Source organism: Garra rufa, chromosome 19 (genome assembly GCF_049309525.1).
Source record: "Garra rufa chromosome 19, GarRuf1.0, whole genome shotgun sequence".
Classification (NCBI taxonomy): Eukaryota; Metazoa; Chordata; class Actinopteri; order Cypriniformes; family Cyprinidae; genus Garra; species Garra rufa.
The window spans coordinates 32,524,391-32,593,348 of record NC_133379.1 but is presented as its reverse complement, the minus strand read 5'-3'; the positions used below and the strand labels follow the sequence as shown (position 1 = coordinate 32,593,348).

The window sequence follows — 68,958 nt, the reverse complement described above, 5'->3', positions numbered from 1 at the left end:
AAGAAATTTTAAAAAAGAAATTTACATTTTTTTATTTAATTGATTCTAATTTATAAGCTAAACAGAAATAATAAAAAATAATAAAAACTAACACAGTTAAAAAATAGAAATAAAAAATCAGAAAGGCACATAAAATTACTGAAATGTAAACTAAAATGAAAATAAAAAGTTGAAAATAAAAAAATAAAAGCTAAATAATAATGTTAGTATATGATATAATTGTACGTAACTACATTATAATATATTAAACATTTTAATATTACAAAAAATATTAGAGGCAATTAAATAAATAAAAATACAAATTTGAAAATGAAAAAAAAAATTAACCAAAGCTAAACAAAAAAAAAGGGGGGGGGGGGGGGGTCAGAAAGGCACATAAAATTTGTGAAATGTAAACTAAAATTCAAATAAAAAATTGAAAATGAAAAAAGCTATATATATATAATATATATATATATATATATATATATATATATATATATATATATATATATTATATTAAACATTTTAATATTAAAAAAACTAAACAAAAAAAAATAATAAATGAAATGAAATGAAAACAATTAAAAATGAACCAAAGCTAAACTAAAATAATAATAAAAATTTATAAAATAAAAATAATCAAAATAAAAAATCAGAAAGCACAAAAAAAAAACCTACAATGAAAAAGCTAATTAATAATATAAATATACTACAATAGTACATAACTACTAAAACAACCTTTGGAGTATAGAAATGTGAAAGTAGTAACATCTCAAATGAACATTTAAGTTAAAATATTATTTAACATCACTGAATCAACCTAAATATATTAATGTATACAAACAAAACACATTTGTATGGGATAAATCAGGTAACAATTGCAAGAGGCGGCTTTTTAGATAATTTTCCCTGGTATTTTAAGGCAATTACCCTGAAGTGTAATGGCCGTTAAATAATTAATGCTGTGTTTTAGGGGGTTGTATTTAGGGCCCACGGGTTGTGGCAGCAAAAACAATGGTTGTCAGGAAGAGCTTAAATGATCTCATTGTGGTGTGAACGAGTCTTTGTAGTTTTTATGGGGGTTACAGGAAAAACAGGAAAAACTCATGAGACTTTACCATCATTTGAATCAGCTTTCCTGATTTTGTTTTGCTGTAGAATATTGATGGGGCCTCCGTCATTATAGCATTCAGCCAATATAAAAAATATTTTCCAAAATAACAACTATCTTTGTGCTTATAAATGGAGGGTTTGATTGATTTCAGGTAAAACACAACAAAGCTACGAACAGTTTTAATTACTCAAAATGTGTTTGCACCATCACTGGAGAGCTTACGTTAAAAAAATTCCCACTTTTATGCTGTCATGCTCATGGCAAGAGTGTCACTTTCCTCTCTCCTTGTTTTGAAAGGTCATGGATGACGTTGAGATGTGACAGGCTTACGGATGTCAGTGTTCTCGGCTCCAGGAGCAATTAGCCTTTAGGTTAACAGACCTGTGTGATGCTTTGAGCTATAGAGATATCTCAGATGTTCAGCTGACCTTCTGTCAGCACAGCAGATAAGAAGAAACCTCACAAAGATTGGGGAAAAACTAGTCCAAACCACTATTTCATTCTGAGAATTGCAGCGATGCTATAGGAAAAACATTTTTGGTTCTCCAACGAACCTTTCAGTAAACAGTTTTTAAGAATATGTGATTGTGGAAACTTTTTTCCACTATTTGTGGAATCAGGTTCTTCATGGAACTGTACATGCTAATATTTTATCCTTTATTTTTAAAGGGATAGTTTACCCAAAAATGAAAATTCTGTCATTAATTACTCACCCTCATGTCGTTCCAAACCCGCAAGACCTTTGTTCCTCTTCCAAACACAAATTAACATATGTGACCCTGGACCACAAAACCAGTCATAAGGTTAAAGTTTACAAAACTGAGATATATACATCATATGAAAGCTCAATAAATAAGCTTTCTATTGATGTATAGTTTGTTAGGATAGGACAATATTTGGCCGAGATACATCTATTTGAAAATCTGGAATATAAGGGTGCAAAAAAATCTAAATACTGAGAAAATCACCTTTAAAGTTGTCCAAATTAAGTTTCTTAACAATGCATATTACTAATCAAAAATTACATTTTGATAGGTTTACAGTAGGAATTTTACAAAAAAAATCTTCATGGAACATGATCTTTACTTAATTTCCTAATGATTTTTGACATAAAAGAAAAATCAATAATTTGGCCCATACAATGTATTTTTGGCTATTGCTACAAATATACCCCAGCGACTTAAGACTGGTTTTGTGGTCCAGGGTCACATATTTTTAATGATTTCGAGAGCTGCCTGACACTGCATAGACAGCAATGCAACTGACATGCTCAAGGCCCAAAAAGGTAGTAAGAACATCATTAAAATAGTTCAGTTGTAATGTTATGAAGCTATGAGAATACTTTTTGTGAGCAAAGAAAACAAAAATAATGACTTTATTCAACAATTTCTTCTCTTCCGTGTCTGTCTCCACCGCTATTCACGGAAATTGTTAGCAATGTTTCAGTATTGTGGCAGCAATTTGAAATAAATAAATATACATTTTTACTTACTTTTTAATTTAATTAGAACAACTGCTAAATGTTTTTTGGCCTACAAAATAACTTTTTTATGATCTGAAACATAAAATATCATTTTTGTTCTAAATACACTACCAGTCAAAAGTTTTTGAACAGTAAGATTTTTTCTCACCAAGAATTTGTGCTCACCATGCCTGCATTTATTTGATCCGAAGTACGGCAGAAACAGTAACATTTTGAAATATTTTTTACTATTTAAAATAACTGTTTTCTATTGGAATACATTTTAAAATGTAATTTATTCCTTTGATTTCAAAGCTGAATTTTTAGTGTCATTACTCCAGTCACATGATCCTCCAGAAATCATTCAAATATTCTGATTTGCTGCTCAAAAAACATTTATTATTGAGTCTGAGGCTGAGTAGAATTTTTCAGGTTTCTTTTGTCAATAGAAAGTTCAGAATTTGTAAAAAAAAAAAAAAAAAAAAAAAAAAAAAATTTAACATTATAAATGTCGTTATCATCACTTTTGATCAATTTTAAAGCATCCTTGCTAAATAAAACTATTAATTTCTATAGTTAATTTCTACAAAAGCCTTTTATTTCAGATAAATGCTGATCTTTGGATCTTTCTATTCATCAAAGAATCCTGGAAAATTAATAATAATAATAATAATAATAATAATAATAATAATAAAAATAATAATATAAAATGTTTCTTAACAGCAAATCAGAATATTATAATGATTTCTGAAGAATGACCTGAGACTGAAGACTGGAGTGATGATGCTGAAAATTCAGCTTTGATCACAGGAATAAATTACATTTTAAAATATATTAAAAAATAAAACAGTTATTTTAAATAGTAAAAATATTTCACAATTGTATTGTTTTGCTGTACTTTGAATCAAATAAATGTAGATTCGGTGAGCAGAAGAGACACCAAGTCTGAGAAAAAAACATTAAAATCTTACTGTTTAAAAACCTTTGACTTATTGTGTATAAATAATATTTTCAAAAAATTAAATATATTTATAAAATATATAATAAAATGTTTGCTTTGCGTTTTTCTGTCAGTTCCTTATACTCTTTCTATTGATGCACATGAACATTGCATGTTCCTTTTAATTGGCTCCTTTGGTCATTATTTTCCATAGAAACAAGCAGTTCTTACTCAACCTTAGGGAGGCCTGTGCCTTTGAGAGCTGTCGGCTGTCTCTCTCTCTGCCTGTATAGAAAATTCCAGGCTACTAAACAGAAACCTAATTACCGGCACAGGTCACGCCAGGCTATTACAGATATATCAACAATGGAGGGTATAGTGAAACACTGTTTTTCAGAATGTTGACTCACTGTGCTTTATGGAAAAAACATCAGTACGCTTATGTACAGACAAAGTTCTTATTCAAGCTGTTGGCCCCATGTAAAATGTGCAGTTTTTCTCCTACCATGTTTTATGCAAGACTTACTGTATATCCAGTGTTGTCATCTTGTGCGATGAATCCTGCTGCTGGTCATTGTTGCATGGTCATATGATCAGATTCATTTCCTCCAATATTTGTGTCACTGATATGACACTGAGCACTGACAGCAAGATAGAGGAAGGGAGATAGCGAAGGAGAGAAAGGTTACCATGACAACTACACATCCTTGACAAATGACACAGTTTGAGGACAAGAGTAGGCGATAAGAAAAGAATGTGTGTGCACGCATGTGAGGAAGAAAGAAAGAGAGAGAAGATTAGTATACCTGGTCTGAGTCAGAACAGCACTGACTCAGACGAGTCGACTGCTAGCAGGAACTGATATTTTGTGAGCCATTTAGTAGTTGCATCATGTTTGAAAATAATTATTAAAAAGGAAACATTTTTATATGTGACCCTGGACCACAAAACCAGTAGCAAAGGTATATTTGTAGCAATAGCCAAAAATACATTGCATGGGTCAAAAATCATTAAGATATTAGGTAAAGATCATGGTCCATGAAGATATTTTGATAATTTCCTACTGTAAATATATAAAAACTTAATTTTTGATTAGTAATATGCATTGCTAAGAACTTCATTTGAAAAGCTTTAAAGGCGATTTTCTCAATATTTTTTATTTTTTGCACCCTTAGATTCCAATTTTTCAAATAGTTGTAGCTATCTCAACCAAATATTGTCCTATCCAAACAAACCATACATCAATGGAAAGCTTATTTATTCAGCTTTCAGCTTGTCTGAATCTAAAAAAAAATTGACCCTTGTGACTGGTTTTGTGGTCTAGGATCACATATATTTATTTTAAGAATATGTGTGTGAGTCTGCCTGTGCAAAAGTCGCCGCCATGAAACTTGGGTGTCGTGTGGTTGCTGCGTGATTTCTTCAAAAAAGCTTTCAAGGATATTCGAATATTTTAATCCCTAGATAAAGCTACGTGGCGATCGTTCAATGCAAATCTATTGGACCTTTTTGCCCATTTTTTCGTCACCCAGATAGCAAACAGACGTCGATTCGTCGTTGAGTCCAATTTGCTTTGAAAATTAATAACACAGGCCTAACTCTCATCACCAAACAAAGATTTTAGAACTACTACAAACGGTGCGAAACGATGTTTCAAACCTGAAAAAAAGAACCGACTCAAAAGAGTCATTTCCGCATCGTCCGTTAAGCTGAAAGGGCGCGACTCGGGAATGAATTGCTCTTTTGAATCGGTTCTTTCCTGTCAGAATAGCGTTTCGTACTGTTTGTACTACGGACAAAAGGCCATTCGTTCCATATAGTGCGTGCTTGTTCGAGTTCTAACCAAATAATATGAGATTCGGGAATGAATGGCTCTTTAGAGTCGGATCTTTTCGTTCCTGTTCAATTGAATGGTTCAAAGCTAGTGAGTAGCCTAATATTCAGTATCACAGATACACTATTAAAGTTGTTGATATTGATAATATATTGAATTAGATTTTACTTTTCTGTTTTTACTTTTATTTCAAAGTTTTGGTGATTTTGTTTAGTTATTTGTCAAGTGAATTTGTTTAAATGTCTATAGAGAGTTTGCATTTACCTCACAGTATGGTCAGTTATCCGGATGCGTGGCCATTTTGGAGATACTCGGATGTAAACAACAGCATGGCTTTTACGATTAATGTACTACTGAATATGTTGTTCTGCTAATTTAAGCTGTTTAAACCACAGAAAAAAACATGTGGAAGCTGTTAAATCATGTATAAGCACTATTTGACAAACTAAAGTTAATAACGTAGGTGGTAAAGATATGCATGAGCAGTATTAATTAAGATATTAGCCTAATATTTCACCTACCTGACCGGAAATGATAAATAATGATATATAACAAACACTTTGTGTCAAGATTCTTGCCCTGGAATTCCTGGTTCAGTTTGGCCAACCACAAATGCCTTTTGTTCCTCAGAGAGTTTTTTTGCACTCTTCTCCTTGATTTGTTGTAACTTCTGGTACTCCAAATGTTTTTCTCGGTCTGACCGATTAGAACAATAATTGACAATAATTGATCATTCAGCAAAATAAGTTTTTTTTTTTTTTTCTCGGTTCAGTGGCATTGTTTACATTAAGTAAGTATTAAAGTACTTCATGTTCAACTAAATAAATTATTAAAGCTTTTTTAATATTGAATTTTATTTTAGCTGTTGTCTATTTTATGTCAAGTTACAATTATAGATATTTTTTTACAATTTTAGTTTTAGTTCTTGCTCTGTCAGCAATTGAGAATCAGAACAGTTTTAAAAAGCTTTAAAAACAAAATTTTACCAAACTTTTCAAACCTTTAAGTAGTTTCATATCTTATTGAATGACGCTGATTTTCCTCACTGTGATGATTAAGACTAATTGTCGTAAAACCTTATTGAAGATGATTACTAATACGTCAAGCGGCTTGCAAAATCCACTGCTCTTTCATTCTAGATGTCAATTAATTTTACACTCAATACATCCACGGCAGTGTAAACACTTACATGCACTGTTTACACAGCCAGCATGGCTTCCGTGACGTCTGCGGGCCTGATTCAGAGTGTCCATTGCTCCATCAGACCTTTTATTTCCTGTTGTCTCACCCCATCCCCCCATCCGCAGGTCTGGGTTTTACCCCACTCTGCTTATTGTTCATACACCATTACATGTTACTACATCTCTTAATGTCAACTCCCAGCTGTTACGGCGACAGCGTAGATGAGATGGCAGTAATCAGATGTGAGAGATTATCCCAATTGGCTGATCTGGTTTTTCCACATTTGACGTGTTTGTGTGCATGTTTGTGCATGTTTGATCAGTGAAGCCTTTTTAATTACAGAGTACATTACCAGGAAAAAGAAGCATTTTGCGTGACTAAGTACTTCCACCGCTAAGAAAATCCTTCAAGCCTTTGGTTTGCGCAGTGGCGACCCGCCAATTTAAAAAAAATATATATATATTTTAAAAAATACAAACATGCATCTCACTTATGAACCTTGCTAAATTTCCTCATCTGTTTCCAGGTGCAAAGTCTAACATGTTCTGCTTAATGCAAACAGGTGTTGCTAGGTGGACGTGGATGACTGCAGCTGCTTCAGCAAATGGACTGTTTGCGCAACAGGCCAACTGATAGGTCTACTCTGAGAAAAGACCTGCCAATTTATTTTCACGCAATGTCTGGCTATCTGTTAGCATTCTCTTTCACCTCAATAGCAGTGTGGATAGTCCTTGGCTCTAATAGTTTAAAAGAAAAGAAAATATTTATAGAGATTTAAAATATTAAATATAAAAATATTTGTTGATTTGGAATGTAGTGATAGTTGGTCATGAGTCCCTTGTTTGTCCTGAACAGTTAAACTGCCCGCGGAAAAATCTGAAAAATCCTGCAGGTTGAAGGATCTGAGGATCCTCAAATGCAAACTGTGTGTGTGTGTTGCTTCAAGAGAGCTACCATACATTTGTGTTGTGTTTTACTTTCTTTTTTATATTCTTCATTTATTCTTCATTCATTTATAATCATTTATCATTTAATTATTCCATTTAACTATAATCATTTATAATAATCATTATAGTCATTTATATATTAATTTCATTGATTTATTATTGATTAGTCATTTATATTATGTTATATTATTATTGTTTTTTAATTCATATTTTTCCATTGTTGTTTAGTCTTATGCCTGTATGGTTTCATGGCCTGTTTGTCCTCATGAATAAGAGATATGAGGGAATGTTTATGAACCTCAAGGTTTATGGGATGCTGATTTGAAGCAGTTTGGTATAACAATACTTGTTGGATCTGTGTTCTTCAGACGAAGTCTGAGCATTGAGACATACGCAACTAAGACTATTCAATAAACTCCTTTTTACCATCATAACTTCATCTCCTGCTTCTGCTCTTTAATTTTAATACTTTTTCATCAGTCAACATTTTGTGTAATCGTCAGGATGGCATGACATTTTGGCATACTTCTTGGCTGACAGAAGACTGTTAATAGTGTTTTGGGTATTTTGGGTACCAGACAAGACCTCCTGTTAACAGGGTTTGGGTATTAGACTACTCTGCTGACGCGTGGTTCTGTTACTAGACAAACTGATATTTTCTGATGGGATCTGGCGTCCGGGGCTGGATCTTAATTGTCTAGGCATGGGGACAGCGATCTAACAGGTTCCACAAAAATTATTTGGTTTTTCAGCATTTTTGTGTATTTGAACCCTTTCCAACAATGACTGTATGATTTGGAGATCTATCTTTTTACACTGAGGACAACTGAGGTACTCATATGCAGCTATTACCGAAGGTTCAAAGGCTCACTGATGCTTCAGACGGAAGCTCTTAATGCACTGTTTTTCCTTCTGGAGCATCAGTGTGTGTTTGAACCTTTTGTAATAGTTGCATATGAGTCCCTCAGTTGTCCTCAGTGTGAAAAGATGGACTTCAAAATCACACAGTCATTGTTTGAAAGGGTTCGAATACACAAAAATGCTGCAAAACCAAAGAATTTGTGAGACTTGAACAGTGGCCAGTTTAATGTCCATATTAAAGTTAGTTTGTCCTGTTTGCTTATTTTCAAATTAACAACTAAATTCAACTAGCACAAAGATGCACCTGGACAACACAGCCTATTCAGAGAAAACAAGAGCAAAAATGTAGCACTCGAGTAACATGCACAGCTTCCAAAACCCTTTAAAACAAATGGACCTGAGGCTCATGCACAATCTCATACAAAACAAAAGACGCTGACATCAAAAGAGACCGGTGTCTGTCTCGTAATTCTCAAAGAGCACGATTCCAGCCTCTCTCTTTGATAAAAGCACTTGTTTTGCCACGACACTGCGCTTTGTGTTTATCTAGAGTGGATGCGCTTCGATAGACCGCTCTGTCTGGACCATTGTGACACTGACTGAATAAATCGGTGTGAATATTCATGAGGGCTTATGACCTGCTCTTCACAATCTTCTTGATATTCATAAACACTGCCGTAGCTGGTGGGAATGAATCTGTGGACCACATTGAAATCTTTATATAGAATTCATACATCATGGTAACATTCCTGTTAATATTACTCATATTGTCCATTCTATAATGTTTCTTATGTTTTAGATCAATTGTTTTAAAATATTTAGAATTTATTTTCACTTTTTTGTTTACAAAAGGATGTTTTCCCACCTCATATGTGAAACCAGTCTTAAGTAGCCATGTATGTTTGTAGCAATAGCCAAAAATACATTGTATGGGTCAAAATTATCGATTTTTCTTTTATGCCAAAAATAAGTTGGAAATTAAGTAAAGATCATATTCCATGAAGATATTTTGTAAATTTCCTGCCACAAATATATCAAAACTTAATTTTTGATTAGTAATATGCATTGCTAAGAAAGTCTTTGGACAACTTTAAAGATGATTTTCTCAATATTGTAATTTTTTTTATTTTTTTGCACCCTCAGATTCCAGATTTTCAAATAGTTGTATCTCGGCCAAATATTGTCCTATCCTAATAAACTATGCATCAATGGAAAGCTTATTTATTTAAGTTCTATGGTTCATAATTTCACCTATGTAAATTATGAATATTATGTGTATAAAAAATACATTAAAATGTAATGTAATGCACTTGTGGGTAAGTATGTTGATGATGCTGTTGAGTTTATTACCCATTATATTCCAAAAATGCATTTTAAGATTGTTTGAAATCATTAGTCTGCCAAATAAAGATCAGTGGCCAATCAACATGCAGGAAGCCATTTTGTTGTCATGTCACAAGAAAACCTTAAAGGGATGGTTCGGAGTAGATTTGACTTCATTGCTATGCACTCCGAAGCCCATGTAAATACCCCATCCTAAGTTTTTTTTTACCTTAGTCGAACATTGAGGGAGATATCAGAGTTTTTCGAATGGCTTGCTACAGCCGTACATTGTACATGTAATGTATCTCGTAAATTGCACCACTAAACGTGCACGTAATCTTACCAAACTTCTACAGTAGTGTAAATAGGGTATGTACTCACAAAACGCTGCATTGGAAAATTTGTAAGTCCACCATGAGTGTTTTAAAAACAACTTTTAAAAATCGCTACTAGTCTCAAAAACTACTTCCCTGGTTTGGGAAAAGCACGTAAAAGTCCACCTACAAGTTGACATGCACACAGATGTAGTAGGAGGACTTTTACGCGCTTTTCCCAAACCAGGGAAGTGACGTCGACTTGCAGTTTTTGATACTAGTAGTGATCAGGTAAAAGTTGTTTTTAAAACACTCATGGTGGACTTACAAATTTTCCAATGCAGCGTTTTGTGAGTACATGCCCTATTTACACTACTGTAGAAGTTTGGTACGATTACGTGCACGTTTAGTGGTGCAATTTACGAGATACATTACATGTTCCATGTACGGCTGTAGCAAGCGATTCGAAAAACTCTGATATCTCCCTCAATGTTCGACTAAGGTAAAAAAAACTTAGGATGGGGTATTGACATGGGCTTCGGAGTGCATAGCAATGAAGTCAAATCCACTCCGAACCATCCCTTTAAACATACTGGCCCCTTATCCACCTTATTTCTGTAAAAACAGCAGGACCATTTGTAAATTGTATGGGTGTTACTTCCAGTCTCATCCACATCCAGTTATTTTTAGCTCTACAAAACAGCTTGATATTGCAAATTGGTGTGTCTTACCATGTTATATTAATGTTCTATTGTTTTATGTATCTTAATTACGAAGACACTGGTTTGTAATGCAAACAGTTTTACCATTTACTGCTCGTTGTTATTCTTCTCGTTATTTCTCTGTAGCGGATAATGAACCAGAATCCTCACCAATGTGCTTCATTCAATGTTGAAGAAAAAGGTCAGTAAGTGTTTTTAATAAATATTACATATTTGAACTTTTTTAAAGCATTGTTCAGGTCAAGTTTCCTTTGATAATCATTAATTATTATTGTTTTTGTTTTTATGTATGATTAAGATATCAACTCGTCAACATGTAAGGTGTCAGAAGTATGTTGTATAAATTTTAGGCTACTGATTACATTCATACGAACTTTAAACCATATTTTATTTTGCTTTTTATGTTTTTATATGTATTTGTGCGTGTGTGTATACGCACACCTCCTACAAAAACACGTCACAAATACCCGTGTCTAGAGAAAAATAGCTACATGCATACAAAAATATATTTACAAAACGCGTTGAACATAGATTTCTGTATTGGAATGAGTATAAGTGTTGTTTAATATGGATATAGTTTTTGCATATGCAGCTCGTGTTGTGGAGCTGTCCACTGCTGCGGTGCTGAAACCTCCTCATGACGCACACAGTTACGCCAACTATTTAACTATTTCTGAACACCCTTTCCCTTATTTATTTAGTCTGACTTAGGATACATCTGCTAGTCTAAAGCTAGTGAGACATGGATTTGAACAGAAACGCGATTATAAAATCTAACCCAGTTCTAAAAGGGTTTCGCGTACATTTGTACGGAATTACCCTTGTATCCATTCTTTTCAACAAAAGCTTCCATTCCTGCTCAGTTTCAAAGTGTCGGCTATTTATAGTGAAACACTCCCCTCCTCTTCCATGCGCAATTCACCCCGCCCGACTCCCCCGAGACCCGCGCATCCTACCCCAGGTAGAAACTGACGTCAGAACGGTTCGTAATTTGACGTGTAAACATCCCTTCCCCTTCCATGACTCTCTCATTGGTGGCTCTCCATGCGCGTTCAATTACTCGCTCACACTGCATCAGAATTAACAGGAGAATATCGCGTTCACCAAGGAAGCCGAGCTGAGATTTCCTGTGTTTACATATTCTGTATTTATTTATTTATTAACTTATTTCTATTTAACTGTTTTGTATCCATCGTGTTCATCCCGATCGTTTTTAACTGGTTGTAATTGATTTGAAATGGAAGAAAGATGTCGTCCAATGTTGCTGTGCAGTGTTCTTGCTCTGTTCTGTGCGCTGGTGTCCTCAGCTGTGGACAGACAGTATCTCAACGAATGGGCGGTGGAGATTCCAGGAGGACGCGACAATGCTCGATCCATCGCCGACGAGTTCGGCTACGAATTAGTCCGACAGGTAAAAGTCACGCCAAACACTCGGTTTTTTCTCTATACAGTGAGATAAAACAGTTGTCTCATACATCTGGCTCTGCTTTGCGTCCGTGTTGAATGCAATTGTACATTCGTGTGGTTGTGTAATGCGTTTATTCATAGCAGCACTGTTGCTTTGCCAAATCTTTCGATTTGAAAAAACGTGTTTAATCAGTTGCCGAGAACATTTGCTTAGCAATTAAACAGTGGAATGTTCACTGAGTGATGGCTGAATTTGTTTTGCAACTAGGATACTTATTTTTTTTTTCTGTAAACTCCTTAAAACATTTCAGTAAATAACCAAATGCACTTGTAAATAATACAATCTTTAATGCAATTTCTACATACTAATAATCAGATGTCTCAGCCTTTATGTGAGTAAACATTCACCTGTTGTGTCATGTAGTTCTCTTTTTATCTAAACGAAAATAAAATAAAGCAAACCCAACTCTAAGTACACTGACAGACCTGTTAATTCTATAAAAACCTTTTTTTGTGAAGTAGCTCCAGGGCGACTAGACCAGACAGATGGGAACTGCATTATTATGACCAGGCTTAATTTAGGTCCAAATATGAACCGTTCTCTTCAGTCATTTCTCTGTTTCATTTGTCTGCAGATTGGGGCGCTGGAAAACCATTATTTATTCAAACGGCACAGTCACCCTAGCAGGACCAAAAGAAGTGCTGAGCATATCACCAAACGTCTGTCGGAAGATGACAGGGTATGACACTTTTCATAATCTGTGTAAAAAAAAAGAAAAAAAAGATATCAATTCAGTCAAGTACTGTAGGCTTATGTCATGTGCTTTCCCGTTTGAATTTTTAATTACTAATAAATTATTGTTTAACATCTAATGTGATATAGTTTTGGACTTGGCCACTAAATGGTTTTGTATGGACACCTGTGGCTTTTCTTCTGTAGGTTTCTTGGGCTGAACAGCAGTATGAGAAACGGAGGGCCAAACGTGCCCCGCTGGGGGCCGAATGTAAGGACTGCTCGGTGGACAAACTCTTTGACGACCCCATGTGGAACCAACAGTGGTATCTGGTGAGTCTTGACGTCTTAACTTTCTTTGTCAAAGGTGGGATTTCAAGCATTGATTCCAGAAGCCTTTTTTCCCCATTCATTCTCCTCATACACTACTAGTCAAAAGGTTTTGAACGGTAAGATTTGTAATGTTTAAAGAAGTGTCTGCTGCTCACCAAGTCTTCAATTATTTGATCCAAAGTACAGTAATATTGTGAAATATTTTTACTATTTAAATTAACTGTTTTCTATTTGAATATATTTTGAAATATAATTTATTCCTGTGATCAAAGGTAAATTTTCAGCATTATTACTTCAGTCTTCAGTGTCAGGTGATCATTCAGTAATCATTCTAATATGCTGATTTGGTGTTCAATTATGAAAGTTGTACTTTTATTTAGCAAGGATGCTTTAAATTAATCAAAAGTGATGATAAATATATTTATAATGTTACAAAAAAATCATATTTCAGATAAACGCTGTTCTTCAGAACTTTCTATTTATCAAAGAAACCTGACAAAAATCCACTCAGATTGTTTTCAACATAATAATAATAAATGTTTCTTGAGTGGCAAATCGGCATTTTAGAATGATTTCTGAAGGAACATGTGACACTAAATACTGGACTAGTGATGCTAAAAATTCAGCTTTGAAATCACAGGAATACATTTAAATTTGAAATATGTTGAAATAGAAAGCAGTTATTTTAAATAGTAAAAATATTTCAAAATTTTACTGTTTTGGCTGTACTTTGGATCAAATAAATGACTTCTTTAAAAAACAATAAACACTGTTAAACACTAGTAGTGCAGATATTTTTGAAAAGAGTTTTAAACCTTGAACCAACTAAATAAGTAAAAATGTATTTGAAAGTTAAAAGACAAATGCAAGACTATGTATTTCACTAAAAAATGGGCTGGGATTTTCAGAATGTGCTAGTAAATTTCACAAATAATTACAAAGAAATGGCAAGTAACACACTGAATTAACCTGAAAGACTGAAAGAGTATTTCTTGTTAAAACATACTCCAATAATCTTTGCTATTTTCAATTTCAAAAAAATATTTTTCACATCTTTTATGACTGGACGAACAACTCGTCCAATTAGACATTGTGAATGTCATAATCAAATTCGAAACAATTAAAAATAATTGACTCTAATCATTGAAAAAATGAAAAAAACATAAATATAAGTTTTTTTTTCTTCTAAATGGCCCAAAATGTATAAATATAAATGGTTTAAGAATGTAGAGACACTCACTCGATTACATTGTTTTCAGTGTTTCATGGGAATGAATGGTCAGTGCTAAGATGTCCGATATCCTCCAGCTGGTTGGAATCATAGTCTGAAGCAAAAAAAAAAAAAAAAAAAAACTCTGTGACAATCACAATTCAGCTTATTCATGAAATCTGTCAATGCAAATCTGCACACTGGCTCTGACTTTTGGCGACTTGTCCAGACTGTAAATCTGTGCAAAACTCATGTAGTGTGTTCCAGCCAAGTTGAAATCACACTAATTTGTTCACTTGTATATAATATCATTGCTTAAAGGTCCGCTGAAGTGCTTTGAAACACATGTGCTGATTTAATGTTCAGAAACCACACTTATTTCGCCTCAATGCAAAGCATATTTACACTGTTTGAATCATTCCCTATCCCCTATATAGTGCACAACGTGCCATTCACCATACAGAATATGCTAACTCTGTGAACAAGTGACCGATTTCAGCCGCAGCTTCAGCGTCTATTTATAGTGTAGAGGGCGGGGCGCTTCGGATTCTAGAGAGCATTTGATTGGACAGAAAGTTTGATGAGAAGCAAATCGTTGATCCATATTAGCGGAAGTTAGAGACTGCAAGTTTTAAATACTTATAGCTTGTAAATGCTCAAGGCTAATATATTCATACTAAAAGCCAAAAAACTTCAATTTTGATTTCATGGGGACTTTAATAAGCTCAGTGATCTCAGTATTTTATGATAATGAAACCAGTGGACCAATAGTATGTGCTCAAATGCAGAACCCATTAATATCAACAAAGGCTTTGTTAGATTTTTCTATAAGTGTTGTAAAAGCCATTGTAACAGTCCTCTCTGAGCTGATGCATTACATTTCCTGTCTGTAGGCCTTCATTACTGGGTCAGTAGTCCCTCTGGACTTTTCACACTGTGTGCAGTTGAAACCTATTGTTTTTAAGCTTTCAGAGCCCATAGTATGGCTAACCCAAAACAAGATTGTAAAGAAGAACCCTTTTAATCCCAAATAACAGAAGAGCCAATCATACATTAGCACCAATTTACTGAAACACAGTAGATTGATGGGTTTATTTTATGGAAGCCAAGCTCTTAATGCCAGAGAATGGCTTCCCTAGAGTCACAGATGGGAAGGATTCAGCTGCTTCTAAAATGGATCACAGCTCATGGTTTATATAGTAAGTCGCTCTAATCAAATTGAAAACCTCCATTTGCATTTCCGACTGAGGGATTACGTTTTTGGACAAACATTTTATTCTAAAACGCAATTTAGCAGTGGCATGAACCGGCGGTGACCTTTTGTTCTTTTTGCTTCAACAAGTGCGCTGTTTCTAAACCTCTCTATTCGTGTTTGGAGCGTGTTTGTGCAAGTGCCGCCACCTCTTAACTTAATTGCGCACGAAGTTCCTGCCCCATGTTATTTTAAACTCCGTCTGTGTCACTGAATTTAGCTTATTAGATGATGTCAGCGTCTTAATTTATTCATATTAAACTTATTAGACTAACAAGATAAAAGTGAATATTAGCAAAAACTAAATGCATTGCATTTTAGTGAAAAAGGAAAGAGGATTTTCACGACAGACCTACCTATGAGCTCAGAAGTTGATAATTGCTGGAATAATTAGCTGTAGAAGCTACAACTGATTTTTAACTTTTGATTAATTGCTGAATTTTGTACTACCTATAATCTGGAGTGTTCGACCAATCAGATGTTACCATGAAAATGACTCCCATAAAGCATTGACATAGTCATTGATATATATATATATATATATATATATATATATATATATATATATATATATATATATATATATATATGTATATATATAATTTGTATGTACATTTAGAAAAGTATATATATGCCATATATAAATACAGAATTTTTTTAATTAAAAAAATTATTACATTTTGTATTTGACTGTAGTTTAATATATATATATATAGAGTGTAATATAATAAAATAATAATTATATAAATTAAAATAAATTATAATTTATTATAAATTATAATTATTATAAATTATAAAATTTAAAAAAGGATATATAAAATGTTATATAACATTCTTTCATAAATACACAACTTTTTTAATTAAAAAATTATTAAATAAGTTCTCATACATTTTTCATTGAATAATTACATATATATAGTTTTATAAAATATATTTTTATTTGACTGTAATTTATATATATATATATATATATATATATATATATATATATATATATGTATGTATATGTACATTAAAAAAGTAAATATCAAATGTCATAAAATATATAAAAAATTATAAATTCTCATACTTTTTTATTTAATAATTATAATATTACATAAATAGTTTAATATAATAAAATAAAATATATTTTATATATATATATATACCGTATATAATGTTATATAATATATAACATTCTTTCATAAATACACAACTTTTTTAATTAAAATATTATTAAATAAGTTCTCATAATTATATAATATTACACACACACACACACACACACATATATATATATATATATATATATATATATATATATATAATATATTTTTGTATTTGACTGTAATTAATATATATGTATATGTATATGTACATTAAAAGTAAATATCAAATATGTCATGAAATATATAACATTCTTTCATAAATTTTTTAAATTTAATTTATTATTAAATTTTGTTTTAAATTTAATAATTATAATTACAATTAATTACTCTATATATTACATATATAGAGTTTCATATAATACAATAAAATATATTTTTCTTTCATAAATACATATCTTTTTAAAATAAATTATTAAATAAGTTCTCATACCTTTTTCATTTAATAATTATATAATATTACATATGTAGAGTTTTATATTTTTATATTTGACTAATATATTTATATGCATTCTATTATGCCATTTGCATTGCTTCAATAGAAGCATAGTTTATATCACAGTAGTCTGTTATTTACATTTTTTGCTTCAAATCAGAGTTTATAATATTTGGACCCATCTCGGCGGTAGTTGGTTTGGCTTATAACTCTATATTACAACATTTTTTTTTAAATGAACAGGAAAAATTGTTTCATCAAGGCTGCTGAAAAGTGGGCGTTCGCCGTTGCGCTCTATTGGTCAATATGAGTGATGAGGCAGATGGGTAAAAAGGGAAAGAAAGAATGACGTTCAATCTTATGAGATGAAAGCGTAGATTAAAAAAAAGAAGGATATGGATTTATGGAGAAGAAAGATGGCTCGGTGAATAGATTACATTTCACCAGAGAGGACTGCTGATAATTCAATTAAGGCGATGACTCATATGCTTCTTTTCTTTCTGTATGGAGAAGGCTGTGTGGTTTTATTCATATTTTATCTGTATGGTACCGGATACATTGAACATTTTTAGATGTATCACTGTGTTTGAGGCAATGATCATGTTAGAGAGTTTTTGCACTTGCCAATATCTAAGTCACCCAGTAAAACTCTTGACTCACTTAGAGGTGCTAGAAGGTGTGGACATCAGCTGTGGGATTTACAGCCCTCTTGAGGTTCTGCTGGTCGTGATTGTGCTGTGTGGCAGAGCCGTCATATGTGGTGGGTCGTCTCGTTTCCTCCCCCTCCCCCTCTGGTCCTTCGAGAGTCAGACCTCAGCTATGAGTCATGCTTCATGGTAATGTTACTGCAGCGCCTGTGCTTAATTCGTGAGCAGATCACAGATCTCTTTCTTCTTCTTTTTCCCCTTTTTTCCTATCACTTTTATGCCTCAAGCAGCTTTGTTACATTGCTAAATACACCATATACTATTATATACGCTCTGGTGGTGTTTACTTGTAAACAGCTTCTTGAATAACGTGAACAGATCTTTTTAGTGAACAAATTGTTTTTAGTTTTTTAGGTGCGCTGATTTGTAAATCATTTGTGAAGCACTTTTAATAGCTTTTTTCAGCCTTCAAAGACTAATTGGTGTGGAAAAATAGAATAGGCTTTATGGGACGAGTAAATACGCCCCTTCTCTGATTGAGTAGGTGTTTTAAGTCTGCACAGACTGAACTAGACATCTGCGTTGTGAACGAACCGAAATAATGGGACTTTGCGTGGCATGATTGAAGCTCAAAGTTACAGTAACATTTAAGCTATTATTGTTTTGTCTTTTCTTTTTGGAGTTTATCAAGCCAGAAGTTATGAAAGCCAATCGACCTTATTTGCATTACAAAATGTGCGAATTAATCATGATTTTGTGGAATGTATGAGCAGTGAAGTTATAATTATAAAAAGTAAAAAAGAGACGTTTTATGTCATAATTTCAGCTTTTTTCTCATCATTTAGTCTTTAGTCTATATCATGATTTGTTATATGATAATTTAAATGTAGTATGTCATAATTTCGACTTTTAATTGTTTTTATGCCATAATTTCTACTTTTTAATCTCATAATTGTATTTTATCTCATACTGACTCCTGAAATTCTGACAATTTTATAACAACAAATAATCATAATCTCATTATTATGATTTTATGACTTTCTGTCATAATTTGAAACTTTTTTCTTAGCATTTAGACTTACGCCATAATTTTGACATATCTCATAATTTGTTGCATGATAATTCTGACTTTTTGTCTTATAATTTGAATGTATTATCTCATAATTACAACTCATAATTGTTTGCTTGTCATATTTTCGGCTTTTTATCTCATAATTTAATTTTATGTCATACTTCTGATTTTTGAAATTCTGAAAAATTCATAATGATCAATCATTTTAATAAGTATGACTTTTTTCATAATTTTTACTTTTTTCTCACTATGTAGACGTATGTCATAATCTTGACATATCTTATGATTCACTTGAATTATGATAATTGTGACTTTTTATCTCTTAATCTCAAAAGCATGTCTTTTATGTCGTCATGACTTTTTATGTCATAATTTCAACTTTTTTTTCACCTTTTAGACTTATTTGTCATAATTTTGACATATCTCAAAATTTGAATTTATTGTCTTATAATTACAACTCATAATTGTTTGTATCATAATTTCCGCTTTTATCTCATAATTTAATTTTATCTTATACTTCTGACTTTTGGAATTCTGAAAAATTCACAGTTATGAAAAATGATAATCATAAGCATGACTTTTGTCATAATTTAAAAAAATTTCTCACTATTTAGACTTATGTCATAATTTTGACATCTTATATTTATAAATCATATAAATCATAATTTTGACTTTATCTCATAATTTTATCTCATACTTCTGACTTTTGCACTTCTGAAAATTGCATAATAATGAATAATCATAATCTCATAAGTATCAACCCTTAAGTCATAATTAAAAAAAATTCTCACCTTTTAGAGTTATATATCTTAAAATCTCAGTCTCTTCGACTCACAATTTTTTGTCTTAATTTAGACTTTTTATCTCAATTTAATTTGATCTCATATGTCTGACTCCTGAAATTCTGAAAATTTCATAATAACGCATAATCATAATCTTATAAGTATGACTTTTATGTCATCATGACTTTTAATTTTTTTCCTCATAATTGGAATTAAGTATCCCATAATTCCAATTTTTAATAGTTGTTGTCATAATTTCAACGTTTTATCTAATAATTTCATTTTATCTCATACATCTGACTCCTGAAATTCTGAAAATTTCATAACGCATAATCATAATCTTATAAATATGACTTTTATGTTATCATGACTTTTAATGGCATAACTTCAACTTCTTTCTCACCATTTAGACTTATATGTCATCATTTCTATGTGATATCTCATGATTTGTTGTGTGATAATTCTGACTTTTTCCTCATCATTTGAATTAAATATCTCATAATTCCAATTTATAATTGTTTTCGTCATAATTTCAACTTTTTATCCAATAATTTCATTTTATTTTATACTTCTGACTCCTGAAATTCTGAAAATGTCAGAATTATGAATAATCATAATCTCATAAGTGTGACTTTTTTAATAATAATTTTTATTTTATCTCACTATTTAGACGTATGTCATAATTTTGACATTATATCTCATGATTTGTTTTCTGATTGTTCTGACTTTTATCATAATTTGAATTGATCTCAAAATTTCGACCCAACTGATTCTGTCATATTTTTGACTTTTTATCTCATAATTTCCTTTTATCTCATACTTCAGACTCTTGAAATTCTGAAAATGTCATAATAATTAATAATCATAATCTCATAAGTACATTTTATGTCATAATTTCTACTTTCTTTCTCATTTAGATTTATATGTCATAATTGTGACATATCTCATGGTTTGTTGTATAAGTCTGACTTATCTCATAATTCAAACTTAATATCTGATCATATTGACTCAACTGTGTCATAATTTCAACTTTTTCCCTCAACATTTAGACTCATATAGCATAATTTAGACATGATATCTCATGGTTTGTTGTACGAATCTGACTTACTCATAATTTGAATTTAGTATCTCATAATTATGACTCAATTATGTAATCATTTCAACTTTTTATCTCATAATTTTATTTTATCTCATACTTCTGACACCTGCAAATCTGAAAATGCCATAATAATGAATAATCATAAACAGAATTATGACTTTTATGTCATTATGACTTTTTGTGATTTATCACCATTTAGACTTATATGTCATCATTTTAACATTATATCTCATTATTCGGTGTATGATAATTCTAAATGTATCTTATCATTTGATCTTAGTATCTCATTATCTTCTGAAAATAAGACTTTTATATTGTCATGACATCAGGAATGCATTGGTAATACAGTAGTCAACATTCGAAGTGGATCAAAAAAGTTCACCAAAAGTTGTCCTAAGATAAGAACGGGTATTCTTTTTGGTTTTAGAATAAATTTGATGAAAGGTTTTGATCCACTTCGAATGTTGACTACTGTATATGCATATCTCATACTTTTGACTTTTTATCTCGTAATTGTGACTTCTGAATTTCTGAACACAACTTTTTATGTCAAAAGCACGGTGGCCGAGAGAGCTCAACGCGCTGCAACTTAAGCCACCGAGAAACTTCACAAGTGCATGAAAGAACAGTGTTTTTGCCTTAACCCATCCAAGTGCACACACACAGCAGTGAGAAGTGAACAAACACACACACACACACACACACACACACACACACACACACACACACACACACACACACACACACACGCACACACGCACACACGCACACACACACACTGTGAACACACGCCGGAGCAGTGGGCAGCCATTGCTCCAGCGCCTGGGGAGCAACTGGGGGTTCAGTGCCTTGCTCAAGGGTATTGAAGGTGAAAAGAGCACTGTTCATTCACAATCCCCACCTTCAAAACCATGACTGAAGTGCCCTTGAGCAAGGCACTGAACCACCAGTTGCTCCCCGGGCGCTGGAGCAATGGCTGCCCACTGCTCCAGTGTGTGTTCACAGTGTGTGTGTTTGTTCACTTCTCACTGCTGTGTGTGTGCACTTGGATGGGTTAAGGCAAAAACACTGTTCTTTCATGCACTTGTGAAGTTTGAGATTTTGGGCTTTTTGGTGTTTCATAAAGTGCTTTTTCAGACTTGTGGAAAGAAAACAGCCAAAATATACTGTTAAGTGTTTCTTTTATAGCACTTTATTTATTTGTGTCAATAGATTTCAATTACAATCCATATTTTTAAAGGTTGTTTTCTCAAAATGAGTTTTTTCCTCTTACATTGAGCCATAAATCTTCACTTCAGTAGTGCTTACACACACCATACTTTACATTTTTATTCCTGTCTATATCCTGAAGGTTTTTACAGAAGGATTTGTTCATATAAAATTTGCTTGATTTTATACAACATTTTATTTCCCCAAATATGCTAAAAAAAATGCATTGTTTTCAGTCTATTCTAAGTTTTTTGTAAATAAAAGTGACAATATGAAATAATAACCAACATCCCCTCTGTAAAAGCATTTGACTCTAATATGTCAAAAAATTTAACAAGAATTTCGAAACTGACTTCATCCAGTGTTTAGATTTTTGTACTAGAAATTTATACAAATGAGTGCATATTTCATTAAAGAATGCCTCATTTGCATATTTAAACCTAACATTTTAGAAAACTTGTAATACAAAAAATGTTTGCAATTATCAATGTAATCAATCATCTGGGTAAGTAAGGTGATAACTATTAGTTAATTTTTTACCCAATTAAACAGCAGTGTCTCACCTTAAATTGTTAAATAGATGGAAAACCCTCGGCTATTATGTCTTACACAGCACAGGTTAGCTGCTATTTATATACTAGCCACTCGTCTGTGTATTTCCCATCACTGCACAGCAGCTCTCTGATATTTAATTATCTGTCAATAAGAAGAAATCCCCTCACGGTCTAGTATGGACCGAAAATAGTCTCCACAAACCGAAAGGTCAGCATGGACGATTACATCGCAGGCTTTCATTTTCAAGCAAACAGCTTTTGTTGGAAGGGTCAGTGGTTGTGTCATACAGAAAGGGCTTTTGTCTTTATGAAGAGGTTGAGAGTACCTGAGAGTGTTGAGCGGTACTCATGAATATGACCATGAATGTCTCACATAATTCACTTTAACTGTCTTTCCTCATCCTCCTCTTCCAGCAAGACACCCGGACGTCATCCTCCCTGCCCAAACTGGACCTGCACGTGATCCCGGTCTGGAAGAAGGGCATTACGGGCAAAGGAGTCGTCATCACCGTACTAGACGACGGCCTCGAGTGGAACCACACCGATATTTACCCTAACTATGTAAGTGTGTCATCATTGGCAACGCCTACTCGACCACCATCCGTAAAACTCTGCACTGTTGTTTCCATGCCAACGCCGGCCCCCTCAACCGTGCAGAGGATTATCCGTAGTGACACCTACCACGACTACAGCAAAGCCATTTGATGAGGACCTCCAGTGTAGAAGGTCACAAACAAACAATCCCACTCGCCCAAGCTATTTCAAAATTCACTGTGAATGTGTGTCATTTACATAAGACTGCAGTGAGCCCAGCAAGAGAGATGATTCATAAATCACAGGATAACATCAAACAGCTGTCTCCTATTAGTGTTGAATGCATTCTAGCAACAGCCGTCATTCTGATGTTGGCTTGTTTACAAACAGCAGTCAAAAAAGCAAGCTTTAAATCGAGTGGAGACCCGTATGTGTCTGATGCTGGTGATGTTGCTGCAATGGCTGCTCAATACAGACTTAGAAATAGAGACTTTTAGGAAAAAAAGTAGGTATGCAGGATTTTACCGGAACGTTATTGGATTTGGCCGATAAAGGTTTGATTAGAAAAAAATATGCCGATATATATACACCCAGGGTGTGTTAGCGATAAGATCATGTCAACAGTGTGGTCATTCTTGAAGCCTAAATGCTGATTAGTTAAACTCTTTTGGATAGCGGAATTTAATTAAATTATTTAATTATGGGGCGCAGTTGGCCTACTTATAATGAAATGAAAGTAAAATACACAAATAACAGTAAGATACTTGCGTTTCTGAATAAATAAAGCAGTAATTGGTATCTTAAAATCATGAAACTTTAATTACTAAAATCACAAACATGACACTTAAATTAAATAATGGATTGTACACATATTTATTTATTAATATGTACAGTCAAACAGAAGATTTATTATAGTTATTCTATATACTCTAATTAAAAAAGGGAAAAAAATATCTGTATCGGCTATCGGCAAAATTATTAAAAAAATATCGGTAAAAATCTAATATCCCTAGAAGAAAAAAAACAATAAAAAAAACAAATAAAATACAGTTAAAATAAAATAGCATAAAATTAAATAAAATTATATTTAAGATAAAAAATAAAATAAAAATAGCAGTAACAAGCAACACAGTAAACATAAAAGATTAAAAAAAACATTGTTTGGAGTCTAATAAATACTACTTCATATACTGCTAATACTACTCTGCATCATTATTTGTATTTTTTTTTTAAATTGTTTGTAAAAGAGAATGCATTGTGAAACTGTAAATCACTGTTATTTAAGTATCCTAGTATTTAGTATTTTTGAGATAACTGAGTTTTAATATTTTGCATTAGTTTTTAGTTTTGTATTTTGTTTTACATTTTATTTCAAGTAATTGAAAAAGTAAAAAGGTTTTTATGGTTTTAGCGTTAGTTAACTAATAATTCTGCCTTAAACTTTGTCACATGACTTCATTACATTGCTACATAAACACCATTTTGGAATTTCCAAAATTACGGAGTTACCGATACTGTATTCGGTTTGAGAGCATAAACCGCTTAAGTTTTTAGGCCAGGTCACACAAAATGTGTTTTTGCAATTAAAAGCATGGGATGCAGGGCAGTGATATAGAAGAATAATGCTAGAGTAAGTTCTAAAATCACTTATTTGATCATATTTACAGTGTAGCGTCATGTGCAAGACACTGCAAAAGACACAAGATGTGATCGTGTGTAAAAAAGTAGGAGCACAAATGTGGAATTACAAGTTTTTTTCTTAAGACATTTTAGTTGGTTTTTAAATTAAGAGTGTTTTCAAAGGAAGAATAATTTTTTGAGTCCATGGGTGTGAACAGCATAACAAAATGGTCAATTACAGTAATTCCAACTCAAAATGTTTAAAGCTCCAATAAAGTGCTTTGAAACACACTGCTTTATTCTATTTGTTGACATAATTTGAACTGAAACAGGAGAGGGCGAGACATACCAAGCAGTCCCACCCTCTTTTAAATCAATAGCGTTTTGTTTATATTAGCTTAAACCAGAGCCGTTGAACTCAGTAAAGCATTTGTCAGTGTATGACAGCCACAATCTTATCCATATCACTATAATATAGCATTCTGTGCAATTCAAATGGATTTGATGCTTACTTACACTGAATGAATTGTTCCCTATCCCCTATGTAGTGCACTGCTTTTTATTAGAAAAGAAATGACAAATTCTGTAAACAAGTGACCGATTTCAGCTGCAGCTTCAGCGTCTATTTATAGTGTTGGGGCGGGGCGCTTCAGATTCTAGAAAGCGTTTGATTGGACAGAAAGTTTGACTAGAAGCTATTGTTACTAGACTATTGGCGGAAGTTAGAAACTAAGTTTTGAATGCTTATATCTTGTAAATGTGAATTTTGTCATTGTTTTGGAGCACACTAGCGTCTAGATAACCTTAAGTTTAACATATTCATACTAAAAGGCAAAAAACATATATATATATCATTCTATTTCTATTCTCCCTTCCAAAAAAAACACATCTGATTGCAACATACTGATAATGCTGTTATTCTGTGCATGCCACAAATAGTTTTTCCTCCATCATTCAAACCCTAATTCTTCCTTTCTCCCCACTGTAGGATCCTGCTGCTAGCTATGATTTTAACGACAACGATCCTGATCCCTTTCCCAGATACGACTCCACCAACGAAAACAAGTGAGTGAATGAATCTCTACATTATCAATGGACAGAAAATCTCAAGACTGCTGATCCACACTTGAAAAAACACAAGGACAGATTTTCCAAAGCTTTTAGCCCTTCAATTATGTTAAGCACCAAATAGAGCGATAAGGAAACTGATTACTGACTGGAGAATGTTACAAGCCTCGGACCGGCATAGTTCTTTTCTGCCCTCTTTAAAGAGATTAGCAGATTTATTTAACATCATGCTAAATCGGTTCAGAGAGAATTAGACCAGACCGCCGTCGCTTTCCATCTTTAAGCTGCTATGAAAGGAGAGCTGACAGTGTCAGTAGGTCTGATCTGAGAAGGTCTGTTCTCCATCAGGGAATGAGTGTAATCCATTCCAGTCAAACACACATCACTTGTGCTATCTTGCATAAGAGGATCAGAACTAGTGGTGGGCCGTTATCGGCGTTAACGTGCTGCGTTAACGTGAGACTCTTATCGGGCGAAAAAAAAAAATATCGCCGTTAATCTATTCTCAAAGTTGGGTTGGGAGCTGGGTCTAAACTACGCAAGATATGATGACTTTCACCTTGATATTTTAGCGCGGATGACGTATACCTAGTCGAATTGCACTGTAGGGGGCGAGAACGAGTCTTCAACTTCTGTGAAATTACCACATCAAATGAGACGTGCTGACATTGATGCAGTTATGAAGCCGCTTTTTACTGGGGCACGTGAGTTATAATTTACTTTGATAATCCCGAAATAAAGACATTAAACTATATGCAACAACTGAATTGACGCTTCTAAAAGCAACGCAGTTTAATGGAAGACTATGTACGCAGAAATACATGTCTGTGCGCGTCTGTGTATTTAACGACAACACGCACGTCGTGCAGCCTTTTGCGCTCAAGTAGCCTACTTGGTTACACAAGTTTGTATAGGTAATTATGTTGTAAATGCAATTGTCAAGCAGTTTGTGATGCATTTTGGAAACAGGAGATGAGCGCCTGATCTAATGCGCCACCTGGCCCGTTCTCGAAGACTTACTTTTAGTCATTATTTGGGTAGCACACATATTCTGAATGCCTTCAGCAGAATTCAAATTAGCCATTTTAATCTAGATTAATCTAGATTAAAAAAATTAATCTATGCCCACCCCTAATCAGAACACATCCACATCTATGTGGTCCAAAATAACAAATAGAAGTCAAGAAAGAAAACAAATCTAAATAACCATATATATATATAAAATCAGATATATTTGCAATTTAATTCCTTAAATCACAAAACTGGACTTTTGTTGTTTTTCAGCATCTCATGTCATTAGTGGCTCAGGGAATGTGTCAAATATAAGTCGTTTAAGTATGCAGGTCAGGGAGCATACATAATTGCATTAATTTATTGTTGCCTTATTTAATAATTAAATCAGCACACTAAATTGACAGTCCTGGTGAAATAGAAGCTTTGCAACAGAAAATAAGTGGTCATGAAAATAGACACACTCATTATTCTTTCTCCATGTGGTTGTGTCTCTCTCTCAGGCAATGCCAGTGAATGACTCATACTGTGCCAGCTATAGTGCGTCTGTACACACACACACACACACACACACACAAACAAACACTCATTATTATGCACACACACTCTCTTTAATAGACACACGCAAGCTCACTTATCCTCTCGCCCGCCCATGTCAGCGTATTCTTTTGTCTGGTGTCCTCAAGGTGGTTTGCTAGGATTGTTTGTACAGTGTAGAATGCATCAACAGATGATGGGTATTACAAGGGGTGAAACAAATAGTCATTAACAGTTTTCGAGATCAAGCACAACTATAATCATTTTTAACAAATGAATCCCTGCTAAATGTAATGTTATCTAACAGTTAATCTAATCTTTGACATCAGTAACTGAGCAGTTTTCCTCAAAGACCTACATCATTACTATTGCTTTCATTCAGGATTAGGGATATGAACAAACACCAACCCAAAATCTCTGACATGATTTCTGACATCATATGACTTCTTGAGTCAAGATGTTCCTTTTTATAAGAGATTAGATCTATGATTTTTACTCAGCCGACAATTAAATTGATAAAAATTGCATTAAAGGTGCAATGTGTAATATTTAAGAGGATCTCTAGACAAAAATGCAATATAGTATACATAACTATGTTTTCAGGGATGTATAAAGACCTTACTTAATGAACCATTATGTTTTTATTTCCTTAGAATTATCAGTTTATATCTACATACACCGCGGGTCCCCTCACATAGATCGCCATATTGTTTCTACAGTAGCCCTAAACGGACAAACTGCTCTACAGATCGCGTTTCATCACTGTTGTTCTAGCGGAAGAACACTGACACAATGATGAACAAGTAACTGTAATATTCACAATAACATTGTTTTATTTAATTATTAAGTAAATATAATTACTTAATTTACGTTTTAAAAGAAACCTCATTACTCTTTGCTGTCTAAAACGACGACATCTTAATCCCGTGTGGGCCACCGTAGCTTCTGTAAAGGGAGGGAGGGGTGAGCGGTGGACGGGAGCCGTTGGTTGCAATTCACAATCTCACCGCTAGCACCTTTAACTATATCTGTTATAGCATTTGAACTGAACCTGTAAGCATCCACCAAGAACACCTTTGCAACCACCTGAAGACACCAGCAACCATAAAGCAACAGCCCAGTCCATCTAGAACTGCTGTTCATCTAGCAACACCCTAGCAACTACATGGCAACTATCCAAAACACCCTAAAAACCACATACTAGCAACAATCCAGTGATCACCCAGAACACACTTTTAACCATCTAGAAGATAATAACAACCACCAGAACAAACTACCAACAATCTAGCAACCACCCAGAAACAATAAGCAACCACCTAGCAACCATCCAGAGCACCTAGCAACCACCAGGAGCATCCTAGCAGCTATCAAGAACACCCTATAAACTATCCAGTAATCTAGAACCCTGGTCCATCTAACAACAGCCTAGCACCCATCAAGAACACCCTAACAACCAGAAAACAATAGTAACCACCTAGCAACCAACATCCTAGCAACTATCAAGAGCACCCTAGAAACTATACATCAACCACTTAGAACACCCTAACAACATCCAGAACTAGCAATCTAGTAATCCTGAACCCGTCCATCTAATACCCTAGCAACCACCAAAAACACCTTAACTACCACCAATAAAATACTAGCAACTATCAAGAACACCCTAGAAACTATGACAACCCCATAGAAACACCCTAACAACCATCCAGAACACACTAGCAACTATCTAGCAATCCAGAACCCCTGTCCATCTAACAACACCCTAGCAACCACCAGAAAGAACTCGCAACCACCTAGTACACCCTACTAACCACCCAGAATGATCCTGTCCATCCAGAACCACTGTCCATCTAACAACACCCGAGCAACCACCCAGAAAACACTACCAATCATATAACAATGACCCAGTCCATCCAGAACCACTGTCCATCTAACAACACCCTAGAAACCATCAAGTACACCTTACCAACCACACAGAATGACCCAGTCCATCCAGAACCGTTGTCCATCTAACAGCACCCCAAGCAACCACCCAGAACACCCTAGCAACATGTAGTAACCACCAAGAACACCTTAACAACCACCCAGAAACCGATAGCAACCACTTAGGAATCGTCCAGAACACCTAGCAACCACCAAGAACATCATACATCCTAGCAACTAACACCCTTACAACACTGGAACTTGTAAGCATGTAGCAATACCCTGAAAACCACTAAGAACACCTTAGCAACCACATACCAGTGGCCTGGCAACTACTGTTGGTTATCTGTGTTGGTCTACAAATGTACATATAATGAATTTTGAACATGCCGGCTATATTTAATTTGAATTGAGCTGAATTGTAACCCTGTTCTCCGCTGTATGTCCTCAGGCATGGTACCAGATGTGCTGGAGAGATTGCCATGCAAGCAGACAACAACAAATGTGGCGTTGGAGTGGCCTACAATTCTAAAGTAGGAGGTATGTATTGTCAAGATGTGTTTGTTTACTTTGTTTCTTAAATGCACTGGTTTTACTAGTTTTTGTAGTGTGATTATATAAGAGCATTGACATACAATTGGTCATGCACGTACACAATCTGTGCATGTCCGCTTGTACATATAAGCTTTAGTGAGTCATAACATCATACAGCAGCACAGATTATGGGATGCATTTAATCGCCTGCGTTCAAACACTTGAAAATTGTTTTGCACTTATCAGCGGAGGTCATCTTTTGTGCTTTTTTTATCTGCAGGGATACGAATGCTAGATGGAATCGTGACAGATGCCATTGAAGCCAGTTCCATTGGCTTTAACCCTGATCATGTGGACATCTACAGTGCTAGCTGGGGACCTAATGATGATGGGAAGACCGTGGAGGGGCCCGGGCGTCTGGCCCAGAAAGCTTTTGAGTATGGTATCCTGAAGGTGAGAAGTTTGAGAATTAGTTCTACTAGATGGAAACCACTTAGCAGCCATCCAGAACACACTAGCAACCATCTAGAAACCACCTAGACCACCATAGCAACCACTTTACAACCACTCAGAACACCCTAGAACACACTATCAACCATCTAGCACAACCTAACAACCACTTAACAACCATCCCAAATTCCCTAATGACCACCACCCTAAACAACCTGGTAACAATTTAATATCCATCCAAAACACACTAGCAACCATCTAGAAACCACCCAGTACAACCTAAAAGCCACTTAACAAACACCCAGAACATCCTAACAACAGCCCAGGACACACTAGCAACATTTTAGCAACACCCATTACAGCCTAGCAACTATTTAACAACCATCCAGAATAGCATAGCAATGGCCACCACCCAAATCACCCTGGCAACCATTTAACAATCACCCAGAACACCCTAGCAATGACCCAGAACACACTAGCAACCATGTATAAACCACCCAGTACAACCTATCAACCATTTAACAAACACCCAGAGCACTCTAGCAATGACCACCACCTAAAACACCCTAGCAATAGCCCAGAACACACTAGCAACCATTTAGTAACCACCCAGTACAACCTAGCAACTACTTAACCATCCAGAGCACCCTAGCAATGACCACCACCCAAAGCACTCCGGCAACCATATTACAACCACCAAGAACACCTTAGCAATGACCCAGAACACACTAGCAACCATATAGCAACCACCCAGTACAACCTAACAACCATTAAACAACCATATATAACACTCTAGCAACAACCACCACCCAAAACTCCTTGGCAACCACCCAGAACACCCTAGCAACAACTCACAACACACTAGCATTCTAGAAACCACCCAAAACACTCTGGCAACCACTTAACAACCACCCAGAGCACCCTAGAAACAACCAAGAACACATTAGCAACCACCTCAAAACCACCCAGTACAACCTAGCAACCACTTAAACATTCAGAGCACCCTAGCAACGACCACCACCAAAACACTCTGGCAACCACTTAACAACCACCCAGAACACCCTATGCCTACACCAATGCCTAAAACAGACTAGCAACCACATTGTTTTAGGGTTGTCAAATCGATTAGTTGCATCCAAAATAAAATTTTCTGGTTACAGAAATAAAATGTACGTAATATTTTTATATACATATAATATACACAGTACACACATATATTATGTAAACTTTTATTTTGGATGCAATTAATCGAGATTAATCACGATTAATCAATTAGCTATAGTTTGTTTATTTAGTTTTTGTTAATTTACTACCTTAACTAAGAAGAAATGTCACCAGACAAATGTTTGTTGATAATTTGTTGATACATTTGAAAGTAATTTATTTCATTTATTTTTTGTTATTTTATTTAAAAAAAAAATCTTTTTTTATGGTTTTATTAGTTTAGGTCAGCAATATTAACCCTGCTAGCAACCACCTGGCAGTGGCAACCATTCAGAACAGAATTGTAGCCACCCAGCTAATACACATTGTGCCATGTAACTCTTAACACAAACCCATTGTAATCTCCAAATAATTGTTTTTACTCTAGGGTCGTGGTGGGAAGGGCTCTATTTTCGTCTGGGCGTCTGGTAACGGTGGACGTCAGGGTGACAACTGCGATTGTGATGGATACACAGACAGTCTGTACACCATCTCCATCAGCAGCGCATCCCAGCAGGGGTTGTCTCCCTGGTACGCTGAGAAATGCTCCTCTACGTTGGCCACAGCCTACAGCAGCGGAGACTACACCGACCAGAGAATAGTGAGCTTCCTTTGCTTCGTTATTCGTTTACTTGCCGCTATGATCTCAGTTCTTATATTGCCTTTGGTTTCCTTTGTGAATGAATACGTCCATACTTGGAGATCAACAAAATAGATCATCTTACTGTTTCGAGTCCTTCTGGTTGGTGTTTGCTTGTTCTCTATTGGGTTCTATTGTGTTGACATTTCATCTATTGTCATTTGTCTTGCAGACCAGTGCCGATTTGCACAATGAATGCACAGAAACACACACTGGCACGTCTGCATCTGCCCCATTGGCTGCTGGGATATTTGCACTGGCTTTGGAGCAAAAGTACGTTAAACATCTTGCAATTCGTATGTTATATTTGTGATTTCCATTTGAATAAAGATGTGGATGTATTCTCCTGCTCTCTACGCTAGTCCTGATCTGACCTGGCGAGATCTTCAGCACTTAGTGGTTTGGACATCTGAGTTTGATCCCCTAGCCAATAACCCAGGCTGGAAAAGGAATGGAGCTGGATTGATGGTCAACAGTCGGTTTGGGTTTGGTCTCCTAAACGCCAAAGCCCTAGTAGACCTGGCCGATCCCAAAGTCTGGAAGCATGTTCCAGAGAAGAAACAGTGCATCGTCAGAGATGAGACGTTCCAACCAAGGTAGAGTTTGCTTTTTCAGCAGAAACAAAGCATCTCACACATGGAAGACAAAGCCACCCTGATCTCCTGCCATCTGCTACTGCGCACAGCTATGGCGATTCATTAATAGCCACATTAATTCAACAGATCTAGTGTGCGTGTGTGCATTTACTCCCATCTGTTGGTTCTTTACGACTGCTTTTGTAATTCAAACGAAGGAATATTTTGGGAATTTAGAACTAGAATCTGTTCCGGTTTTTACTCAATAGCCAGAACTCTTGAATTGCTTTTCCTCTTGCATTTACGTCATGAAATTTTAGAGATTGTGCGGCTTTAGTGTTCAGACAAAGCTCAGATGGAAGAAGGGCACCTGAACAGATGTTTCATTTCCCTGGATCTAAAACTCCTTTTAATGCAAATGTTATGACACACATCGTAATGTTGTTTATAGCATGCCACGCAATCATGCACAGCAGAAGCTGACACTTCCTGTTTTTTGGTGTTTGCTGTACCTTGTCTAAAGCATTGTAGAATGAGTAAGTGGGACAGCTGTTGGCTTTGTCTGTCCATCCATCCATGAGCACTTGTTTTAGCATTTTGTGCGCATCCCAAGGCTCTTGTTTGATGCAGTCTGTGCCTTTCAATGTAATCTGCAGGGATTACAGTTCATATTGCTCATGAGTTTCTGTTTAGGGAACAGTGTTGCTAACACATATTGAGCTACATGAATCACTGTTTGCAACATACAGCATTTACAAACTTAAAATATAGCTGCAAGCAGCGAAAGACATTATTTAGCAAGCTTGTAACCACCTAAATCAATGGTTTAAAAAAAGCATTTTTGCAAAATCCAGGTCATTCGCTTTAGAAATATTACGTTTTTAAGAGTTATGACTGTTATAGCACCAGCTCTGGTCCTGTCTCCTAAAACTTTTCATGCTTGTTTATAATCACCTGTCACATGTGCTCAGCAGGTTTTGTGAAGTTTTGAGTTTTCCTTTAGGCTTTATAGGATTTTAGGTAAATTTGGACAGGCCCCTTTTCTAAACAACACCGTTATAGTTTCCCAAAGGGTATATTTCCACATTTTTATGATAAACATTGACCTGGAGAGTGCAAAAAATTATACTGCAGTGTTTTTTTTGTTTGTTTGTTTGTTTGTTTTTTGATTGAGCGAAAAACCTAGGACTAGTTCGCAAAAAAAAAAAATTTTATATTTTCTCAATCATTTAACAAACAATTTGACCAATTTTCATTCCTATCAGCCTCTTGGTCTAATAGGTGCTCAAACTTCATTTTTGAGATACCCAAATGTCCTTATAGATGCTTGAGGCACTTTGGACCAAGACCGTGCACAGTGATTTTCATGACAAATGGTTGCGTAGTTACAGCCATTTGTATGTTTTTTCCCTCTTATAGTGCCACCAAGTGGCCGAGCTCCTTTTTTGTCCTGTGACCTAAGATTGAGCTCTTATATAAGTGTTCTGAGTTTGGCGAGGATATTTCATTTGGTTCAGGAGGTAACGGCATTTTACTAAGTCGCTCTGCCCTTTTCAAACAATTCAGCCTTGAAAACTTTGAAAGTTCCATTTTTTTATATTATTGATATTCGCTCTCCAGAGAATATTGCTGCACTAGTTAGGTTTCAACGAGTGAAAAACCTAGGACTAGTTCGCTAAAATATGTTTTGCAAAAAATCCAAAATGCCCAAATATTTTCAAAACCGAGTCCAATAAGTTAAGACACTTGAGCCTGCGACTGATGGTTGAGCGATTTCAAACTTTTGATTGGCGATTAGGATGAGCCTTGGTCACGTTGTAGGTGGTATGAGTTATTACTAATATTACAATTTGCACTTTGGCATCATCTAAAGGTTTGGCCCTTTGGAAACACGATGTATTAAGAGGCAGGGGGTGAAAACTTTTTGAATTTGAATTTTGAAAATCAGGGTAAATTTTATTTATTTTGACTTCTAGGAAACATGTAAACTCTTCTGTAGCTTCTGAAGGGCAGTACTACATGAAAAAATATGATATTTATTGAAAACAAGAAAAATGTTCACATCCCTCCAAGTTTCAAGTCTCTATGCCTTACGGTTTGGTCTGCACAATCAGTTTTACACGGATATTGCTGATCCTTTGCCATTTTAACAATTACAGTAGGGTTTCAATGCTACACGTTTGAATCTCTAAAAATACTGTTTTGTTTACAGACCATTGAAAGCTGCAGGTGAGATATCCATTGAGATCCCCACTAAAGCCTGTGCAGGACAGGCAAATTCAATTGCATCTTTAGAGCATGTCCAGGTGGAGGTCAGCATTGAGTACACACGAAGAGGAGACCTCCATATCACACTGACGTCTCCATCAGGTGAGACAAAAACACAATTAAACACACAACCATGTGCATGTTTGACAATGACAACACTGACTATTGGGTTTGTCCCATTAGGTACCACTACAGTCCTCCTGGCGGAGAGAGAGAGGGACACATCATCCAATGGTTTCCGAAACTGGGCTTTCATGTCCGTGCACACCTGGGGAGAAAACCCCACTGGCACTTGGATCCTGAAGATTACAGATACGGTACATGCCAGCATCTCTGTGAACAAAGGTTAAATGTGCACAAAGCGCCCGCTTATCACAATCCATTTCCTTCTCTTTTTGCTTACAGTCTGGAAGGATGGAGAATGAAGGTCAGATTATCAGTTGGAAGTTGATTTTGCACGGGACATCTGAAAAGCCAGAGCACATGAAGAAGGCAAGGGTGTACACGCCTTACAATGCCGTACAAAACGATCGCAGAGGAGTGGAACCAATGGAAGACATGATCAAGGTCAGAACAGGGGCCAAACCTTTAGATGATGCCAAAGTGCAAATTGTAATATTAGTCCACAGTGTGTTGGACTGTATGATTTTGAGCTCCATCTTTTCAACTGAGGGACTCATATGCAACTATTACAGAAGGTTCAATTGCTATCTGATGCCTCCGAAGGAAACACGATGTATTAAGAGGCAGGGGGTGAAAACTTTTTGAATTAGAATTTTGAAAATCAGGGTATATTTAATTTATTTTGACTTCTAGGAAAAATGTAAACTCTTCTGTAGCTTCTGAAGGGCAGTACTACATGAAAAAATATGATATTTATTGAAAACAAGAAAAATGTTCACATCTTTATTCTGTTCAAACGTGTTCACGCCCCAGCTCTTAATGCATGTTTTTTCTTCTGAGGCATCAGTGAGTGTTTGAACGTTCTGAAATAGTTTCATATGAGTCCCTCACTTGTCCTCAGTGGGAAAAGATGGACCAGTCAGAATGTAGAATGGAATTCTTCCAGTATTATCTCAACATTCTGTCTCTCTCACCAGCAGGAAGCTCCGACTCCAGCTCACAGACCTGAAATTTCAAGTCCAGCGGCCCCAGACTCACTCCCTTCCACTGCTTCCATCAGTGTCCCAGAAGAAAATCCAGAATCTCCAAGCTCCTCCACTGCCAATCTGGCCTTGCTGCGTCTCCTCCAGTCAGCCTTCAACAGGCAAACCCCAGCGGTTCCTCAACACGTTCTAGCAGTTCCTCCAGCTCCTCCCAAGACCTTTCAGCCAGAGAGGATCCCCCCACAGAAGCTGTACCAGGCCCTCGACCAGCTAAACCGCTACAGGGGCTCAGAGAACGGCCTGTTCAGTGACTACAGCGACAACTTCTACAGAGCCCAACCATACAGGCACAGAGATGACCGGCTGCTGCAGGCACTGTTTGACATGCTTGGAGACGACCAGCAGTGAGACGAGAAGGGAAAGACAGGAAGAGTAGGTAAACGAAGCTGGATGCCCTGCTGAAAAGACAAGCTTAGGGTTGGTTGTTAAAGTGAGTAAGTGAGTCACAACATCTAAAACTAGCTGCTATGCTAGTCTTTTCAGCAGGGCAAAAGGACAAGAAAGGAAGTAAGTTGGTATGTAGAGGAACCTGAGGGGAGTAGAGTTGACAGGGATGAAATAAGATGTGTTTTGTTCTCTTCCAGACAAGCTTGTTTTTATCTGCACATGTAGTTATCAACTATAAGCATTCTACAGCCTGTGTCTGTCAGTGTGAGTGTTTGTATATCTGTGGTGAACAGCCAGCTGTATTTATCCCTCAGTTTTGAACCAGGTTGCTAAGATTTGAAACCAATGACAGGCCCAATTATGGCGTCTCGTGCCCTTTGCCCTCTTGATGATTTTTCTCATGTTGCCTTCACTGCCACCAACTTCTGCATGCTATAAAACGTTTACATTAGGATGTTATGAGAATATTCTACTATGAAGACGATGATTGTAAATTGTAGCGATAAAAGTGTCAATCTTCGCAGAATCAGTCCGACTGGAATTGATCTGGAGTTCATCTAAAAATAAAAAAAGTCATCATTTACCTCACGTCTTTACAAACCAACACAGAAGGAAGATATTTTGAAAAATGTGGGTAACCAAACATTTTTGGGTCCCATTGACTTCCATAGCATTTTTGTTGAGTCAATGAGATCCCAAAATCATGTGGTTACCATTATTTTTCAAAATATCTTCTTTTGTGTCATACAGGTTTGGAAATTGATGTTATTTTTTATTTTTGAGTGTTCTATCCATTTAAGTTGATGTAAAATCAAATCTGACCTGATTTATTTTCTCAATGCACGTTTTTGGTGTCACTGTGCACGATTCGTGAGTGCACGCTATTCCAAATTAATAAATGTTTGTCTTAATATTTTAACTAAATACGACTTGCTCTCGCCCTCCAAACGACTTGCCTTTTTGACTGATGACAAAATTTCTTTTCATTTTCAGTGGTTTGTAACACCCACTTTTCACAATTCAAATTAATACTTAAAATAGTACGTTATTCTAGAGCAGGGTTTCCCAAATGGGGTTTGTGGACCCCTAGGGGCTAATGATGGAACTACAGGGAGTCTGTGATACTATGAAATAAGTACCAATGCCAAATGATAGGTACTTTTCTCAGTAAAATATTTTACCTATAGAGAAAATTGTACTTCACTCACTGTTTTATTCTAAATTGGCCAAGTTGATATTAATTGCAATAGTTATTGATATATGTATTTGAAAGTTAAGTATTGATTGTGTATTGTAGGTAAACAGTGTTTGTCTAAAATTCTGTCCAAAATCTTAATTTGGTTATTAAATGTTGTTATTATTATTAACTAAAATTAAAACCACTAAAAGACATTTTCGTTATTTGAACCAAAGACCCTTTCATTACTTGAAACAAACTGAAAGAAAAATAGAATATTAAAAAAATATAGATTTTTCTTTTATTTCAGCTGGTAACATTTCTCATTTTCATTTAGTTTGAATTGGAGTACTAAAATAACTAAAACAAACTAAAATTGGTTAAAAAAACAATATAGACATACAAAAAAACTAATTAAAAATGACAAACACAACAAAATAAAACTTTCAAAATAAAGTAAAAACTTTAAAGTCAAAAAAATAACAATAAATTAAATTAAAATAACAGTTTTGTCCACAATTAGTGCTGTCAAATCGATTAATCGCATCTAAAATAAATGTTTGTGTTGACATAATGTGTTTATGTATATAAATACACTATATGTAATAAATATTTACACGTATATATGTATTCATATTTATATTTTATTTATACATAAATATATACACATTACATTTATTTCTTAAATACGTGAAATAAAATGAAATACAAAAATGTGTGTGTGTGTGTGTGTGTGTGTATATATATATATATATATATATACACATACATATAAATATACACACGCACATATGTTATGTAAACACAAACTTTTGGATGCAATTAATCACGATTAATCATTTTAAAAGCACTACTCACAATACATTTTTTTAAATATAATAATTCCTAATTTATTTTTTATTTATTCCAGACATAGTCCAAAAAAATTAGCAAATTGTTACAAATTAGGAAAATTATCAGTTATATATAGAAAAATTAGTGCTTTCAAACGATTAATCATGATTAATCGCATCTAATGTGTGTATGCTGTGTTTAATTATTATGTATTATGTAAATACACATACATACACCCTATATTTTGAAAATATTTACATGTATTTACATGTATATATGTAACCCAGGACCACAAAACCAGTCTTTAGTAGCACAAAAAAACGTATGGGTCAAAATTATAAATTTTGTTTAAGTAAAGATCATGTTCCATTAAGATATTTTGTTAATTTCCTACTGTAAATATATCAAAACTTAATTTTTGATTAGTCATATGCATGGCTAAGAATTTTATTTGGACAAGTTTAAAGGCAATTTTCTCAAAATCCCAGATTTTTCAAATAGTATCTCGGACAATTATTGTCATATCCTAACAAACCATATATCAATGGAAAGCTTATTTATTCAAAAAAATTACCCTTATGACTGGTTTTGTGGTACAGGGTCACATATTTATATTCATATAATTTATATTATATATAAATATTTTTAATATATAAACATAACATTTTTCTTAAATATATACATTGTGTGTGTATTTATATATGCACATAATAAATACACATACATTTATTAAGTAAACTAAAACTTTTATTTTAGATGCGATTAATCGCGATTAATCGTTTGACAGCACTACATTAAATGTATATCTAGTATACCCAATATATTTTGAAAGGTTTGAACATTACTTAACATCTCAGGTAATTCCAGTAAACAATTGCGGTAATTTTAAGGTATTTTAGCTAACAAAAAAACCCTGGGAAACCCTGTTTATAGACTAAAGGAACATGCGTAACACCTGGTTCTACTACTGAGAGCTTATAGATCACCGTAAGGCTCAGGATGACAGTGTTTAAAAAACTATCATTTAGTAAACTGTAGAACACTGAAGACATATACCTGTGGGACACCTTGAAGCCTACAACTCTCTGCCCTTCTTTTGCACAACTTCTGCCATGTACCTCTCCCCTGCTCTCTAGAAACACTTGCTTTCAAAATAATATCTAAATAGTTCTATAAAAATAAGTATAATTTTAGCACTCATAAAAAAAAAGAATTGTACATCCCAGGAAACTATGTATCAGCTGATTTTATATTCAAAATTCATAAAACAAAGATAAAGTTTTATTTTTCTAAGAGTTCATAGTAGTTTATGAGAGTTAAGAGAAGTAATATCTATATAGAACCCTAATATATTCTATCTGCATTTACCTCATAAGCCTAAATCGCAATTCTGTCTTTTATGTGATGTTGTACCTTTAACCTGATTTCCAATAAACTCTATCCAGCTTTTGTGATGATGCTCTGAAAGGGATTGTCTGTGATTTGCATTTGTAAAACAGGCTTGAATGTTCCTGCTCTATTCTATTTATAGGTTATCCTATGTTAAGTTTGAGTGCAAAACGTAAATTAGAAACCACTTATGTTTGTGTTTTTTAAACATTTAATCAGAAAATTGCTGGAATTACCAGTTTGTAAAAAGAAATGACTTAATAAATGTTTGTCATGGTTCAGCACATGCTTTTTAAATGTATTTATTTTTTTATTTTTAGAAAAGTATTAGTGTACTGTACATTTGTACGTTTACACACAAACAACCTGTAATTTTTTCAGTTGTTTACAGAATACATAGTTTAATGTATCAATATTAAATGACTTTATCGTAATAAACTAAACAGTAACATTGCAAGCAAACATGTTTTCATATATGTGTACATTTAACGTTTTGGATGGATGCATGTTGGAGTACATAAGAGCTTTCAATAACACACAAGCGTGTGAAGAAAGAAAGTGAATAGCCTACTTCATTTCCTGCTTTCTTCATTAATAATGCAAACATCACTAGCTGTGAGAGCTTTGTGTAACAGCTATTCCTCATGCATGCCCAAATATTACCTCATTGTACTGTAAACTGGCCGATATATCCTTGCTGAAGGACATGCAATAACCCATTTGCATGAAATCAGTAAATTACGACGGTAATTAGAGAACAAGTCACCGCCTGAACTGTTCCAGTGGTAATTACCAAAATTAAAACGTCAAATCAATCAAGTGAACACTTAGCCGAACAAGCTTTTGTATTTGCTTTCTCAAATGTACTAATGCTGTGAGAATTCGGTTAGGTTTTGGTTTAATATTCTCACAGATCGATTTGAAAAAGACTGACATGTTTAGTAAGTCATAAAGAGACATGGCGCCATCTTGTGACGCAAAATGTTCAGGGATATATAAATAGAAGATATTTTATTATAGTAGATGATTTGCCAGTTCTTTTTAAATATATAATTTCATCATCTTTCCCTAGAGCGTTTTCACGACTCCTTAGTCGACTTTTTTGGCGCCAATTAACATAAACAAAGCCACTGACTGAACCGAACAAAGCGTGCATATTTTACTGATTATTGCTGCTAAAAAAGGTTAATTACTGTCACGTTTTGGACTGTACTAATCGGTCGGACAGGGACACACATTTGGAGTACTATACACTGACAAAAGTTATAACAAATCAAGGAGAAGGGTGCAAAAAAAATGTTTGAAGAACAAAAGGCGTTTGTGGTTGGTCAAGCTGAACCAGGATTTCCAGGACAAGAATCTTGAGAACATTCGTGTTTGTTCTTATTTCCGGTCAGGTAGGTGAAAAAAATAAGCCAATATCTTAATTAATGCTACTCGTACATATCTTTACCACCTATTAACTTGAGTTTGACAAAATATTGCACCCTTTCCTGCTTACTAAGTCCTTCTCTATATGATTTAGCAGCTTCCACACGTTTTGAACGTAGCTGACATTTCATGAAAACCCTTAAAGGAGTAGTTCACTTTCAGAACAAAAATTTACAGATAATGTACTCACCCCCTTGTCATCAATATAATGCCAAGATGTTAATGTCTCTCTTTCTTCAGTCATAAAGAAATTATGTTTTTTTGAGGAAAACATTTTAGGATTTCTCTCTGTATAATGGACTTCTATGTTGCCCCCGAGTTTGGACTTCCAAATGCTTTAAATGCAGCTTCAAAGGGCTCTAAATGATCCCAGCTGAGGAAGAAGGGTCTTATCTTGTGAAACGGTCGCATTTTGGAAGATCAAACTTGGGGGCACCATAGAAGTCCATTATATGGAGAGAAATCCTGAAACGTTTTCCTCAACAAACATAATTTCATTACGACTGAAGAAAGAAAGACATGAATGTCTTGGGTGACAAGGGGGTGACTACATTACCTGTAATTTTTTGTTCTGAAAGTGAACTACTCTTTTAAGAATCTTGTGGAAAATAGACATCCGATGTCTTCTTTAAAGGTGCCAAAGAATGGAAAACTGTGTTTACCTTGGCATAGTTAAATAATAACAGTTCAGTCTATGGACATGACATACCATGAGTCTCAAACACCATCGTTTCCTCCTTCTTATATAAATCTAGTGTTTGCAAAAAAACACCGAAAAATAGGTCAATTTCAATATAACACCGACTATTACGCCATAGCCCCGGGATCGTTAATAGTTACGCCTCCAACATTTGCATCGCCCAATCATCGGTAACGTCAGTACATCAGTAAAATAAGGAAAGCCACTAAAGGGACACAATTGGCTTAATGCTAGCGCTAGCCTGGTACATTGCAGTACATAGTATTTCACTTACTACATAAAGAGAGAGATGACTGCGCTGATGATGGTGAATGATGGAGAAATGACTGCGTTGATGATGGTGAATGATTTACAGATCCTGAGTATCACTGACAAGCAGCTGAACTTGTGTGGTAAGTAAGCACTCCCTCTGCATTATAACTTTACATGCAGAGCACATGCGATCACAGCAATGGGAGTAAAATGTCGGCGATTCAAAATGGCAAATTCAAAACCCGCATATTAAAAGCGGCTAGAGCTCCTTAATTAAATATATATTTTTATCCATGTGCCAGCTATAGAGATGAGCAGCTTTGTGAAACAGCCAATCAGAGCAGAGCTCATTAATATTCATGAACCTTCCAAATAAGGCAATAACAATGCATTTCATTCTAGGGACAAATCCTAGGGTTGTAAACGGACCTGTAAAACCGGAGATTTTTTGCCCTTTCCTATGCCATATACCTTCTATGTAGATATCAGAGAACAATTTAAAATATTGTATAAATGCATTCTATGGCACCTTTAACATATTCTACTTTTTAAGATAATGTTGGGAAACACGTTACAATTGTGCTCTGTCTTCATTTCTCTCATTTTCTTTTGCTCTTTGCTGGAATCAACTGTCCTCCTGGAGTTTATTCTGCCCTGATTCCCTCAAAATCTGGCTGCTTTGGGTGAGAGCCAGAGAAACAGATTCCACCGCTCGGATGATGGGAAAGAAGCAGAGATTGTGTGAGAGAACCAGAAAATAAAGAACAGGAAAAGTAGAGTTAAGAGTGGCAAAATGAAAAGAAAACATTATATTAAAACTGATGGAACAGGTGCAAATAGAAGAGACTTGGTGGGGATGAGAGATAAGATGGCTGAAATTAACGAGGGAGGCTGGGAAAATCTCACTCTCTCTCTCTTTTATTGTAAATCTCATCTTCTGCTTTGCATTCGCGGGAAGTGTTTTGCATTTCACTGGAATCTTCTGAATGTTGTGGTATTCCGTTCGGTAATTCCGTCCAGCCTGAGGTGAAGTGATAGGTGTTTGGACGTTATGAAAATATGCTGAGACTGGATTTGCAAGATTATGCAGTGTCACAACAACAGTATGCCAGAGAGTTTATGGCCTTAAAATGAGTATTTCTCTCATACAGACAGACATTCATCTCAATAACCTGTGGACTTTTTGCAAATACTCAAGAATGATTTTGTTAGAAACATGTTTGAGACAGCTGTTTTATTTTATATTTTATAGCTTTCATTTAATTATTTTATTTATTTATGTATGTGTATATAGTGTAAATGTGTGTATATGTATATTTATCTATCAACCCCACAGTAATATACAAACACCATTTGGGAATTTTCTATTTATTTAATTCATTTAATTTAATTTATTGATTTTTGTGTATTAAGCTTTGTAGAAGAAGGGACCATAATATTTTTCGTAAACATGAAAAAAAAAATATATATTTTAAAAGTTAATAGGGAAACGTGCCTTTCAGGGCAGTATTTAGAATATTTTATTTTATTTCATCACAATATTATACAACTGCCTTTCGATATTTTATTTGAATTTATTTTTAAAGGCGGTTAATAGACTGATGTCTTTTAGGACAGTATTTTATTTAATTCATTATTTTATTCATTATTTAATATATTTATTTAATTTTACATAGTTTTTATAGAAGAAGGGACCATAAACAAGATTTTATTTTATTTTAAAAGGCTGTTAATAAGGAAACTGATGTCTTTTAGGGCAGTATTTTATTTTATTAGATTTCATTTAAAGAAGGACCACAATATTACTGTTACGGGTTTTCTGGTGCTGGATGGGCGACTGGAAACGACATACGATATAATATATATTTTAATGACTTTTTAGAGCTACAAGCAGGAACAGAGAAACATCCACACACGCTGAGAACCAAATAAGCATTAAGGAGCAACAAGAGACTGAAGACGAGGGCAGGCTCATAAAGGGAAATTAATAATCAAGCACAGGTGACGGGGATAACAGAATAATGAGGGTTAAACCAATGATCACAGAAAGACAGGGGGAGACAATGGGAGAAACCAAAAACAGACATGAATGTGACATATCGCCCCCCTCCTGGAAAGGCGCGTCCTCGCGTCTAAAAGAGTCCAACAGATGAGGGAGGGTGGGGGTTCAGGAGGCGGGCATGAGGTAGGAGACAGGCAGGCAAGAGAAAAAGGGTCAGGTCCATAAAGCCAGGGTGGAGTAGAAGGAGGAAGGAGCCTGAAGCAGGAGGAGCCAGATGGTGCCAGGACGAGGCCCCAGGGCGGAGTCGAAGGAGGGAGGAGCCATGGTGGAGAGACGGCAGACGACACCCTGGGGACGAGCGATGGAGACGGAGCCACTGGTAGAGGTGACCCAGGTGGAGCCGAGCAGACGGAGAGCCAGGGTGACACTGAGGATCCGGAGGGCCAAGGTGGAGCAGATGGCTCTAGCGACTGAGGCAGAGATGGGGCTCCGGAAGACCGCAGCGAAGCCGGAGCGTCAGAGGACTTAGGCGGAGCTGGAGGGAAGGAGGAGCCTGACAGAGCCAGAGGGACAGAGTGACGAGGTGAAGCCGGAGGAGTGGAGTCCCGAGGCGGCGGATGGTCGACGAATGACCAAGGCGGAGCTGGAGAGACGAGGGAGCCCGGTGGAGCTGGTGGGATGACGGGCCATGGTGGAGACGAGGGAGCCAGGAGCCAAGGCAGAGCCGAAGGGTCGGAGGACCGAGGTGGAGTCCGGAACTCGGAGGCTGGAGACTGGGGAGACTGGGGATCGACCTGCCTATGCGGAGCTGAAGCCTGGAAGTCCCAAGACGGATCCACACTCCTAGATGGCGCAGCCTGAGGGTGAGCTGAGGGACAGACAGGCGGAAGCAGAGACAGGGCTGAGAAACTGACTGGTTTGAGCGGAGGTGGGAGAGGGAGGCTGGGTGGGAGCTTCGGAGACACTGGAGGGCTGGACGGAACCAGCGGAGACACAGGAGAACTGGACGGAACCAGAGGAGACACAGGAGAACTGGACGGAACCAGAGGAGACACAGGAGAGCTGGACGGACCCAGCGGAGACACAGGAGAGCTGGACGGACCCAGCGGAGACACAGGAGAGCTGGACGGACCCAGCGGAGACACAGGAGAGCTGGACGGAACCAGCGGACCCTCAGGAGGGCTGGGTAGTATCTCCCCAAACCAGTCTATTAGATCTTCTTCACATATATTCAAAAATTCTTTAGAATGCTGCCCAGAGCTCAGCTGTTGCTCACCCTCAGTGTCAGGAGTGTGGGCGGGGCCTCCCTCTAAGCCCTCGATCTACACAAAGACTCCCACGGTGTTGCACAATGTAGCCGGCTCACACATCTGGTCAGTCACGTTGTCAAGCTTGAACACCGGAACGATGTTGTCCTCTGTCGCTTTAATAGCGGCGGTCTTTGGCTCTGCGGCTGCGGTGGGCTCTGGCTTGTGCTCCGTGCTGCTGGGTGATGAAAGCTGGCTGGGCTCTGGGTCAGGAGTGGGGCTGACGTCCTTCTCGACAGTCCAAGGCGATCCACAGGACGCCAGCACCCACTCGATGTACTCCGGTAATCTCTCTTGAGGACCCTCCCCGGATAGCAGCGCCTTGGTGGTGGTGTTTAGTCCAGCGAAGTAAAACTTGCAGAGGCTGCTATCCGGGAAGTGGGAGTGTTCTGCCAGGAGAAGATAGTCACGGGTGTGGTCCTCAAGAGAGCATTCTTCCTGCTTCAGGAGGATGAGGAGAACAGTAGGATCCATGACACAAAAAACTAAAAAACAAAACACTGAGAAAAAAGGACAGAAAAATAAACGCAGGGTAAGAACGCCAGGTATAACTGTAGTTGGTCGGTCCTTCTGTTACGGGTTTGCTGGTGCTGGATGGACGACTGGAAACGACATACGATATAATATATATTTTAATAACTTTTTAGAGCTACAAGCAGGAACAGAGAAACATCCACACACGCTGAGAACCAAATAAACATTAAGGAGCGACAAGAGACTGAAGACGAGGGCAGGCTTATAAAGGAAAACTAATAATCAAGCACAGGTGACGGGGATAACAGAATAATGAGGGCTAAACCAATGATCACAGAAAGACAGGGGGAGACAATGGGAGAAACCAAAAACAGACATGAATGTGACAATTATACAACTGCCTTTTGTTATTTTATTTTATTATTTTTTTTAAAGGCTGTCAATAGGGAAACTGATGTCTTTTAGGGCAGTATTTTATTATTTTATTTTATTGCACCACAATATTTGCAAATGCCTTTTGTTATTTCATTTTATTTTTCATTTTATTTTATTAAAGGAAGGACCACAATATTATAACTACCTTTTATTTAATTTAAAGAAAGACCAAAATATTATGCAACTGCCTTTTGTTATTTATTTTATATAACTTTTATTTTATTTTGTATTGTTTTATTTTATTTGACCACAATAATATACAACTGCCTTTTGTTATTTTATTTTATAAGGCTGTCAATAGGGAAACTGACGTCTTTTAGTGCAGTATTTTATTATTTTATTTTATTGGACCACAATATTTGCAAATGCCTTTTGTTATTTCCTTTTATTTTATTGAAGGAAGGACCATTATACAACTACCTTTTATTTTATTTAAAGAGACTGTTAATAGGGAAACTGGTGTCTTTTTATAGCAGTATTTTATTTTATTTTATTTTATGTAAGGAAGGACAACAATATTATACAACTGCCTTTTGTTATTTTATTTTAGTATTCATTTGATTTATTTTTTTGTATGTAGCTTTGGTTACATTAAAAATACATTTGGGATATTATGTTCTTTTAAGTTCTGCTTTGTTACCTCATATAATTTTTTACATTCAACCTCGATAAAACAAGTATGCATTTAAAAGTCATTCATAAATATCTCCTACTCCTACTTGCGTAAAAAAGAGACCGGCCTCTGTTTTGAAACATGACACCAGCCACACCATCAGTGTCTGTTGGGAGATAGGGCCCATGCATTAGTGTTTTCATGTGATAAGGACCAATGCAGCTGGTGCCACTTTTATTTCCAGATGATGGTCAAACATTAACAGGCCTTGCCATTTCAAGGCCTTTAAAATTCCGGAAATGACAGAGAGGGACAACAGCGTCACATGGATACTTAAACAACTCGTCATGCGCTTCCCGAGAGACAGACTGTTCTGACATGGAGTACTCCATGTGTCCTCGAATGACACTTGCTGTGCACTCTGAGTGTGTTGACAGAGCAATGAATTAGTGTAAGAAGCACGTTTGCACGCTTGCTTGATGGTTTTAGGCATCACTGACAGGCCTTCAACCATCAAAGCAGTTGTGACTCAAAAACTGGTAATAAATATGTGCATAACTATGATAGCGAAATAAATGGGCTCATTAATTTAAGAAATAGTTAAATAATAGTTAAAGAAACAGAAAATTAGCTGGAAACTACTCACCCTCAGGCCATCCAACATGTAGTTGAGTTTGTTTCTTTATCAGAACAGATATGGAAAAATTTAGCATCACTTGCTCACCAATAGATCCTCTGCTAGATTTGTTTCTTATAAACACACAGCTTTTCCCTTTACAATAACATACCTGTGGATTATTGTGATGTTTTAATCACCTGTTTGGACTCTCATTCTGACAGCACCCATTCGCAGCAGAGGATCCACTGGTGAGCAAATGGGTGGAGTTTGCTTTATGTAAACACTAGCCTACTTTAATTACGCACTTCCCGTGTTTTGGTACAACTCATAAAATGAGTTGACTATAGTGTTATGTTAACATAAATTTTATGTCTATGCTTTTGAGCTTTGGTTTGTTTCTGTTTACCCAGGATCATTCGTTTATTTACTCTTTGTAATTTCTTTGAAACCAGGTGCGTTTGTCTCACATTTTTCGGTCTCTGCTTGCAGACACAGACATGTGTCTTGGTCCCACATGGAGTACTAAGGTCAAAAGATCCACAATCTAGCTCTGTAATCTAATGCCTGCCAGTTAAAGCAAGCAGAAAGTGTTGAGGTGACTGCACACACATACACACTCACACCCATTTCAACAATGTTAAATATCTGTTCATAAACACAAGCAAAGAAAAACAACACCAAGAGGAAGATGTATTCCTCAGTGTTTATGCTTTGTTTCATTTAGGAGTCAACTTTGTCTCAGATGTTTTTATTAAAATGTATTTAAATATATAAATATGTAAGAATTCCTATAGTCTGTGTTCAATCTGTAAAACGTTTTTACCTTAATTTTTCACAGAATTTTTACAGTGCATATATACATATTGAGGATTTGCACTCAGTTACACAGATGCGTGGCCATATTGGCAATATTAGGATGTAAACAACAGCATGGATTGCATGGTTAATGTACTACTGAATATGTTTTTCTGCTAATTTATGCTGTCTAAACCACGGGAAAAAATGTGTAGAAGCTGCTAAATCATATAGAAGGTCTTAGTAAGCAGGAAATGGCACAATGTTTTGACAAACTAAAGTTAATAGGTGGTAAAGTTACATATGAGCAGTATTATTTAAGAAATTAGCCTAACATTTTACCTACCTGACTGGAAATGATAAGAACTTGCCCTGGAAGTCCTGGTTCAGTTTGGTCAACCACAAACGCCTTTTGTTCCTCAGGCAGTTTTTCGCACTCTTCTCCTCGATTTGTTAAAAACTTTGGCAGTCTGTAGAACTCCAAAATGTTTTTCCTGGACCAACCGATTAGTACGGCTCAAAACATATCAATAATTGACCATTTTCAGCAGCAATAATAAGTAAATATTAGTTCTCTTACGAGAGGTCTCTCGTACTGCGTAAGTATCTTACGCTTGGGGAAAATCCTTTCCGCGAGAGATATTGAAGCCAAAAAATTATCCTTAATTTTGTATTCATGTAAAACGCGTTGCCGCAGTGTGCAGACATAGGCGAGGCGGCTCGCGTGCCTATTGGCTGCTCTGCTGCAACTGCAGCACCTATCGAGTGAGGCTTGGCGCGGTGCCAGCTCCAATGAGGGCATTTCGCGCCTAATACGTCATCTCCCGCCCAAAGTGGCGTAATTCAAGCCTATAAATATCGCTCGAAGGTAGCTACACACTGATTTTTTCATCCTTCAAGCGAAGCACACGCATCGCTGGAGCCGGAGAAGAAGCCGCCGTCGACTGCAAGCATCTCAGCGGGACGAGCCATTGGAGCTGCTGGCCACGCCGCCTTCCGTGCCTTCCTGCTGCGCTTTCCGGCGCCTATATCCTTTATAATCTACAGTGTGTGTCGCCGCTGCGATACACACTGTTTCTCTAAGAGAGCAAAGCGTCTTTTTAAAGATGCCTTCATACGGCTCGTGCAGATGCCAATGGCGACTCTGAGGACTTGCCTTGCCTTCTTCACTGAGACTGCTCCCCCGCCCGCGCGGTGTCGCGCCGTAAAAAGCGCCGTGCCCAGCGGGCCCCGGACCCTTCCCCCAGCCGACAAAGCTCGCCGGTTCGCCCGCCTGCTTCATCGACTTCGTCAGCCTCTGTTCCGGACGTAAAGCGGCCGCTGTATGCCACCGCTTCCATCGACGCCGCTGACGAGGGGGGCCATGAAGGAGGAAGAGGATTTCCGTTTCCCGCCAGAGCGGGAACGCGCATGCTGCTCAGAAGAGGCGATAACAGCCCACTTATGTCTGCCCTCCGCTGGACGGCGTGCTAAGTCGGCCCTCCCCTCTAAAGCTTGCCGTCAGACGTCAAACCTGCTCCGCCGCGTTTTCGCCGCCTAGCCGCGTCAGCGCTGCATAACACGGCCTCTCACCGTTGCTGAGAGGCACCCGTGGCTAACGCTTTCTGATGTTTTTCTCGTCTGGCCGCCGCCCCGCCATACGCGGCCCGCGGCCCAGGATTGAGTTGAAACCTGAGCCTCCGAAATTGTCCTAGCACAACTAGGAAAACGGCGGTGTACGAGTCCCGCTGTTGCCGGACCCCCATCAAAGTTATTCGCTCGTCCAGTCCCAGGAAATGTGACTGTTCCAGTGTTTTCTGCAGCCAACAAACCGGCTCCGTTGCCCGTTTGCCTGCACACAAAAGTCGTTCCCACGGCTACACAGATAAACTCCCAATAAAGTGTATTATCTGGTGTCCCGGCCACGGCCGATGGTGTTTCTCGTGTCGTAAGAATATGCCCACTAACCAGTGCTCATCTCTACACACAAGCACAGCGCACATAAAATCGACTCAGATCGATTGCGCGTCACACGTGGTAAATGTGCCCGCTTCACAGTGCCCACAGACACCACATTATGCACGTCAAACGGTTTCTGTAAAAACTAAACCAACAGTGCATTCGCTCTATGCAGGCGAACGTTGTTTGGAGTGTTAAATGTGCCCGCTTCACAGTGCTCACAGACACCTCATTATGCACGTCAACCGGTTTCTGTAAAAACGAAACCAAGAGTGCGCTGTTTGGAGTGTTAAACGCCGGTGCGCGAGTCCCGCGGCTGCCAGACTCCCACCGAAAGTATTCGCTCGCTCAGCTCCAAGAAATGTGGCTGTTCCAGCATTATCCGCAGTCATCAAGCCGGCGCTGCAGCCTGCTTGTCTGCACTGAAAAGCCGTTCTCACGGCTACCCAATTAAATCCTCAAAGGAGTGTATTTTCGGGTGTTCCGGCCATAGCCGAAGGTGTTTTGTGTGTAGCTCGCATGCCCAGTGCCCATCACTACACATAAGCACATCCTGTCATACAAACCCCGCGCACATAAAGTCGACCCGAATCGGCTGCGCTTCACATGTGATAAATGTGCCCACCCCAGAGTGCCCACACATATCACATCAGGCAGGTCTTACGGTTTCTGTAAAAACGAAACCGGACGACGCCCTGTCTACGCGGCTAAAGGCTGCACTGAGTGTGTTGAATGTGCCCGTTACTACGCAACCACATATACACACAAAGATAGCAGTCCCCGCGGTCAGTGTACCCCGAGCCTCGAATGTCACAGACACTCGAAGCGACCCCGTTATTGACAGATCGGAGCGCGCTTCGCACCTACCCCCTTGCGTTACATGTAAATGCATGGGAAAAGTTCCCAGGGGTTTCACAATGGGTGCTGGACATTATTAAAGGAGGCTATTCGCTACAGTTTCACCGACGCCTGCGCCTCTATACAGCGCGCGTCGAGACCACAATGCAGACAGAGGCAGCACACCTGCTTCGAGCCGAAGTGGCGAAACTATTGAGCAAAGGGCTCATAGAGCCCCTTTCTCAAGCTCAAAGCGAAAGAGGGCTGTACAGCAGATAGTTCCTGGTACAGAAAAAAGGACGGTGGTCTCAGACCCATATTAGATCTAAGGCAGCTGAACAAAGCGCTGGTGAAGCGTCGGTTCAGGATGCTTACGACCAGAAAAATCCTTGCGCAGGTTCGCCAAGGAGACTGGTTCGTGTCAGTGGATCTGAAAGACGCGTATTTTCAAATACAGATAGCGTCACGTCACAGGCGATTTTTGAGATTCGCCTTCGTGGGCCAGGCATATCAGTACACAGTCCTGCCGTTCGGTTTGTCCCAGGCACCCCGTACATTTACGAAGTGCCTGGACGCAGCGCTCGTTCCTCTCAGACTGAAAGGCGTGCGCATACTGAACTATTTGGACGATTGGCTGATTCTAGCGCAGTCTTGCTCAATGCTTGTACAGCATACGACCATGTTACTCGATCACCTCGAGAATATAGGTCTCAGAGTCAATTGGGCGAAGAGCTCCCTGTCCCCCAGTCTGAAAACTTCCTTCCTGGGCACAGAATTGGACTCGCTGTCAATGATAGCGCGGCTGTCACCACAGCGCGCAGCAGACATTCAGCGCACAGCGGGCTCGTTCCGCTGCGGCGCGTCCGTTCCGCTCAAAAAAAAACAAAAAAAAAAAAAATATTCAGAAGATGCTGGGTCTCATGGCCTCAGCGTCATCAGTTCTTCAGCTGGGTCTGCTATGTATGCGCCCACTGCAGTTCTGGCTGAAAGCGCGTCCCGCGTCAAGCGTGGGCGCCCGGTCGGCTTCGTATCACGGTCAATCAGAAATGTGTCACAGCCCTGAAACCGTGGAGAGCAATCGACTGGTACCAGTTAGGTGTAAGCCTGGGGACTTCCTCGGGAATAAAAGTGGTGTCTACGGACGCGTCCACCTCGGGATGGGGGGCTCTGCTCGAGGGCAGACCGTTTTTTGGCCAGTGGTCAGAACGGGAAAAGCTCCTGCATATCAACTGCCTCGAAATGCTGGCAGTACAGAACGCGCTGATGCGCTTCTGTCCCCAAATAAAAGGAAACCATGTACTAGTCCGCTCGGACAACATGTCAGTGGTTTCCTATATAAATCGCCAGGGCGGTCTCAGGTCCAAAAACCTATACAGACTTGCAGAACGCCTCCTGGTATGGGCTCAGCACAACCTGCGCTCGCTGAAAGCAGCGCATGTGCCGGGGCTTCTAAACATAGGGCCAGACAGACTGTCCAGGAACGATGTTCCAGCAGGCGAATGGTCTCTACACCCACAGACAGTACAACTACTGTGAAAAAAAAATAAAAAAATTAGGCAGAGCGGAAGTAGACCTGTTTGCGTCTCCGAACAACGCTCACTGTCTGGAATTTTACTCAAAAAGCAGAGACGCGCTGGCCCACGAATGGCCCCGCCGTCATCTCTATGCCTTTCCCCCCGTCTCTCTCCTACCTCAGGTGATAGAGAGGGTCAGGGAAAAAGGATGTTCAATACTGCTGATAGCGCCGTTTTGGGAAAACCAGCCCTGGTTCCCAGCGCTGATGCAGATGACGAGCATCGCACCGTGGCCAATACCAGTGAGGAGAGACCTCCTCTCGCAGGCGGGCGGCTCGATTTGGCACCCTCACCCCGAGCTGTGGTCCCTTCATGTATGGGTCACCGGGGAATATATGATGAACTCCCCACAGGAGTGATAACAACGATCACACAGGCTAGAGCTCCATCTACTAGACGGCTCTATTCCTCGAAATGGTCGATATTTTCGGGCTGGTGCACAGCCCGCGGATCTTCACCCACCGACTGTGGAGTGACAGATGTACTTTCCTTCCTACAAGAGCTACTGGACAAGGGCAGGTCCCCGTCCGCGCTCAAAGTTTATGTGGCGGCTATAGCAGCGTTCTCGAGGACAACGCTAGGTCAGTCAATAGGAAGGAACGATTTAATCATCCGCTTCCTTAGAGGAGCTAAGAGATTAAATCCACCCAGACCGCCTTCAGTCCCAACGTGGGACCTTTCTGTGGTGTTGGACGCTATGAAGAGCGGACCATTCGAACCACTACAGGCGGCTGACTTAAAATACCTGTCTTTTAAGACTATATTCCTCCTAGCGCTCGCTTCAGTGAAGCGCGTGGGAGACCTGCACGCACTCTCCGTGGGCGCGACATGTGTGGAGTTTGGACCTAATGACTCTAAAGTTATACTCAAACCCAAGCATGGATATGTGCCAAAATCTATTAACACACCGTTTCGAGCACAGGTCATCGCCCTGTCAACTTTACCGGTTGTGAATGAAGAGGCTGACGCGAGACTCTTATGCCCAGTTAGAGCGCTAAGAGTCTATGTGTCTCGCTCGTCTGCTTTTAGGCAGACAGAGCAGCTGTTTGTCTCATTTTACGGGCATTCTAAAGGAATGGCTGCGTCAAAACAGAGTTTATCCAGATGGATAGTGGATGCTATTGCACTGGCATACGAGTCCAAGGGCATGCAATGCTCGCTGGGTGTCAGAGCACATTCCACGAGGGGCGTGGCCTCGTCGTGGGCCTGGTCGAGTGGGATCAACCTACAAGACATTTGTACGGCGGAGGGTTGGGCCTCTCCGTCTACATTTATAAGGTTTTACAACCTGGAGGTTCCCGCCTTGCAGGCCAGATTGCTGTCAGTCTAGATGTTCAGTGTTGTCTGACCTGATGTTATCAGCTCGGAATGCTGCGTCTACTGAGCACAGCTCTAGGGTCGACAGTGAAAGTAATAGCACAAGATGTGTCTGGGCAAACTGTGTGAAGACCCTTATTCTTACGTCAGCTCAGGCCATAACCCCGCCCTGTATGTACGTTTAATTAGCGTTTGAGTGACGCTGCACTATGTGGAAGAGTGCGGCGTTGCCCCTCCCTCTTCCCCGGACTCCCTGTGAGTTCTTAGGTGATTATGAACTGTATGAACCCCGGGCTATTGCCCTTGGGTCTATGGTATCAGATCCTGGCATGCACGGCGTTTTACATGGGGTCCCCAAGCGTAAGATACTTACGCAGTACGAGAGACCTCTCGTAAGAGAACGTACTCGGTTACTAACGTAACCTCGGTTCTCTCAGAGAGGGAACGAGTACTGCGTATCTTGCCGTGCAAGCGCATGCTCTGGGCGCTTTTATGATGAAAAAACCAGTGTGTAGCTACCTTCGAGCGATATTTATAGGCTTGAATCACGCCACTTTGGGCGGGAGATGACGTATTAGGCGCGAAATGCCCTCATTGGAGCTGGCACCGCGCCAAGCCTCACTCGATAGGTGCTGCAGTTGCAGCAGAGCAGCCAATAGGCACGCGAGCCGCCTCGCCTATGTCTGCACACTGCGGCAACGCGTTTTACATGAATACAAAATTAAGGATAATTTTTTGGCTTCAATATCTCTCGCGGAAAGGATTTTCCCCAAGCGTAAGATACGCAGTACTCGTTCCCTCTCTGAGAGAACCGAGGTTACGTTAGTAACCGAGTACGTTTTGTTCGGTTAAGTTTCATTGTTTACATTCAGTGCCGCCAAAATGGCCTATTGATGGGGTGTAGTAAAAACACTAGATTTCTTTTAAATTTCACCTAGATGATTTCTCACTAAAAACTTCCAGAGATCCATGTTTTCATACCTTTTCAAGTCGTATTTTAACATAACAAAGTGGATATATGAAAGTGTGTGAGTTGTTTACTTACTTTTTTTAAAATTCGTCTTCCCATCAGACTGATTCGCGAACGCAGAACGAACACAGGAGGCGGGATTTATCGCATGAACCAATCACAGCCGAACAAACCAATATTATCCAATCATATCGCGATGGAGGCAGACTTAACTTTACCTGCTGGTGTCGCTGTTGGACAATGTTTCTTTAGAAAAACGAGTGACACGTTTGAATGTTATATTTTGTAATATTGGCGTTGTTTTATTTTTGTTGTATAATTATTTTTTCCATCCAATATTTTGAGGAGACACTGCCTCCTTTGCCTCCTCAGAGGAGAATTTAAATAAATAATTATTTAAATATTTAGAAATATTATATATGTTTTACTACACATCCAAAATAAAAATTTCCTGATAATTTACTCACCCCTATGTCATCCAAGATGTTCATTTCTTTCTTCGGTTCCAAAGAAAGTACGTTTTTTGAGGAAAACATTCCAGGATTTTTCCTATAGCCTATAGTGGACAATGGTGCTCAACTGATTACAGGAAAATGTAGTTTCATTGCGGCTTCAAAGGGCTCTACACGACCCCAGCCGAGGAAAAGGGTCTGACTTAGCAAAACGATCGGTTATTTTCTAAAAAAAAAAAAAATTATATACTTTTTGACCTCAAATGCTTGTCTAGCTGTGCACTCCGGTTAAAGACAGAGTATGTTGAAAACCCCCATCTCATTTTCTCCTCCAATTTCAAAATCATCCTATATCACTGCAGAAGTACTGACCCAGAGTTTACAAAGTGCCTTTTACAAAAAAAAAATAAATAGAGATGGGAGTTTTTCGACATACCCTAACTGTCATGAACCACAGAGTGTGCATGTACATCACAGAGACAAGACCACCATTTGTCATTAAAAGGTGTATAAATATACATTTTTTGAGAAAACAACTAATCGTTTCGCTAGATAAGACCCTTATTCCTCGGCTGGGATCGTTTAGAGCCCTTTGAAGCTGCATTGAAACTGCATGTTTTCCTTAAAAAAAATTAATTTCTTTGCAACTAAAGAAAGAAAGACATGAGTACATTGGATGACATGGTTTGGGGTAAATATCAGGATTTTTTTTATTAAAACCCAAAATATTGTTACCTGCAGTTTTTATTTTCCAATTATTAGGTTTTTCTTGCTCTCTGTGTAAATTCCTAGATTTGTTAGAGCAGAAGCTCTAGTCATGGTGTCTCTCATTCATCAGAGGTGACCAAAATAATTGCCTTAATCCTTTCTGTTCTTCATTGTTTTCCAGACCGGCATGAGGCTTTATGAAAAAGCAGCCTAGTTGTGCTGGATTCAGCCAATGAAAACACCCTGCGCCAAGCGTGCTGTGGAAATTAGAGGAAATGTAATCAGTTGCGGTGACTTTAATGTGCCTGAACGTTTCCACTCCTCAGCCATTGTGCCACTGACAGATGCATCAGCGTGATGAAAAACCAATTAACACCCACTTAATTAATACTCATGGTGTTCAGCACAAAATCACTTTAAGAATGTTCCTTTACAAACACATTTTATATAATCCCATTACTTGGTCTGTGTGGCCTTCTGGACCGGCATGCATTGCAGGGCCGATTTTAAATGCTAAATAAACTAGTTTTTAATCAAGGGTGTGGCTGGCTTTTTTATGCAAGCCTAATCTCAAGGATTCACAGTGGCTTCCCTGCACCCAGCCTAAAACTACTGCACCACACCAAAACACTCTGCATAATCACTCCGTCCCAGAGTGTGACTCTGTAAGGCACAGCAGGTGTGCATACTGGGGGAAAATAGCAGTCAAACAAGTTTTACCGGGAGGGAGGCTTAAGAAGAAACGGTTGACCTTCTCAGCTGACACTTTGGCCCTGTCCAGTCTATATGTTTAAATCAATAAAATGCATGGTTTTGATAATGCAATGGTTTGTCACAGCTACCTGTACATGTAAAAATACCCAGTCTATCAATCATGTCTGGAAACTGGTTCCTTGTTCGGCAGATTACAGTATGAGTGATGTAACCGTGGACCGATTGTGACTCAGGATGACCCTGATGCAATTGGCTAATGACTGCAGTCTGTCACTGCTTACAAACAGTGAGACATGTACAATAATACACCTGTAGGCTGGACTTAACCGGCCAAACACTTATATTGTTGTGTTTTTTAGGAATACTGTGGTAAGGACAGGGAGCGGTAAGTATGACAACCGGCAAACTAAATCTGACTGCAATTTTAGCAACGGTGGAAAAAACACTCCTTAAATGTATACCATTAATTAGTGTAATTTCTTTGTTTTTGTGTGTAATAATCCTTTAAATTACAGGAAGGGTGCAAAAGAAATGCAAACAAATCCATCAGGCCTCTAAACACATAAAAAAAAGGTTTGTTTAAAAACCAAAGTTATTCCAGTGTGTAGAAATGCCAGTATAAACTGCATTAAAAGAATTCTGGGGGAAAAAAATATAGTTATAACACACTACCAGTCAAATATTTTTGAACAGTAAGATTTGTAATATTTTAAAGTCTCTTCTGCTCACCAAGCCTGTATTTATTTGATCCAAAGTACAGCAAAAACAGTATAATTTTGAAATATTTTTACTATTTGAAATAACTGTTTTCTATTTTAATATATTTTAAAATGTAATTTATTCCTGTGATCAAAGCTAAATTTTCAGCATCATTACTCCAGTCTTCAGTATGTCACATGATCCTTCAGAAATCATTCTAATATGCTGATTTGCTGCTCAAGAAACATTTTATTATTATTATTATTATTATTATTATTATTATTATTATTATTTTTTATATTAAAATTACTTTTTTTCAGGATTCTATGATTCTTAGAAGGATCTAAAGATCAGCATTTATCTGAAATAAAAAGCTTTTGTAACATTATACCATTCAAAAGCTTGGAGTCCATATATTTTTTGGGTGGAGGGAAAGAAATTACAAAAATTAATACTTTTATTTACCAAGGATGCTTTAAATTGATCAAAAGTAATGACATGTATAATAATATAAATATTTATTTACAAAACATTTCTGTTTCAGATAAATGCCGTTCTTCTGAACTTTCTATTCATCAAAAAATCCTGAAAAAATTCTACTCAGCTGTTTTTTACATAATAATAATAATAATAATAATAATAATAAATGTTTTTTGAGTAGCAAATCAGAATATTAGAGTGATTTCTGAAGGATTGTGTGACTGCAGTAACGATGCTAAAAAAATAGCTTTGAAATCACAGGAATAAATTATATTTTAAAATATATTAAAATAGAAAACAGTTATTTTAAAAAGTAAAAATATTTCAAAATTGTACTGTTTTCGCTGTACTTCGAATCAAATATCTACAGGCTTGGTGAGCAGAAGAGACTTCTTTAAAAAACATTAAAAATACTTTTATTACTACTAATAAAAATGATACAAATAAATGTACATTGCCTGCTTAATTTCAAAGACAAACATTACATATTTTATATATAAGATTTCATTAATGTAATACTGTAATACTTAATAAACAGATTATTAAATTGATTATTCGACTGTTTGGCAAGGCTGATTTTGAAAGAAATTTTGACTTTCAAGAAATTTTAAGTTTTTAATATATTTTAATTAATCAAATAAAAAAGCAAAGAGGAAATAACAAGCCTAAACGAGCATAAGCTGATTATCATAAAAACACTTTGTCATGTTTGTAAAGCAAGAGCACCAGCATAGATAAAATAATAACGAAAAATAATAACGAAACCACTAGCCTAAAGTATTTCAGAGTTAAAAGACCAAGCTAGTCTAACAGTATATACCAGAAAGGGACTTACTTTTGTTAAGGTCCCTCCCTCTGTCCGCATTAGAGAGAGAGTTTGCACGTATGTCAGAGGGACTATGGTGGAGGGCTGGTAAAGATGATGGCAGCTCTCTGCGAAGATGGCACATATGGACTCAACTGTGGCCGAAAGAGCGACAGAATATCAGTTTTACATGTCAAACTGACAGAATCAGCCTATAAAGCGTTGGAAAACTACCAAAACTGTAAGGTGAGTGCTTGGAAGCTTACAGTTTTATAGAGAGAAAGCGACAGCTTGCTCGCCCAAAAAGCATTAGATGTATCAAAAACAATGTTTTATTTCTTTCTAAACAATGCTACATCTTTTCAAAGTTACTAAACATTTTTAATAGGCGATTGTCCATGTAAAATTAACGTGAAAATGTTTTTAATAAAGGAGAAAAAGGACCCTAGGGAGTGAACATTATGCCAACACACCATTACCTGCTATAAACTCTTTACGTGTATTTTCAACTCCACAAACCACATTTAGTAAATGTTAATACGTTTATGAAGTCTCAGTGATTGAAAGAGCTTGAATCAACAGGATGAAAGCGAAAACGTTATGTTTGTTTAATGTTTTATTGTGTTTTATCATCGAAAGATGAGCTACGATGCTAACGGTTTGAGAAAACTTTCTTTACAAGCCAAAAGCGTCCATTCACTTTTCTGTCATTTCGACCACTCGATAATTTTATTCAGTTTACAGTCTCTTTAAAGAAAACACGTAGTGTTACATGCGAAAAAGCCTTAGGAATTGGCGAAAATTAAAGTTTGGTGAGCTAGCTCATAGCATGGCTAATGTTACTAGCTGGCAGTCCTCCAACAATGATTAAGTTCATAAATGTGGCCATGTTTTTGTTGTTTGTTTTACATTCGGGATTCTTAGTGCAAATAAACAATGTTTACAATCACATTTGGACCAAATAAAATCAAACTTCTTTAATTAATGTCTAAATATGGTGGCTTTGCTAGCTAGTTAGCTATGAAGACTCAAACACCTTAACACCTGAGGAGTTTAATGTTTTATTAAAACAAACCGTGTCGTTTTATGCTATAATCTTTGTTTAATGTGCTAAGCATTCATATTAACTTAAAAGGCAGGTTTTGTTTCAAAAATAAGTATTTTTTTAATGTGTGGCATGGTGACTAAGTGGGGAAACCCTTAACATTTCCTTATACAGTTTTAATAGTGGACAAATCATCTTCCTTCCATGTACTTTTGATACAAGGTTTGCCTAACCACAAGGTTTGCCTATCATTTAAGGTTTGCATTTCCATTTATGTCATTCAAGTGAGTAGTAGTATAATGTGTGAGTTAGATTGGTAATATTATGAGTATGTGACAAAGATAAGGAAATTGATAAAACTCAAAAACCCTCTGGGTATTTCTATCATTTCGAAAAGCTGAAAGAGTTAGCAGTAGAAATCAGGCAGCTTCAATGAAGAGCTGCATTGTCTGGATTTTTTTTTAAAGCTCTACACTGCTCAAAGTGCTTACGAGGCAGTGTTTGACTTAAAGCTACAGCTGGCTTGTTGTAAAAAAAAAAAAAAAAAAAAGGAGAAAAAAAAAAACCATGCACCGGGTTCATAGAGATGGTTCAGTCGATCCCAAAAGGCCAAATCCTGGTAAACATTCAGGCTCATGATTTCCTTTGGGTTGTGTCTGATTGGACATTCACCCCGTCTATCTAATTCGGGTCACCTATAAAAGTTAAAGTCAACCCGTTTTGTTTTGAATTTCTCATAAAAGAGTTAAGTTGAACCTTGAAGCCTGTTTGAGACTAAATTTAGCTTAGTAATCCATCAAGTTCCAGGCTGCTTTAGACTGGCACTGTTTGTCTTTGTTGATTAGGACTTGCAGTTTGGTTGACACTCAAAATGTTACAACACACCATTGGTGGAGGCCAGATGAACGAGTCTTAAGCTTGGAGCTCACGGACAAAGCACATGCCGTTCTACTGATATTATCTAGTGTGATTATAGTATTTATTATATTTTATATTCAGTTCAGTTTTTTTTTTTAATTAAAGTTTTTTTTTTTTTTTTTTTTTTTTTTTTTTTGTCATTTAATTTTTATCTTAAAAAAAAAGTAGTTTTAGTACTGTTATTTCAACGAACAAAAACTATTTCAAATAGTTTGTTTTTCGTTCAAAGCACATGCCATTTAGTTGATGTTATCTAGCATGGAAGCATTCGGAAAATGTTACAGGAAATATTAAAGGGCTGCGGAAGGTTACATTACAATCGTATTGTGTTGTAAGTGTCACGTTGGTGTAAAGAATGTAGTGATCATATCCTTGCAGGGCTTAGTGTCCTCCTATATTAATCGGATCGTAGTAAGGGATTACTTGCTACTTCATCCGTACCATAACCCATACCTTGATGTTCTTGAAGTGTTCATAATTTAATGTTCAGTATTTGGTATTTGCAGCATGTTGTCATGTTCCAGATCTGTTTGTCTTCCAGCTACCGTTCTCAGCTGAGCATGTGGTTAATCATTATTCATCTTCCGCAATGGGACAAAACAGTTGGGGCAAAGACAGGGAATGTGTGAACCTCAGCGATGATCCTGGAGCCATGCCTTATCTTTCAGTTGGCTCAAAATGATCTTTAATTGCTAAAACGTGTCTGTGGATTTATTATTTTATGTCTGATTCATTAAGGAAGCTAGTTTTTTATTGGACGTCGTAGAGAGACTGTATTAAAATGACATTACAAAGTTACATTTATGATTTGCTTTTAGCATCATGACCCTGTCAAAACAGATTCAACCTGTTTTTGAGAGTTGAAAACCTCTAGTTTAGGCTTCCAAATCATTAGGGCTTAATCGTCGTTCTTCGGACTCCTGTGTAATGTGATCTGATCTAGTCTGTGCAAGTGTGCTTGGGGGTGGGGGCTTGTGAAACTTATCTGGTTAAACAAGCCTTTGCAGATGGAGGAGGTTTTGGGCAGTATTTGAATATAACCGAAGGTGGTTGCAGGGAAGTGAAGGGTTGGGCTGTGTGGGATGTATTCAGATTAATTGGATATTTTTGCCATTGATGACTGGGAAAAAATGTCCCAGTTTACCTGAATTCACTCCTACTTGCTATTTATTGGATAAAATCATGACTGAGAATGACTCCTGTTCCAGTGGAAATGAAGGGTCAAGTTGAATGCATTGCATTTAGGTATATGATATTTTTTTAGAGTGTGGTCTGGTTGTAAACTGTTCATTTAAGGCCTGTCTGGTATTCTATGCATGCAAAAAATGCACATACTGTAACTTTATGCACTACACACTACATGATGGAAAAAAGAGTATGTATAGTATGCCATTTTTGACAAATAAAGATTACAGAAAGTAATTTAGTACATTTTAAAGTTCAGTTTTTCTATCTAATGCACTTTGAGAGTTCAAAATTAAGAGCTATTTTAAGAATGAAGAAATTAAGACCCAGGTTCTTAATTAAGAAAACTTAAGTCAGAAAAAATCAGTGTATTGACTTGTACCTGAACTTTAAAGGAACACTCCATGTATTTTTGGAAATAGGCTCATTCTAAAACTCCCCCGGAGTTAATAAGTTGCGTTTTACCGTTTTGAAATCCATTCAGCCGTTTTCCTGTTCTGGCCATATCACTTTTTAGCATAGCTTAGCATAGATCATTGAATCCTATTAGACCAATAGCATCACGTTCAAAAATGACCAACGAGTTTCGATATTTGTCCTATTTAAAACTTGACTTCTGTAGTTATATCCTGTACTAATACCAGCGGAAAATGTAAAGCTGCAATTTTCTAGGTCGATAAGATTAGGAACTACACTCCCATTCTGGCGTAATAGTCAAGGAAGTTTGCTGCCATAATATGGACGCAGCAGGCAGAGTAATATCACGCAGTGCCTGAAATTAGTTCCCAGCTAGGTTAGCATTTGCACATGTGCTGCGTGATATTACTGCGCCTGCTTCGGCCATGTTACGGCAGCAAACTTCCTTGACTGTTACGCCGGAATGGAAGTGTATTCCTAATCTTATCAGCCTAGAAAATCGCAGCTTTTTTTAGCTTTTGCGTTTTCCGCTGGTATTAGTGCACGATATAGCTACAGAAGAGTAGAAGAAGTTTTAAATGGGACAAATATCGAAACTCGTTGGTCATTTTTGAACGCGATGCTATTGGTCTAATAGGATTCAATGATCTATGCTAAGCTATGCTAAAAGTGATATTGCCAGAACAGGAGAATGGCTGAATGGATTTCAAAATGGTAAAACGGGGGGAAGTTGGAGAATGAGCCTATTTCCAAAAAAAGTCAGTGTGTTGACTTGTACCTGAACTTTAAAGGAAACTCAACCCTTTTTTAAATCTTGGTATACTGTCCCAGTCTAAATTGCATTTATACTGGTGTTTTAGGAAGCTAAACAAATTGGAATATTATAATATTAGTAACAAAATATGTGACCCTGGACCACAAAACCAGTCTTAAGTTGCTGGGGTATATTTGTAGCAATAGCCAAAAATACCAAAAATACATAGTATGGGTCAAAATTATTGATTTTTCTTTTATGTCAAAAATCGTTAGCAAATTAAGTAAAGATCATGTTACATTAAGATTTTTTGTAAAATTCCTACTGTAAACCTATCAAAATGTAATTTTTGATTAGTAATATGCATTAAGAACTAAATTTGGACAACTTTAAAGGTGATTTTCTCAGTATTTTGATTTTTTTGCACCCTTATATTCAAGATTTTCAAATAGATGTATCTCGGCCAAATATTGTCCTATCCTAACAAACTATACATCAATAGAAAGCTAATTTATTGAGCTTTCATATGCTGTATATATCTCAGTTTTGTAAAATTTAACCTTATGACTGGTTTTGTGGTCCAGGGTCACATATATATATAGTAAAACCACTGCACTGAAAAATAAATGGAAAATTAATATTTCATAGGTATATTTTTGCTTTACAATACTTTCCTAATTCCTGCACTTGAAAGAGAAGTTTTGAATTTGGACTGCAGCAACATTGCCCATTTAAACCGCTAACAGTCTGCAATTCATACTGCATTAAGCTTTTATTTTGACGGAAATGCCAGTAGAGCTTTTATTTTGACGGAAAACTCTCGTTTTAGTGAAAACAGGCTTACAAAAATGTCTCACTACAAATCTAGTGAAATGTTGTAATCATCTGTCGTGAAAATAAAGCATAACTGGGTGGCCGTTGCTTTCCCAAACACATGCAGTAAACAAGTTTGTACTCACTGTGAACTGAGCCGTTCTGAGGCACGGAAAACTCCGGAATAGTTGAATGGAGTGCGTGCTTCGCTTTGGTTTTAGTTCTTTTGACAGATACTGTGCTCAAAGCATAATGGCCCAAAACATAACTTTAAAAACCTATTATGTTAGAATAAGAAGTTTAAATATATTTTAAAAACTACCCTTTTTTTTTTTTCCTCAGAAGACCTATAGTTTCATATTATCATGTGACCACAACACTAAAAAACAGTTTTGCTATTTCGATACCACAATATTGATAATACCGTTACATTCCTAATTATAGGTGCACTAATCTTACTGTTTTTCATGGTTTTGTTGCTTGTATTTAATATTTTGGTCAATTAAATTACTTTTTATTTGTTTTTGACGTTCGAATATTCCCATCTTTTTCAGAATGCACCGTCCTCACAGGCGACGATTCGTTTTCAGGGTCTACAAGGGGTAAGTTGACTTCACACTGCCTGTTATTGTGAGTTTCACAGTGTCTGAATGAGTATCATTGCTGACTGAAGGGTGTGAGTTACTCATCAAAGCACACTCTAATTGTGAACCTGGTGTCTTAATAGAGAGCCCTCAGCCTTCTGTGGTTTTATTGGACGGCGTCTTACTTTCCACTGTGAAAGCGCCTGTTTAACCTCTGTCCCTTGCGCACCATGCTGTAGTTTACTTCAGACGCTGTGTGCCTATAAATACTGGGTCAGCGAGTAGGGTTCCGGTTTTACGCTCATGAAAACTCTCTCTGAAGACATAGTACACTTAACTAGTGTCTGTGCTGCCATCGACATGTTATTACAAAGCTCTGACTGAGCTGACACAGTGAGTGTGTTTCAAAACCTAGTGAGCGAGTACATAGCCATTGTCATCCATCAACAGTGATGGATCATCATAGGTGATTCATTTAATAAGATTTACATGGGCGGCAGCTCCCTTTACTGTCAGTCAAGAGCACCACAAATATTGCTCTTCATGAGAACTGAACAAAAGACATGACCAGTGCTAATGGTTGATTCCAGTAGAGTTTGAAATTAGCATCTTGCTAAGGTAATAACCCTAAACTTGCAAAATGCAGTATATGAAATTACTGGATGATTAGTTTTTTATTTTACATTTATATTGAGTTTTTTTTGTGATATGCTTTAGTCATTTTATTAGGGGTTCAAGCGTGTAGCTCTGGAACCCTATTGTAATTGTTAGAATGGCCAAGGATTTGCAGTCTCCGCGTAAAACTGATTGTGCAGACCAAACGGTAAGTCATAGAGACTTGAAACTTGGAGGGATGGTAGTACTTACACTGCCAACAATGTTACAGAGGCTCACCCTAATCGACCTGATGGGGGTTCTACAGCGACCACAAATGTTACAAATTGCTCATAACACCTTAACCGTCAGTCACAGGCTCACGCTGGAGAAAATGCATTCATCAGATTCAACCATCAGCCTGTGAAATTCTTGGGTATTTATTTATATATATATTTATATTTATAGTATTTATATATAAGTAATATAAAAAAAACTACTTTTGCGAACTAGTCCTAGGTTTTTCGCCTGATCGGAACCAAACAAGTGCAGGAGATTCTCTGGAGAGTGAATATCATTAATTATCAAAAAAACTTTTGACTCGCCATTGCAAAGGGGCGCATCAGAGGGGAAGTTTGCGCACCAATTAGACAAGGTTAATGGAGACCAATTGGAATTGATATGATCGAGTAGAAGTAACAAACCTACTTTTGCGAATTATTTTGGTATGGAAAAAAACACTGGGGAACAATTTCTGGACTCTCTAGGTCAATAATTATCAAACAAAAAAAAACAAACAAAAAAAAAACATTTTACCCTTTGGGAAGCTAATAGCTTTGGAGTCGTCATTTAGAAAAGGGGCCTGTCCAAATTTACACAAAATCCTACAAAACTCAAAACTTCATGAAACCTGGTGAGCACATGTGATGGGTTATTCTAAACAAGCATGCAGTTTTAAAGCAATTGGAACAGTTGGCGCTCTAGCAGTCATAAACATTAAAAACCATAATTCTCTATGGCAAATCGCCTGGATTTGCCAAATATGCTTTTTTAAATCATTGATTTGGTGGTTACAGGCTTGCTAAATGTCTTTTTTCATATGTGCTTAAAGCGCCTAAACCCTGGTAATTGCTGCTTGCAGCTATATTTCATTTTTATTTAGGTAAATATTATATATTTAGCTTTTCTTTAACTTTATTAGTACCTCAGACTTATTTTAGCCCTGTTAGTTGCTGATTTTCATTTTATTTTTTGATTTTTAAATCTAATATTTAGATTTATTTCAGGTTTACTTCAATTAACAAATTTTTTAAAAGAGAGCATATTTTTAAATTATTAGTCTACTGTTTTAGTAGCTCACTTGTGCTTTGCTAAGCTGATAATAGTTTTTCTTAATGGTGATTACCTCTATTAGCATTTTAATAATTACATTTTGTTTTATCTCTGCCCCTTCAGCGCATTAAAATCCCAGCGAGAGATGCTTCCGATGGCTCTCATAACTTCAACTTTTATCTGTCCAACTTTGGCAAAGACAATCCTCAAGGAAGCTTTGAGGGTATCCACCAGTACATATCTAGGTAAGGGCTGAGCAGTTTTCTTGTGCATCAAAATTACGGCTCTTTGTGCTGTCGTTTCTCTTTTTTTTTTTTTTTTTTTTTTAACTGCTCTTTGTACCTGTTAGCTCTGGAGTCTCCCATCTGTCCTCTTTGGGAACGATTCAAGACAAAATCACAGTATGTGCCACCAATGACTCCTACCAGGTGACCAAAGAGCGCGTGACCAAAGCAGAGGAGGATAAAAGCAAGAACAGCACCAAATTCATCAGACCCGGTGGACCTTTCAGAGGTACCTATTACAGATATTAACGCACTGTATTTTAGCACACAAACACATTCTGCTCACTGACATTTGGAGAGTACCCTGTATTACATTCATCCAAAGTTTAAGGTTAACAGCTGCAGGTGTGAAAAGCTCTCCAGTTTGATTGAAAATTCTCAGCATTTCCAGTTAATTTCCGGATGGTGTTTCAATCGAAACGTTTCTGTTTCAAAGAATCTTTCTATACAGTTGATGATTATCAGAACAGGATGGGGTTTTTTCAGTTTCTGTTTTCATTTCTATTTGAGATATGTGCTACAGCATTATTGAATTGACTGAAATACACTAATAAAGTGTCATTTCATGATCTCACATCTTTCAGATCTCCTCATATAGACCTGTAATGCTCTGCCAATTCAGTTGTAACGGTCACATAACCGTGTGCGTTAAACCAATTGGGAGCTTTACGGAGAGTGATGTATGGATTAGGGTCAAGAGAAAAAGCAAGTAAAAGTTCATCCTATTTATCTAAGTCGTGACACAACCCATGTCTCTGAAATTACCGATGTGCCCCACATAGAGATGTGTGGAAGTGGAAAGTGACTGAATCTTTCAGATCTGTTGTCACCTGCCAAGGTTGTTAAAATGAAATCAGCATTTTTTTGCATTTTAAAACTGCAGGGGGAAGGCGAAGCTGCAACTCCAGAGACCCGTTTTATCTCATCTTTTAAAAAAGCTATCACTGTTTAGGAAAAAAAGAAGAACCCTTGAGGGTTTTTAGAGTGGCTTTAACTAACACCCAAACACAGCTCATTATATTTCACCCCTGCCAGACAAAACCTGTCTCTCAGCACCTGTTCAGCTGTCACTCCCCTCTAGGGAGCCCTCATTCTCCGGACCACAGCTGGCTTCCACCGCAAAACTGGAAAAGTCAGTTTCACCCTCATCCCTCTGTGCTAAGCCACGGAGGAGTGATCGGGGTGCGTTTGCATTTTACACAGCAAAAGGAAGTGCAAAAAAGGGTTTGTGGTTGTAAGGCTTTGCAGCAGCTGGTTCTCAGGAAACCATGTTACACTTTTTTGTGTGTGTGTGTGTGTGTGTGTTTGTGTTTAATCTGAGACAAGCGAGAGGTCAAAATGGTGCAGATTTCCCATATAATCCAGAGTTTAGATGATCTTCCAGTCTGCCATACATGTGTGATGGCCAAAGCTTATTAACCACTGACGTAAGAGTTTCACCTGCCTGGCAGGAGGTGAGACAGCGAAAGTTTGCGTCTGGATGTCGTCCAGTCATCGGCACATGTTCGGGCAAACCAAGGGAGAGTTCATAAGACGTAGGAAGTAGGATGGTTAAAGAGTCACTACCCTTAATCTTTTAAATAGCATTTGAGGAATTTCATAATAGAGGAAACTTTTGTGACGCTTCAAATTCTGATGTACTTCAGTTTTGAGAATGCGTGATTTAGTTTGTTACTTTGGATCCTAATTTTATATTTAGGGTGTAGAGATGACCAAAGTATTGGTACTGTATAAACGTGACTCAATAGGTATCAGTGTACTAAATATCTGACTGACGTGGCTGCTTTCACATGTTCAAATGCTTATTCTTGGATGCTTAAAAATACTAAAGCAGCATGTAATTAAAATTTCCAACTTCAGTCTTACATTTGTTGATTCTCTTCTGAGGTTTACAGTAGAGATATAGTGCCATAGAAATGATATACCATCTGGATACTTGGTTTAGCATTAATCCTAATCTTGCATGGAATGGGATAGTATGTGAATTAGCTCTTGAGTTCATGTCTTAAATGCAGTTGATGTCAAAAATTTACATAC

At 37.1% G+C, this 68,958-nt stretch overlaps 2 protein-coding genes across 3 annotated transcripts in view; both read left to right on the top strand.

Moving 5' to 3' along the window:
- The first annotated feature begins 11,724 nt into the window (after positions 1–11,724).
- On the top strand, positions 11,725–40,154 carry pcsk1 (proprotein convertase subtilisin/kexin type 1). Of its 2 annotated transcripts, none has more exons than XM_073824522.1 (14): positions 11,725–12,092; positions 12,724–12,828; positions 13,029–13,154; positions 22,975–23,121; positions 25,703–25,779; positions 29,702–29,790; positions 30,065–30,237; positions 31,826–32,038; positions 32,250–32,350; positions 32,440–32,673; positions 34,865–35,022; positions 35,104–35,237; positions 35,326–35,487; positions 36,024–40,154. In XM_073824522.1, the coding sequence occupies exons 1-14, from the start codon at positions 11,919–11,921 to the stop codon at positions 36,432–36,434; spliced, it is 2,304 nt and encodes a 767-aa protein (XP_073680623.1). In that variant the 5' UTR covers positions 11,725–11,918; the 3' UTR covers positions 36,435–40,154. The 2 variants fall into 2 exon arrangements, with proteins under 2 accessions (XP_073680623.1, XP_073680622.1); XM_073824521.1 differs by having other exon boundaries at positions 36,021–40,154.
- An 18,939-nt stretch (positions 40,155–59,093) lies between these two features.
- The window catches only part of ell2 (elongation factor for RNA polymerase II 2), a 19,422-nt gene continuing 9,557 nt past the window's right edge, over positions 59,094–68,958 (top strand). The window contains exons 1-4 of the mRNA XM_073824195.1: positions 59,094–59,241; positions 64,682–64,729; positions 66,761–66,882; positions 66,987–67,150. Coding sequence (XP_073680296.1) covers positions 59,110–59,241; positions 64,682–64,729; positions 66,761–66,882; positions 66,987–67,150 — 466 coding nt within the window. The 5' untranslated portion in view covers positions 59,094–59,109. The remainder of the gene's footprint in view (positions 59,242–64,681; positions 64,730–66,760; positions 66,883–66,986; positions 67,151–68,958) is intronic.

Coding starts and splice junctions, on each gene's coding strand:
- pcsk1 (XM_073824521.1), top strand. CDS start 11,919: ATGGAAGAAAGATGTCGTCCAATGTTGCTGTGCAGTGTTCTTGCTCTG. Junction 12,829..13,028: donor GTCTGTCGGAAGATGACAGG/GTATGACACTTT, acceptor TTTCTTCTGTAG/GTTTCTTGGGCTGAACAGCA. Junction 29,791..30,064: donor CTACAATTCTAAAGTAGGAG/GTATGTATTGTC, acceptor TTTTATCTGCAG/GGATACGAATGCTAGATGGA.